Source organism: Henckelia pumila, chromosome 2 (assembly GCF_033568475.1).
Source record: "Henckelia pumila isolate YLH828 chromosome 2, ASM3356847v2, whole genome shotgun sequence".
NCBI classification, from domain to species: Eukaryota; Viridiplantae; Streptophyta; class Magnoliopsida; order Lamiales; family Gesneriaceae; genus Henckelia; species Henckelia pumila.
Genome location: NC_133121.1, coordinates 5,182,013 through 5,254,101, shown reverse-complemented (window position 1 = coordinate 5,254,101; position 72,089 = coordinate 5,182,013). Strand labels below are relative to the sequence as shown.

General features: G+C 34.6%; 6 protein-coding genes across 7 annotated transcripts; 3 read left to right on the top strand and 3 right to left on the bottom strand.

Moving 5' to 3' along the window:
* Window positions 1-20,253: 20,253 nt before the first annotated feature.
* Window positions 20,254-22,369, top strand: LOC140884372 (ABC transporter G family member 5). The gene has a single exon (XM_073291112.1). It carries the CDS (start codon window positions 20,352-20,354, stop codon window positions 22,275-22,277), a length of 1,926 nt encoding a protein of 641 aa, XP_073147213.1. The 5' UTR covers window positions 20,254-20,351; the 3' UTR covers window positions 22,278-22,369.
* Window positions 22,370-26,129: 3,760 nt separating this feature from the next.
* On the bottom strand, window positions 26,130-30,610 carry LOC140882162 (3'(2'),5'-bisphosphate nucleotidase 1). Its single transcript, XM_073287968.1, has 8 exons — window positions 30,314-30,610; window positions 29,861-29,936; window positions 28,439-28,512; window positions 28,035-28,240; window positions 27,331-27,541; window positions 26,934-27,032; window positions 26,691-26,844; window positions 26,130-26,503 (listed from the first exon to the last, which is right to left on the bottom strand). Exons 1-8 carry the CDS (start codon window positions 30,548-30,550, stop codon window positions 26,340-26,342), a joined length of 1,221 nt encoding a protein of 406 aa, XP_073144069.1. The 5' UTR covers window positions 30,551-30,610; the 3' UTR covers window positions 26,130-26,339.
* Window positions 30,611-31,435: 825 nt separating this feature from the next.
* Window positions 31,436-33,960, bottom strand: LOC140884677 (SWR1 complex subunit 6). Of its 2 annotated transcripts, none has more exons than XM_073291508.1 (5): window positions 33,878-33,960; window positions 32,789-32,895; window positions 32,571-32,673; window positions 32,120-32,226; window positions 31,436-32,012 (listed from the first exon to the last, which is right to left on the bottom strand). In XM_073291508.1, the coding sequence occupies exons 2-5, from the start codon at window positions 32,891-32,893 to the stop codon at window positions 31,809-31,811; spliced, it is 519 nt and encodes a 172-aa protein (XP_073147609.1). In that variant the 5' UTR covers window positions 32,894-32,895; window positions 33,878-33,960; the 3' UTR covers window positions 31,436-31,808. The 2 variants fall into 2 exon arrangements, with proteins under 2 accessions (XP_073147609.1, XP_073147610.1); XM_073291509.1 differs by having other exon boundaries at window positions 33,895-33,924.
* Window positions 33,961-37,125: 3,165 nt separating this feature from the next.
* LOC140884410 (U-box domain-containing protein 25-like) lies at window positions 37,126-39,021 on the top strand. Its single transcript, XM_073291161.1, has one exon. It carries the CDS (start codon window positions 37,614-37,616, stop codon window positions 38,838-38,840), a length of 1,227 nt encoding a protein of 408 aa, XP_073147262.1. The 5' UTR covers window positions 37,126-37,613; the 3' UTR covers window positions 38,841-39,021.
* Window positions 39,022-45,494: 6,473 nt separating this feature from the next.
* LOC140880308 (probable polygalacturonase) lies at window positions 45,495-49,102 on the top strand. Its single transcript, XM_073284637.1, has 5 exons — window positions 45,495-46,313; window positions 46,505-46,625; window positions 47,337-47,511; window positions 48,083-48,153; window positions 48,255-49,102. The coding sequence occupies exons 1-5, from the start codon at window positions 45,858-45,860 to the stop codon at window positions 48,881-48,883; spliced, it is 1,452 nt and encodes a 483-aa protein (XP_073140738.1). The 5' UTR covers window positions 45,495-45,857; the 3' UTR covers window positions 48,884-49,102.
* A 32-nt stretch (window positions 49,103-49,134) lies between these two features.
* Window positions 49,135-52,220, bottom strand: LOC140880309 (photosystem I reaction center subunit N, chloroplastic-like). The gene is made up of 3 exons (XM_073284638.1): window positions 49,696-52,220; window positions 49,453-49,578; window positions 49,135-49,368 (listed from the first exon to the last, which is right to left on the bottom strand). Exons 1-3 carry the CDS (start codon window positions 49,969-49,971, stop codon window positions 49,279-49,281), a joined length of 492 nt encoding a protein of 163 aa, XP_073140739.1. The 5' UTR covers window positions 49,972-52,220; the 3' UTR covers window positions 49,135-49,278.
* Between the last annotated feature and the right edge of the window lie 19,869 nt (window positions 52,221-72,089).

Here is a 72,089-nt window from a genome sequence, read left to right as displayed (position 1 = left end):
ACTCCTATACCAGAGCAGACATTTCATACTCCTCTGCCGGAACAAACAGTGGTAACACCGATAGTACCTTAAGCTGCAGTCCCGAGCAATGAACAGGGAAGTACCTCTCGAGATATGACAGATATGACTGCCACTCTGATGGAAACTTTGATTAAACGTTTTCAATCCTACAAACCGCCTACACTGAAAGGTACTGAGAATGCAGTTGAATGTGAAGGATGGCTCGATGACATGGAGATGTTGTTTGATTCACTTGATTATGGTGATGAGCGGAGAGTCAGACTCATTGGACATCAGTTGCATGAGGTTGCGAAGAGCTGGTGGTCCACGACCAAGAAAGCTTTGGAGCGTAGAGAAACTGTACTTACTTGGAATGTCTTCAAAACTGAGTTTTACCAACGCTTCTTTCCAGTGTCTTACCGCAAAGATAAAGGTGCAAAATTTGCTAATCTGAAGCAGGGAAACTTAAATATTGAAGACTATGTTGCCAAATTCTCTACATTGCTACGTTTTGCTCCATATGTTGCTGATAGTGATGAGGCTCTGGCTGATCAGTTCATTAATGGACTGAATCCGGACGTCTTTACTTTGGTAAACACAAGGCGACCGAATAATTTTGCTGATGCTTTGAACAGTGCCAAAGGAGCGGAAGCTGGTTTGATACAACAGTGAGGAGCTTTCTATACCGCTCAGCCTCCGAGACAGTCACAACCCCCAGCTCCCATTCCACAACAACCTCCTCGATTTGAAAGTGGTGGTAGTAGCAGTGGCAAGAAAGGATATTTACAAGCTCGGGGAAAATAGTTTAAAAAGTCAGGGAGCAGTTCTTCGAGTTCCAGTGGCACGAAACAGAAGTCAGGAGTGTTTTGTAACAATTTTGGTGGAGGTCATCCAACCGATCAGTGCCGAGGTGTATCTGGGAGGTGCCATATATGCCATCAGACTGGCCATTTTGCGCGGGTGTGTCCTCAGAGAGGTTTTGGACAGTCACGAGGTGCAGAATCATCACGATCAGTGGCTCAACCTGCGAGGCAAGCCTCTTTTGTTCATTCCTTCCAGCCATCACATCCACAGCAACAGCCAAGGCCAGGAGGGAATCAGACAGGTAGTCAGTCATCGAGACAACAGGCTCATGTATTTGCACTAACGGAGGAACAGGCACAGGGAGCACCAGATGACGTGATTGCAGGTAACTGTTCTCTTTATGGTCATCCCTCATATGTATTGATAGATACAGGTGCATCTCATACGTTTATATCTGCACGATTTGCTTCATTACATTCTTTGCCTGTTGAAACAATACCTGTTGTAGTATCTGTTTCTTCTCCTTTGGGGAGAGGTCTTATATCTATTCAGACAGTTAAGAATTGTGTGCTACGGTATGATGGTAATGAGATCGAGATAGATTGTTTTGTGCTTGGTTTGTCTGATTTTGACTGCATTATCGGGATTGATATGCTAAACAAGTACAGAGCTACCGTAGATTGTTTTCAGAAGATAGTGAGGTTCAGACCTGAGATGGCTGGAGAATGGAAATTCTATGGTAAGGGTTCTCGTGCTAAGATTCCTCTGATTTCTGTATTATCAATGACCCGACTTTTGCAGAAAGGAGCGGAGGGATTTATTGTATATGCAGTTGATGTTTTGAAAAGTAGCCCAAACCTGGCTGATTTGCCAGTGGTTAGTGAATTTGCGGATGTTTTCCCTGATGATATTCCAGGACTACCTCCGTATCGTGAGATTGATTTCAACATAGAACTGATGTCAGGTACTGCACCAATTTCTAAAGCACCTTATCGAATGGCACCAGTAGAATTGAAAGAGTTGAAAGATCAGTTGGAAGATTTACTGGCCAAGGGATACATTCGACCCAGTGTTTCTCCTTGGGGTGCTCCAGTATTGTTTGTCAGGAAGAAAGACGGTTCAATGAGATTGTGCATCGACTACCGGCAACTGAACAAGGCAACGGTAAAGAACAAATACCTTTTGCCTCGTATTGATGATTTATTTGATCAGTTGCAGGGTTTTTTGGTGTATTCCAAGATCGATCTGAGATCTGGATATCATCAGCTGAGAGTTAGGGATTCTGATATTCCGAAAACTGCGTTCAAAACCAGGTATGGCCACTATGAGTTTATAGTTATGATTTTTGGTCTGACAAATGCTCCAGCAGTGTTTATGGCTTTGATGAACCGTGTGTTTCAGAAATATCTTGATGACTTCGTTATAATTTTTATTGATGATATTCTGATATATTCGAAGAATTTGATTGATCATGCTGAACATTTGAGAACTGTGTTGAAGACTCTGAGATCTGAGAAACTGTATGCTAAACTGTCGAAATGTGAGTTTTGGCTGAAACAGGTTGTGTTTCTTGGACATATTATATCTGGAGATGGTATATCTGTTGATCCAAGTAAAGTCGAGGCTGTGATCAATTGGTCTAGACCTACATCTGTTCCTAAAATTTGTAGTTTCATGGGTTTGGCTGGGTATTATCGTCGTTTTATTAAAGATTTTTCCAGTATTGCGAAGCCGATTACTCAGTTAACTCAGAAGAATGCTCCATTTATCTGGTCTGAAGCTTGTGAATCCAATTTTATTGAGTTGAAGAAGCGACTGACCAGTGCACCAGTCTTGACGATTTCTTCAGGTACTGGTGGTTTCACTGTTTATTGTGATGCATCTCATCGAGGTCTGGGATGTGTTTTGATGCAGCGAGGGCATGTGATTGCTTATGCCTCAAGACAGTTGAAGCCTCACGAGACCAGATATCCGATTCATGATCTTGAATTGGCCGCCATTGTATTTACTTTGAAGATTTGGCGACATTATTTGTACGGGGAACAGTTTGAGATCTATTCTGATCACAAGAGTCTGAAATATTTGTTTTCACAGTCAGAATTGAATATGAGACAGCGTAGATGACTTGATTTGCTTAAAGATTTTGATTATGAGATTAAATACTATCCGGAAAAATCGAATGCAGCTGCGGATGCACTGAGTCGAAAGGTATGTTCTTTATCTTTATCGACGATTGGTATATCCCATTTGATTGAAGAATGTTGTCTTTCTGGATTAGTATTTGACACGAATTATCCGCCTCTGCGACTTTATCAAATTCAAGTTGAACCAGAGTTACTTGTGAGAATTAAAGATGCTCAGAAACTTGATCCGAATGTGCAGAATTCGATTGAGAAAGTCCGATCAGGGCATGTGTCTGAATACCAGGTTTGAGATGATCTTTTGTATGTAAACAATCGCCTTGTAGTGCCTAATATTTCTGATGTGCGACAACAACTACTGAAAGAGGCGCATTGTAGTCGTTATAGTATTCATCCTGGTGGGAGGAAGATGTACAACGATTTGAAGACTCGATATTGGTGAAAACCAATGAAGTCCGATATCACTGATTTTGTGTCTCGATGTCTTAATTGCCAATAGGTGAAGGCTAAAAGGAAGAAACCGTCTGGTTTGTTACAGAGTTTATTAGTGCCTAAATGGAAATGAGGTCATATTTTCATGGATTTCGTGACGAAGTTACCTCGATCTTCTAGATGTTGTGATGCTATCTGGGTGATTATCGATAGATTGACGAAATCAGCGTGTTTTATACCTTATCGTATGACATATAGACACAATCAGATGACAGAGCTTTATGTCCGAGAAGTTGTCAGATTGCATGGAGTGCCGAAGTCTATTGTATCAGATCGTGATCCTCGATTTACGTCATATTTCTGGCACAGTTTACAGAGTGCTTTGGGTACACAGTTACACTTGATCACAGCCTATCATCCACAGACAGACGGACAGTCTGAGCATACCATTCAGACATTAGAAGATATGTTGAGAGCTGTCGTGCTTGATTTTGGCACGAGTTGGCAAGATTCATTACCACTTTGTGAATTCTCGTACAACAACAGCTATCAATCGAGTATTTAAATGGCTCCGTTTGAAGCTTTATATGGAAGGAAATGCCGATCACCTCTTTTTTGGGATGATATTTCTGAGATACCTGACATTGGACCTGATATGATTCGAGATATGACTGAACAAGTGAAGCTTATTCAGAAGAGAATAAAGACAGCTCAGGATAGACAAGCAAAGTATGCCAATATTCGACATCGACCTTTGTCTTTTGAACAGGGGGATCGTGTATTTCTGAAGATTTTTCCGTTCAGAGGTACTGTACGATTTGGCAAGCGAGAAAAGTTGTCTCCACACTATATCGGTCCGTATGAAGTTCTTGAGAAAATAGGCAATCTTGCCTATCGATTAGCTTTACCTCCATCCTTATCTGGAATACATGATGTCTTTCATGTATCAATGCTTCGAAAATACCTTGCTGATGAATCTCATGTGCTTCAACCCGATGAGGCTGAACTCGACGAAACTTTGAGTTATTTTGAAAAGCCAATTTAGATCCTTGATCGTAAGGAGAAGCAACTTCGAACGAAGACTATTCCGCTTGTGAAGGTCCAGTGGAGTCGTCATGGTATTGAAGAATCAACTTGGGAGACAGAATCAGATATGAGGCAACTATTTCCAGAGATGTTTCAATGATGTGAGTTCTCCTTTAGTTTTCTGTTATCCAATATATCTTATGTGCTATTCGTACTTGCGATTTCGAGGACGAAATCGAGTCTTAGTGGGGGAGAATTGTAATGCCCAAAATTATTTAATTTTAATCCAAAAATAATTAATTTGGAAATGTTTGGAGTTTTGATTTAAATTCTAATATTCTTAAATTGATTAGGATTGAAATTGAATGAATTGAGAAGTTGAGGACTGAATTGCAATTTTGGAAGACTTAAGGGGCCTAAGTGCAATTATTGGAAATTGGTGGACACTTGTTTATCTTGAGCTTCTTCACGTGTACACCATCATATTCCATCAGATTGTTCAGAGGCAAGAACCGAGAGAAAAGAACAAAGAAATCATAAGTTTCCTCTTCAACTTGTAATTGCAATATCTTGAGTTTCGATTGTCCGAATTCGATTCCGAAATAGGTTCTGGACTCCTTGCAAGAAGACCTTCGATTTGATGTAAGTTTTCTTTTAGTTCCTTATGGTTTAAGAATTCTAAAATGGCAGAGATCAGTTGTGATTATGAATTAATGTTGTTGAGCTTGTATTCTTTGTTCTATCGAGTTCAGGTTGAAGGATGGCTATCGATTATGTTCTTATGAATTTCCAGCTGATTATTCGATAGTATACTTGTTGATATGTTGAGGAATTATGCTGGTTTTGAATCATATACAACTGATATGAATGTTAGAATTGTTGTAGTTGAGTTTCGGTTGCCGACTTTAACTGTTATGCCGCCGACATTATGATTCAAGACTGTTTTGCTATCTTGTATTGAGTTGTGAGGATAGTGAGTCCTAGCTGATGGTTGTAAGCTTTCTCAACTTTGTTTCAGATTGTGTTTAAAGACCATTGAGCTCGAGAACATCATCTTCGAACTGATAGAGTGTTGAAGTAAGGTTTGAAGTTAGTCTCCAATGGAGTTTGAATGGTTCTAAGTGCATATTTTGATACAAGTCTTGTGATTGTATTGTTCAGATTTGGAGAGCTTGAACTCACCTTGGAATCATCTTAAACTTCACATTTGAAAGGTAAAAGTGGACTACTATTTTGAATGAGATTATAACTCAATATGGTTTGTATCGAGTTCCCTAAATCACATACTTATTTGATTACTTGCTTTTATATGTTTTCTATGAATTATTGAATGAGTCTATGGTGTTAATGAATGCTATATTGATTTTATATGTGCATTCATATTGAGAAACCAATTCCTTGATTTTGAATTGAACGGAAACATTCGATTAGACGATTTGAGGGATTATATATGTATGGCCTGGGTGGTTGAGTTAGCCTAGCGTCTGATTTACATATATAATGGCTTCAAAGTCTAGAGAAGCAAGATAATTAGCCCCACCTCGATTGGGAGAGTCGGTGGTTAGTTATGATATCTTCTTCTCGGGATCCCAACCGATGAAATGAGAGAATTGTTAGAGAACCTTGTTTTAAAACATGCATTGTAGTTATTTTATATCATGAATTTGATATATTCTTTGTTATGCATGTTTAGTTGCTTTTACTGGGAAATATATTTCTCACCGAAGTTATCCGGCTATTGTTGTGTTGTATGTGTCATGGCAATAGGCGGGAGTGGAACCGGATAGAAGCGAACTTGATGAACAAGGGATGAGAGAATAGAGTGATGATCCGAGTTTAGATGGTTTTGTGCTGTCAATGTTTGTGTTGAGTTCAAAGGCATAATCATGTTGTAAAACTTGTTGGTATCAAGTTGTTTTCTTGTTGATGTTCATAATATTTGAAATGATGTATGTAAATCCTTAAGACAACATGATGTAGCATGATGATTCTTGTATGATATGTAATTCTAGCATGAGACTTTATTCTAGTATATGGTGATCTTGTTTCTCTTCAACTATATCATGTTTAGGATGTATGTTAGTTGTGATTACAAGACTGAATTGTTGTTGTACAATTATACCATGAATTACTAGAGCATGTTGGAGGAAATGCATAGTTTTGACAGCAAAAGCTCATGCTGATTTTCTGGGAATTGAGCCCGCTCGATCGGGTGATTGTCACCGATCGAGCGAGGCCTTCAGTGTGGAGGCAGAATAGTGAGCACAGTTGGCTCGCTCGATCGGTGAAGATTGACCGATCGAGCGAGGCCAACATTGCTTTCACCAGAGAGTTGGGCTTCATGGCTCGCTCGATCGGGTGTTTTTCCCCGATCGAGCGAGGTGCTCTATTTTTTTAAAAAAAAATTTATTTTATTTAGTCTTTGATTCTTTGACTATTATTTACGATGATTTGATTAATAAGAGATTAGAACTCGGGTCGTCACAACAGGTGGTATCAGAGCAAGAAAAATTCTGGACTAAGCTAGATAGTGAGTGGGATAGATCGAGTCATCTTCCTTGCTTCTTTATTTTAATTATGCTATGATGTAATTACATGATTGAATTACATGTTGTAAATGCTAGCATGGTTTACTTTCAAGTATTTTATTACATGATGTTGTATTTATTTTATTTGAAAGTATGATGTAAGATGGTTAAAGATGCATGCTTACTGGAATATCTAAAATGATTAAAGGCATGTGTTCTGATGAATTATGATATGCGACCTGATTATCTGAATTGATTGGAAGCATGTCTTGTTTGAGTACTTCAATTATTTTTTTTAAGATTGAATCAGAACCGAGTCTTGATCAGAGGTAAGATGATCAGAGAAGGACTGAGATAGATTTGATGATTATGGTATCCTAACCATTTTGATAATCAGATATGTCTCGACGACCAGGACGACCTCCTCTTAGACCACAGGTTCCTACTCCTATACCAGAGCAGACATTTCATACTCCTCTGCCGGAACAAACAGTGGTAACACCGATAGTACCTTAAGCTGCAGTCCCGAGCAATGAACAGGGAAGTACCTCTCGAGATATGACAGATATGACTGCCACTCTGATGGAAACTTTGATTAAACGTTTTCAATCCTACAAACCGCCTACACTGAAAGGTTTCGAGAATGCAGTTGAATGTGAAGGATGGCTCGATGACATGGAGATGTTGTTTGATTCACTTGATTATGGTGATGAGCGGAGAGTCAGACTCATTGGACATCAGTTGCATGAGGTTGCGAAGAGCTGGTGGTCCACGACCAAGAAAGCTTTGGAGCGTAGAGGAACTGTACTTACTTGGAATGTCTTCAAAACTGAGTTTTACCAACGCTTCTTTCCAGTGTCTTACCGCAAAGATAAAGGTGCAAAATTTGCTAATCTGAAGCAGGGAAACTTAAATATTGAAGACTATGTTGCCAAATTCTCTACATTGCTACGTTTTGCTCCATATGTTGCTGATAGTGATGAGGCTCTGGCTGATCAGTTCATTAATGGACTGAATCCGGACGTCTTTACTTTGGTAAACACAAGGCGACCGAATAATTTTGCTGATGCTTTGAACAGTGCCAAAGGAGCGGAAGCTGGTTTGATACAACAGTGAGGAGCTTTGTATACCGCTCAGCCTTCGAGACAGTCACAACCCCCAGCTCCCATTCCACAACAACCTCCTCGATTTGAAAGTGGTGGTAGTAGCAGTGGCAAGAAAGGATATTTACAAGCTCGGGGAAAATAGTTTAAAAAGTCAGGGAGCAGTTCTTCGAGTTCCAGTGGCACGAAACAGAAGTCAGGAGTGTTTTGTAACAATTTTGGTGGAGGTCATCCAACCGATCAGTGCCGAGGTGTATCTGGGAGGTGCCATATATGCCATCAGACTGGCCATTTTGCGCGGGTGTGTCCTCAGAGAGGTTTTGGACAGTCACGAGGTGCAGAATCATCACGATCAGTGGCTCAACCTGCGAGGCAAGCCTCTTTTGTTCATTCCTTCCAGCCATCACATCCACAGCAACAGCCAAGGCCAGGAGGGAATCAGACAGGTAGTCAGTCATCGAGACAACAGGCTCATGTATTTGCACTAACGGAGGAACAGGCACAGGGAGCACCAGATGACGTGATTGCAGGTAACTGTTCTCTTTATGGTCATCCCTCATATGTATTGATAGATACAGGTGCATCTCATACGTTTATATCTGCACGATTTGCTTCATTACATTCTTTGCCTGTTGAAATAATACCTGTTGTAGTATCTGTTTCTTCTCCTTTGGGGAGAGGTCTTATATCTATTCAGACAGTTAAGAATTGTGTGCTACGGTATGATGGTAATGAGATCGAGATAGATTGTTTTGTGCTTGGTTTGTCTGATTTTGACTGCATTATCGGGATTGATATGCTAAACAAGTACAGAGCTACCGTAGATTGTTTTCAGAAGATAGTGAGGTTCAGACCTGAGATGGCTGGAGAATGGAAATTCTATGGTAAGGGTTCTCGTGCTAAGATTCCTCTGATTTCTGTATTATCAATGACCCGACTTTTGCAGAAAGGAGCGGAGGGATTTATTGTATATGCAGTTGATGTTTTGAAAAGTAGCCCAAACCTGGCTGATTTGCCAGTGGTTAGTGAATTTGCGGATGTTTTCCCTGATGATATTCCAGGACTACCTCCGTATCGTGAGATTGATTTCAACATAGAACTGATGTCAGGTACTGCACCAATTTCTAAAGCACCTTATCGAATGGCACCAGTAGAATTGAAAGAGTTGAAAGATCAGTTGGAAGATTTACTGGCCAAGGGATACATTCGACCCAGTGTTTCTCCTTGGGGTGCTCCAGTATTGTTTGTCAGGAAGAAAGACGGTTCAATGAGATTGTGCATCGACTACGGGCAACTGAACAAGGCAACGGTAAAGAACAAATACCTTTTGCCTCGTATTGATGATTTATTTGATCAGTTGCAGGGTTTTTCGGTGTATTCCAAGATCGATCTGAGATCTGGATATCATCAGCTGAGAGTTAGGGATTCTGATATTCCGAAAACATCGTTCAAAACCAGGTATGGCCACTATGAGTTTATAGTTATGCTGTTTGGTCTGACAAATGCTCCAGCAGTGTTTATGGCTTTGATGAACCGTGTGTTTCAGAAATATCTTGATGACTTCGTTATAATTTTTATTGATGATATTCTGATATATTCGAAGAATTTGATTGATCATGCTGAACATTTGAGAACTGTGTTGAAGACTCTGAGATCTGAGAAACTGTATGCTAAACTGTCGAAATGTGAGTTTTGGCTGAAACAGGTTGTGTTTCTTGGACATATTATATCTGGAGATGGTATATCTGTTGATCCAAGTAAAGTCGAGGCTGTGATCAATTGGTCTAGACCTACATCTGTTCCTAAAATTTGTAGTTTCATGGGTTTGGCTGGGTATTATCGTCGTTTTATTAAAGATTTTTCCAGTATTGCGAAGCCGATTACTCAGTTAACTCAGAAGAATGCTCCATTTATCTGGTCTGAAGCTTGTGAATCCAATTTTATTGAGTTGAAGAAGCGACTGACCAGTGCACCAGTCTTGACGATTTCTTCAGGTACTGGTGGTTTCACTGTTTATTGTGATGCATCTCATCGAGGTCTGGGATGTGTTTTGATGCAGCGAGGGCATGTGATTGCTTATGCCTCAAGACAGTTGAAGCCTCACGAGACCAGATATCCGATTCATGATCTTGAATTGGCCGCCATTGTATTTACTTTGAAGATTTGGCGACATTATTTGTACGGGGAACAGTTTGAGATCTATTCTGATCACAAGAGTCTGAAATATTTGTTTTCACAGTCAGAATTGAATATGAGACAGCGTAGATGACTTGATTTTCTTAAAGATTTTGATTATGAGATTAAATACTATCCGGAAAAATCGAATGCAGCTGCGGATGCACTGAGTTGAAAGGTATGTTCTTTATCTTTATCGACGATTGGTATATCCCATTTGATTGAAGAATGTTGTCTTTCTGGATTAGTATTTGACACGAATTATCCGCCTCTGCGACTTTATCAAATTCAAGTTGAACCAGAGTTACTTGTGAGAATTAAAGATGCTCAGAAACTTGATCCGAATGTGCAGAATTCGATTGAGAAAGTCCGATCAGGGCATGTGTCTGAATACCAGGTTCGAGATGATCTTTTGTATGTAAACAATCGCCTTGTAGTGCCTAATATTTCTGATGTGCGACAACAACTACTGAAAGAGGCGCATTGTAGTCGTTATAGTATTCATCCTGGTGGGAGGAAGATGTACAACGATTTGAAGACTCGATATTGGTGAAAACCAATGAAGTCCGATATCACTGATTTTGTGTCTCGATGTCTTAATTGCCAATAGGTGAAGGCTGAAAGGAAGAAACCGTCTGGTTTGTTACAGAGTTTATTAGTGCCTAAATGGAAATGAGGTCATATTTCCATGGATTTCGTGACGAAGTTACCTCGATCTTCTAGAGGTTGTGATGCTATCTGGGTGATTATCGATAGATTGACGAAATCAGCGGGTTTTATACCTTATCGTATGACATATAGACACGATCAGATGACAGAGCTTTATGTCCGAGAAGTTGTCAGATTGCATGGAGTGCCGAAGTCTATTGTATCAGATCGTGATCCTCGATTTACGTCATATTTCTGGCACAGTTTACAGAGTGCTTTGGGTATACAGTTACACTTGATCACAGCCTATCATCCACAGACAGACGGACAGTCTGAGCATACCATTCAGACATTAGAAGATATGTTGAGAGCTGTCGTGCTTGATTTTGGCACGAGTTGGCAAGATTCATTACCACTTTGTGAATTCTCGTACAACAACAGCTATCAATCGAGTATTTAAATGGCTCCGTTTGAAGCTTTATATGGAAGGAAATGCCGATCACCTCTTTTTTGGGATGATATTTCTGAGATACCTGACATTGGACCTGATATGATTCGAGATATGACTGAACAAGTGAAGCTTATTCAGAAGAGAATAAAGACAGCTCAGGATAGACAAGCAAAGTATGCCAATATTCGACATCGACCTTTGTCTTTTGAACAGGGGGATCGTGTATTTCTGAAGATTTTTCCGTTCAGAGGTACTGTACGATTTGGCAAGCGAGAAAAGTTGTCTCCACGCTATATCGGTCCGTATGAAGTTCTTGAGAAAATAGGCAATCTTGCCTATCGATTAGCTTTACCTCCATCCTTATCTGGAATACATGATGTCTTTCATGTATCAATGCTTCGAAAATACCTTGATGATGAATCTCATGTGCTTCAACCTGATGAGGCTGAACTCGACGAAACTTTGAGTTATTTTGAAAAGCCAATTCAGATCCTTGATCGTAAGGAGAAGCAACTTCGAACGAAGACTATTCCGCTTGTGAAGGTCCAGTGGAGTCGTCATGGTATTGAAGAATTAACTTGGGAGACAGAATCAGATATGAGGCAACTATTTCCAGAGATGTTTCAATGATGTGAGTTCTCCTTTAGTTTTCTGTTATCCGATATATCTTATGTGCTATTCGTACTTGCGATTTCGAGGACGAAATCGAGTCTTAGTGGGGGAGAATTGTAATGCCCGAAATTATTTAATTTTAATCCGAAAATAATTAATTTGGAAATGTTTGGAGTTTTGATTTAAATTCTAATATTCTTAAATTGATTAGGATTGAAATTGAATGAATTGAGAAGTTGAGGACTGAATTGCAATTTTGGAAGACTTAAGGGGCCTAAGTGCAATTATTGGAAATTGGGGGACACTTGTTTATCTTGAGCTTCTTCACGTGTACACCATCATATTCCATCAGATTGTTCAGAGGCAAGAACCGAGAGAAAAGAACAAAGAAATCATAAGTTTCCTCTTCAACTTGTAATTGCAATATCTTGAGTTTCGATTGTCCGAATTCGATTCCGAAATAGGTTCTGGACTCCTTGCAAGAAGACCTTCGATTTGATGTAAGTTTTCTTTTAGTTCCTTATGGTTTAAGAATTCTAAAATGGCAGAGATCAGTTGTGATTATGAATTGATGTTGTTGAGCTTGTATTCTTTGTTCTATCGAGTTCAGGTTGAAGGATGGCTATCGATTATGTTCTTATGAATTTCCAGCTGATTATTCGATAGTATACTTGTTGATATGTTGAGGAATTATGCTGGTTTTGAATCATACAACTGATATGAATGTTAGAATTGTTGTAGTTGAGTTTCGGTTGCCGACTTTAACTGTTATGCCGCCGACATTATGATTCAAGACTGTTTTGCTATCTTGTATTGAGTTGTGAGGATAGTGAGTCCTAGCTGATGGTTGTAAGCTTTCTCAACTTTGTTTCAGATTGTGTTTAAAGACCATTGAGCTCGAGAACATCATCTTCGAACTGATAGAGTGTTGAAGTAAGGTTTGAAGTTAGTCTCCAATGGAGTTTGAATGGTTCTAAGTGCATATTTTGATACAAGTCTTGTGATTGTATTGTTCAGATTTGGAGAGCTTGAACTCACCTTGGAATCATCTTAAACTTCACATTTGAAAGGTAAAAGTGGACTACTATTTTGAATGAGATTATAACTCAATATGGTTTGTATCGAGTTCCCTAAATCACATACTTATTTGATTACTTGCTTTTATATGTTTTCTATGAATTATTGAATGAGTCTATGGTGTTAATGAATGCTATATTGATTTTATATGTGCATTCATATTGAGAAACCAATTCCTTGATTTTGAATTGAACGGAAACATTCGATTAGACGATTTGAGGGATTATATATGTATGGCCTGGGTGGTTGAGTTAGCCTAGCGTCTGATTTACATATATAATGGCTTCAAAGTCTAGAGAAGCAAGATAATTAGCCCCACCTCGATTGGGAGAGTCGGTGGTTAGTTATGATATCTTCTTCTCGGGATCCCAACCGATGAAATGAGAGAATTGTTAGAGAACCTTGTTTTAAAACATGCATTGTAGTTATTTTATATCATGAATTTGATATATTCTTTGTTATGCATGTTTAGTTGCTTTTACTGGGAAATATATTTCTCACCAAAGTTATCCGGCTATTGTTGTGTTGTATGTGTCATGGCAATAGGCGGGAGTGGAACCGGATAGAAGCGAACTTGATGAACAAGGGATGAGAGAATAGAGTAATGATCCGAGTTTAGATGGTTTTGTGCTGTCAATGTTTGTGTTGAGTTCAAAGACATAATCATGTTGTAAAACTTGTTGTTATCAAGTTGTTTTCTTGTTGATGTTCATAATATTTGAAATGATGTATGTAAATCCTTAAGACAACATGATGTAGCATGATGATTCTTGTATGATATGTAATTCTAGCATGAGACTTTATTCTAGTATATGGTGATCTTGTTTCTCTTCAACTATATCATGTTTAGGATGTATGTTAGTTGTGATTACAAGACTGAATTGTTGTTGTACAATTATACCATGAATTACTAGAGCATGTTGGAGGAAATGCATAGTTTTGACAGCAAAAGCTCCTGCTGATTTTCTGGGAATTGAGCCCGCTCGATCGGGTGATTGTCACCGATCGAGCGAGGCCTTCAGTGTGGAGGCAGAATAGTGAGCACAGTTGGCTCGCTCGATCGGTGAAGATTGACCGATCGAGCGAGGCCAACATTGCTTTCACCCGAGAGTTGGGCTTCATGGCTCGCTCGATCGGGTGTTTTTCCCCGATCGAGCGAGGTGCTCTATTTTTAAAAAAAAAAATTATTTTATTTAGTCTTTGATTCTTTGACTATTATTTACGATGATTTGATTAATGAGATATTAGAACTCGGGTCGTCACATCCTACCTCCTTGTTTAGAGAAGAGAGTTGGTAGAAAAAAACAAAAGAGAATTCCTTCTATTGGTGAATTTAGCAAAAGGTAGAAGCGAGAGAATTGTATTCTTTTGCAAAAACATGTAAAACTATATCTCATAATCGTGAATTAGTGTATTCGATTGTTAAAACATGTAATTATTATATAATATACTCGTGAAATAAGTTGATTTTTGTGTTAAAATATGTCTCGATTGTCTTGGTCCAGCAAGACAAATCTCCATGGTCTGTACCAAAAATGTCAATGGTCTAACATGGTCTGCCATGGTCTACCAAAAAAATAATCTATGGTCTACCATGCCATGGTCTGTATCAAAAAATGTCAATGGTCTAACATGGTCTGCCATGGTCTACCAAAAAATTATCTAGGTCTACCATGATCTATCTAATCTCCATGGTCTGTACCAAAAAATGTCAATGGCCTAACATGGTCTACCAAAAAATTATCTATGGTCTACCATAGTCTACCTAATCTCCATGGTCTGTACCAAAAATGTCAATGGTCTAACCTGGTCTGCCATGGTCTACCAAAAAATTATCTATGGTCTACCATGGTCTACCAAAAAATATGTATCATTATATAACATAATCGTAAAATTAATTGATTCATATCTTAAAATATGTATAATAACATAACATAATCATTAAATCAGTTGATTTCTATATCAAAATATGTATAATTATCTAACATAATCGTGAAATTAATTGATTCATATATTAAAATATGTATAATAACATAACATTATCATTAAATCAGTTGATTTTAATATCAAAATATGTATAATTATCTAACATAATCGTGAAATTAATTGATTCATATATTAAAATATGTATAATAACATAACATAATCATTAAATCAGTTGATTTCTATATCAAAATATGCATCTTTATCTAACATAATCGTGAAATTAATGGATTAATATATTAAAATATGTATAATAACATAACATAATCATTAAATGATCAGTTGATTTCTATATCAAAATATGTATAATTATCTAACATAATCGTGAAATTAATTGATTCATATATTAAAATATGTATAATAACATAACATAATCATTAAATCAATTGATTTCTATATCAAAATATGTATAATTATCTAACAAAATCGTGAAATTAATTGATTCATATATTAAAATATGTATAATAACATAACATTATCATTAAATCAGTTGATTTCTATATCAAAATATGCATCTTTATCTAACATAATCGTGAAATTAATGGATTCATATATTAAAATATGTATAATAACATAACATAATCATTAAATCAGATGATTTTTATATCAAAATATGTATAATTATCTAACATAATCCTGAAATTAATTGATTCATATATTAAAAAAATATGTATAATAACATAACATAATCATTAAATCAGTTGATTTCTATATCAAAATATGTATAATTATCTAACATAATCGTGAAATTAATTGATTCATATATTAAAATATGTATAATAACATAATATTATCATTAAATCAGTTGATTTCTATATCAAAATATGCATCTTTATCTAACATAATCGTGAAATTAATGGATTCATATATTAAAATATGTATAATAACATAACATAATCATTAAATCAGTTGATTTCTATATCAAAATATGTATAATTATCTAACATAATCGTGAAATTAATTGATTCATATATTAAAATATGTATAATAACATAGCATAATCATTAAATCAGTTGATTTCTATATCAAAATATGTATAATTATCTAACATAATCGTGAAATTAATTGATTCATATATTAAAATATGTATAATAACATAACATAATCATTAAATCAGTTGATTTCTCTTGGCAAACGGGGCACGGTTTGAGGACCACGTGTTAGTTATCCACTGAAACATCCTGGGCAACATCAAACCGTCCACCACATCTCTTCTTTTGGCAAACTTTTCTGCCACACTAATATAATATTCATAAGCAAGTATCTGTAACATAAATTTCAAGCAATGTTATTATTAGAAATAAAGAAAACAAAGTCATTTTAAAATTTAAAATTAAAAAAAATGATATACCTGCAGAGGAAGCACAAAACCACTGAGAAAAAAACTGTCATCATAAGGTGCGACTTGTGTTATTTGGTGTCAAATGAATATGTTTATAATTTGAAGTCACTTACCTTTAAATGATATGGCAGTACTCAGTAGTCATTTCATCTGGTGTAAATCACTTATGTTTATATATAAAAAAGACCTTTGCTGACTATCGATGTATAAGTTGAGTTATCTAACTGTTGATGGGTGAGCAATTTATTTAACCTCATCATCTGAAGCTGCAAATGGTTTAAATGATTTGCCATATGAGCATGTCAAATATGTGGACCCTATGGCTTTTGAACAGGCACTTTTCATTCATGTTGTTGTAGTAGCATCACCTTCTATTGTGCGGTAAACCTCCTTCACTTGTTATTCCCATGCATTTTAAATTTCCTTCTTGCCTTTCCAGTTAAAAAAATTATATCAAACTTCTCGAGGTGTTGTACCATTTAGAACATGCTGTTCATAGAGATTACTTCCCCCTCCCCCAGGAAATTAATGGTATCTGTTTTTTCCCGCTGAAAATACCTCTAATTGACGGTTGTTTGATCTTTGCATTTTACCTTTCATTTGTGGTTCACGACTTCATTCATTTCATTTATAATGCTTTTGCTTTTTTGTTCTCCAACAGTGCTTGGCTTAGTGTATTGCCAGAATCACCACGGTGGGATAATGTTGTTGCTTGAATTGGGGAAACTACTGCAGTAGCGGCTAACAAATTGGGGTTTAGGAATGTGTACTTCCCCGCAAATCCTGGTCTTTAAGGGTAAGCTCCATTCCGTTGGATTCTTTTCGGAAATTATGTGTCTTAACTCATTCTATTTGAACTGACAGGTCTAGTTTATGGCTCAGACTCAGATGACAATAACAATTACTATTAGAATGACTTTTTTTATAATAACAGCATTTATTGCATAAACTCCATTTTTACATTACTATCCATTGAATTATGTCAAATTTTAGTATTATTGTGCTTGAAATACCATGTTTTATAACTTGTAGTGATTACATCAGAACTCGGAGAAATGGTAGTGGAAGCAATATTGTTGGATTATATGTAGATCATGCAACTTGAGCATGTAGATTTGTTTTTCTCAGGTGGATTATCTGTATGAATTCCTAAGATTAAGAAACTCCGTGAATAAGAGAATTTTTGAATATTTTGTTGATAGCTGTTGTAGAGGTACCAATGTACACTTGGGAAATTTTGTCAAGGCAGGTGATGGTTTATTTGATATTAAACCATCAGCACGACAAAAAATCAGTGTGTATTTTATTTACGGATTAAAAAAAAGATCATAGTGTATAGTCTTATTTCCTACGGGGTAAATATTTGATATTTATGTGCAACTCTTATGCCAGTGGGATTTTATTCAGAGTTTAATTTACTTTTCAAGCCATAATTATATTTTTATTCGATCTTCTTGAAGGGAGGGACACTCGATATGCTAATACTATCATTGGATTATAAAATTCTAGAAAGTTGCATTAAATAGAATATTCGCTCTAACTTTTTCTAAATGTTTTTTTTGGTAATAAGACGCCATTAAGAACACAAAGGATGAGATGAAGAAGAAGAAGAAAATAATAGGTATAATCACTACATACAGATTTCATTATGATCATATATTTTTATTTTCTTTTTCGCGTTGTCTTTCTTGGCAAATTTATGATAGATATGAATTGTTATATATGAGTGTAATTTAGTTGTTTATAGAACGTTATAATGGGTCCTTTTAATTTCCATTGATGAATCTCATATCGTGCCATATTTCCAAGATTAATTACCAAGAATTCAGCAGCATAATAGTGGTGAAATGTATTTTATTCAAATTAAAAAAATATATGATAAGAAAATAAACAACACTGCTCGTTTTTTTTATGAGGGTGAGACACAAATTTATGTTATTTTCTTGGCAGTAAATGAAATTTGTGCTGAAGATATAGGTTATAAGTGGTGGTTTCTTAATTCACTGGACTTGTTTATGCATCATCTTCGTGACTTTTCTCATGTTTAACTTGAACAGTTCTGTTACCCTGACCCTTAAATTATCTGATGTAACTTAAACTATCTCGTTTTTAACATCGAAAAGGAAGTTTCAGTACATTAACTTGGTGGAAGCTTGCTTTACATTCGATGCACAAAGATGATGTGAAATGAGTGCAATTCGATAGCTGAGACTTTTTCATTTTCAGAATTTGATGGGATCTTGTTTTGGTTGTGCGTGTGTTTACCGGAGATTCTTGATTTCTGTCATTGAATTTCAATCTGATCTATTTAACTTTTTACATTTCAATTTGCGGGATCCATCAAAAACCAATATTACAGTCAAGCTCAATTTGATAAAGTTAGAAGTGAATGGAGCGAATTCGTCTACTCCTATTAAGGTGCCTAAATTGGTCGTGCATATTGGGATAAAAATCTTTGTTTTGGCTTTGCGAATTATTAGATATACTTGTTAGAACACTTTTAGTTTTGTCGAAATACTTGTGGGGAATAATTGTCGATTGATTGATATACTTGTGGATTTATAGATGTTGGCATTTATAGTATCTAATTAATTTTTTTAAATTTTGATGTAATAAAACATATGTTTTTACTTCACTGCCAGTGTGGTAGTAGTCAACAATTACTTTGTCATTAAAACTAAATGGTGAAGTAGAACATAATTAATTACTTCGTCACAATGCATAACATGTGAAGTGACAGAACATTTACTTCATCGATCAATGCAAATTTCGAAGTCATATATGATCTATTACTTCGTCACTTAATGAAAATGCTGAAGTTAAATACATGATTTTACTTCATCACAATACGTAACCTGTGAAGTTACATAGAACATTTACTTCATCAGCCAACGTAAATGTCCAAGTCATATATATTCTACTACTGTAAATCTTTTTATCACTTAAAGAGATTTTATGAAATAAATATTCCCTTCGTATAGAAACATAGCAAAGAAATTATGTACGTATTCTATTCAATTTAACTAATTTGTTCATTAAAAAAATTAGGAGCCCTTCATGATAATAGTCAAATATATAGATTATTATTATCATTAATATTTTTGGAAACAGAAATTAAATTACTAAATGTAATTAATACTTATGATTTTAAAAAAAAAAAAACAATTCTAACGAATTATTGGAAAATAGGATAAGTATCAAAACCAGAAATTATTCCTTCATGAAAGTGCAGCGTTGTTACCATAAAAATTGAAGTATATATAGTTGTAAGTTAGTGATTTGGCTCCCTCAACTCATCACATTCTTTACAGAAATAAATTCAGGCATTGGAAAGAACAAAAGATGCTTTCTTTTTCATCTTTCTTTCCCTTTCTTTCTTTTTTTTTTTTTTTTTTTTCTTTTTCAATCATGAATTATAGCAACCAACTCAAAAGCCATTGATTTTTATAAATTAGAATCTACGATTTCTAATAATAATGTTAGAAATAGTTGAAAAATTTCACGTATTATACATTGCTTTCACGTATAAATTAAACTTAGAATGCCATGTGTGATGTGATGTGACATTTATCGCCAATAATTCCATGCTATAAACATATATTTCTATTCATATACAAACACTAATCATGCATGCACGTGAACAATATATTAATCAAACAAAAATCGAAGTGTAATAGTTGTAATATCGGGCCATAGACCAACGTAATTTCTAGATTTCTTGAATTGCAACGCTACGAAACAAAATTAATGATATTTCAATTTCATTTCAAATAAGGGAATCGTGTATCTACCATACATATGAACACATATGAGATACACTAGTAACCATATGATAGCTAGCGTGAACGTACATATATATCTTTCGAATATATACAACCCCCACAAAAACATATTCCTCTATCAAATTTTAAAAAAATCTCAAAACCTTTGGTCAAAGTTGAAAGCATATAAACTTTATCCATCGCTAGCAAATACCAACAAGTCGCCAAAAAAATATAGGGAGAGGGAAAAAAAAATCGAGTTTCTTCAATGAAGAAACAAGGTTGTGAGATTGAAGCTATTGGCATAAACTACACAATCTCCACACACAAGAAACAAACCAAACACCCCCAAAATCATGTCCAAGAATATCAAGAATCACATCAAAAAAACAACATCGTACAACAAAAACCAATCAGCCCACAAATCAAACGAGTCCTCAAAGATGTCAACTTGAGAGCAAAGCCTTGGGAAATCCTCGCCATCGTCGGACCAAGCGGAGCCGGGAAATCGTCGTTACTCGAAATCCTCGCGGGGAAGATCACGCCACAATGTGCTTCGATATACATCAATCGGCAGCCACTCGAAAAGTCCCGGTTCATGAAAGTTTCGGGCTACGTGACACAAAAGGACACATTGTTCCCACTCCTGACCGTCGAAGAAACTCTCCGTTTCAGCGCGAAATTCCGGCTAAGTCTCCCCGATCACGAACTGGACTCGAGGGTCAAGTCCCTTATGCAAGAACTCGGCCTGGATCATGTCTCCGGGGCCCGAGTGGGGGACGACAGGGTCCGAGGCATATCCGGAGGAGAAAAAAGGCGAGTCTCGATCGGAGTCGAAGTGATACATGATCCAAAAGTGCTGATTCTAGACGAACCAACATCAGGGCTCGACAGCATTTCGGCATTTCAGATAATGGACATGTTGAAATCCATGGCGGAAACTCGTGGGAGGACTATAATCCTGAGCATTCACCAGCCTGGATTCAGGATAGTGAAGCTGTTCAATTCCATCCTGTTGATGGCTAATGGATCGGTATTGCATCATGGATCATTGGATCTTTTGTCACTGAATCTGAGCCTGATGGGACTAGAAATCCCACTCCATGTCAATGTGATCGAATTCGCCATCGAATCCATCGAAACAATGAAGCAGAATCAGGCCGAGCCAACATCACCCATCCAGCACCAGTACCAAAACAGGGGAGTGGCTGAAGAAGCAGGGAGGAAGAAAACAGGGCGTTCCACTAGTCTACAGCAGCTCTTTCAACAATCCAGGGTGATAGATGAGGAATCCATCGAAGCAATCGGATTCGACTTTTATCACGGTGGTTTCGCCAATTCAAGAACGCAGGAAACCTTGATCCTAACTCACAGGTTCTGGAAGAACATTTACAGAACAAAGGAGCTTTTCGCCTGCAGAACCATCCAAATGCTGGTGTCTGGGATTGTTCTAGGATCGATATTTTACGACGTAAAAGACGATTTATTCGGAGCAGAAGAAAGAATCGGGCTTTTCGCCTTCATCTTGACATTCTTGCTGTCCAGCACAACAGAAGCCTTGCCAATTTTCTTGCAAGAAAAGGAGATTCTAACCAAAGAAACCTCGAGTGGGAGCTACAGAGTTTCATCGTATGCGATAGCAAACGGCCTCGTTTACTTGCCTTTTCTGCTGATTTTAGCAATCTTATTCGCTATACCAGTATACTGGCTGGTGGGATTAAACCACAGTTTCATGGCTTTCTTGCATTTCTTGGTGCTGATTTGGTTAATTCTCTACACAGCCAACTCTGTGGTGGTGTGTTTCAGTGCAATGGTGCCGAATTTCATAATCGGAAACTCGGTGATCCAAGCGGTGATGGGATCGTTCTTCTTGTTTTCGGGATACTTCATATCCAAGGAAGGGATACCAGATTACTGGATTTTCATGCATTATGTGTCATTGTTCAAGTATCCGTTCGAAGGGTTCTTGATCAACGAGTTTTCGGAGTCGAAAAAGTGCTTGGATTCGATGTTCGGGGCGTGTATGATCACAGGGGAAGATGTTCTTAAGGAAGAAGGATATGGGAATGAGCAAATTAGTAGATGGAGGAATTATGTGATTATGGTTGGTTTTATTTTGGTTTATAGGTTTGTTTCTTACTTTATTTTGAGGTGTAAATGCTCGGGGAATGGGATCAGAGGTTTTTTCTTCTGAACATCCTTTTCTCCTCTCTAAAATCTTTGATGATTTGATTTGTCTTTTTTTTTTCTTTTTTTTTTTTTTTTGGTTTTGTGAATGGTGTTTAATTAATACATGATGAAGTGTTTAAATGTTCAAAAGACGTTTTTAAGTTGTCGAATTTATACTAATTTGGTTTAGATAAGTTGTAATAATCTCGTATCATCATGAGTTACAAAGGGTATTGCGATTATCGAAAGAAGTTGTTGTGTTAAATATTGATGTTACGATGGTCGGTTTATATTTTTGGTCTGATAATTCGTATTTTTTTTTTACTTTTGGTTTTGTTTTGATTGTCCTATAGCTTATATTTTTTATCGACGTTTATCGTGTATACCGATTAAATAATAACAAAAAAAAAACATACAAGTAAAAAAAAATTAAAAATAAAAATTGATTATAACAAGCTTAAAAATGAAAATAATAAGAAAACCATACAAGTTACATGGCTAAATATAATAAATTCATTATTAAGAATTCTCAAATAAAAATGTATGCATTATTACAAGACCAAAAATATATTAATTTCTCCTAAAATTATCCTAGGATTAAGTTGAATTATTGTCACGACTTATATTATATTTGTTAAAATAATTTGGTTTATATAACGGTAAACGAGTAGGAGGGATTAAAGGGTGACACTTGTCAAACAATAAGATATAAAATCCAAAATGCATTTATTAACATTATGCTCATCAAAATTTATGGTTGCTATCGAATATATTAAGAATTCCTCAAGTTGAGAGTAGTTTAGAGGTTTGGGGTTTATTTGCCAACGATATTATGATGTGATGTGACAAACGAAATGGGCAGATTCATTTAACATTTTGTTCTGAGATCCCCGGATGCCTCCAAAAACCAGGTTGTAACGTGAACTAATATTTGATGATTTCATATATTCAAAATGTGAACCATAGAAAATGTAGTTTATATATTCGTGTAAGTTCAACTTCATTTTAAATCATACAACAATAAACAAAATTATATCTTAATACATTAACAGTTAACCGTCGTTAAATACATGGGTTTAATTCAAATTTATGCTAAAAAATTTAATGCCTCGACTTAGGTCGATCTATCGGTCGGTCGGTCTTATGTTTCATGTTATGATATGACCAAAAAAATGTATTGATTTTAACATCTTTTTGAGATAGATTCATTTTGGTTAAACAACGTTGATATATGAGAAAATCACAAATTATTTTATCGATTCTATTTGGTGAGGGCAAGACAATATGTGGCGATGGAGAGTGTAGAGTTCACATGCTACGTAGATATTTGTGAAAAAAAGGTGGTCTAGTTTTTTGCCACATATATATACTAGACTGCCCCTAAATGACAAACTATTTTCACGGACTACATTCTTTTCCACCACACCCATACCATTCTTTACTTCTACCCTACCATCACTCACTTCAAACTATTATTAATTAATCACACACACACACATATAAATATATCATCATAAAAACTTTAGTGAAACATTCTTATAGATATCAATTTGGTGAAACGAATTATTATTTGGTTCATGAAAAAATATTATTTTTTATATTAAAAATTTATTTTTTTATTATAAATATAAATATGATTGACCTGTATCATAGAAATAGCGGCAATATTGTCTCACAAGATAACTCATATATTATATGTCAAAGCCTACTAGCCTAGAGGAGCAGCTCTAAAGAATTATCCTTTCTTTATTTGGTTTTTTCAATCCATAGTTTTTTTTTTCCTTTTGAGCTTACAAAAATACTTCTTTTAATTTATTAAAAGAGTAAAATTATAATTCACCATGTTATACCAAATTTAACCAATCAGATTAAACATGTAACTATTTATCAATTATCATTTCATATAAAACTAAAATATTTTAATCATAACGTAATTTTTTTAATCTCCAAGTAAAACGGCCTAAAAAAAACTTTTGAATATGTAAACATTTTATGTAATAATATGGGTCAATCACAACACTTTATTTATGTAAGAAGCAAAATACACTATATGTAAAACTGATAGCATTTTCGACTCCTTGTTTTTAAAAAATAAGTCATAAAAACCCTATTAATAGAGATGAAATATGTTTGATTTTTTAAAAAATAAAAGATTTAATTAACCTATTAATATCTTTTTAGATAATTTCGTGTCTTTTAAACTTTTAACAAAGATTGTTGATACAATTAACCCCAACACTTAACATTTACGTTGCCAAAATCGTCAAAAAAAAAAAAAAAAACATTTACGTTGCCAAATCAGAGGTTGATATGTACATATCAACGAGCGATCGGCTTGGGTCCCGATGGTGACCTCAAATGAATCATTTATGTGGTGGAGAGTTAAAGAGGAAGATTTTTTTATACTACATGTCGTTGTACGGATGATATTTTAAAACTATAAAATATCAGTCATTTCCATATAATTATTTTTATTTTAAAATTATAGCCACACAATATTTTTATTTTATCATTTTTTTTTACTTTTTGAAAATTACAATTTTGTGCCACCCGTGACTCTTCTCCCGTGAACCACTATCTCATTTTGCACCAGCACAACGCTATTTCTGTGGCAGAGAATAATTTTCAAATTTTAAGTGTTTGATGAATTTTTTTTTTAATATTAACTTATTTTATTTTCTAATTTAATAAGCGTAATATATATATGTATATATATCAATTTGAGACATGTTTGCATCGAGGTGCAAAAATGTTAGTATTGTATTTTGTTGAATCAATTATACTCATGTAACTATGCTTTAACGATCAATTTTAGTCATTTTCGTTTGAATCATATATAATCGACTAATTTCACTGTTTATTTTCTGTTATTAAGTTGTTAAACATGTGTGCATGTTACGAAAGATTTTTTTAATCACGTGGTTTTAAAACTTTAACCTGTACATGATTTAAATAAAATGACTAAAAGTGAAGATTGAAATATAATTTGTAAAACTTTAATCGATTAAATACAAAAATACAAAACTAAAAGTATCACACTAGTACATACATAACTAAAATTGGTAATTTGTCTTTTAACAATGGTCAAATTTAATTTCCCCCTTTATATAAAGAAATAATTGTTATATGATAAAACAATCATTAAAGTTAGGCAACAAGAATGACACGTGAATAAGATAAACTAACCAAATACTAACCATATGCACCCTTAAGCAATTCATGTTGTCCCATAAAAATCCATTTCTTACCCTTAACTAATATTAGTTCACGTGTAGATACCATGCAAATTGCAACACCATAAATTCGTCATTTTTACTAGTTTTTTTTTTCATACACTCTATTTCTTTCGATTTTATGTAGTACGATAACGTACCATCGAATGTGAATTCTATGTTACATCGAGTGATTTGATCAATATGATATATTTTTTTATGCATTGCTTAAAGATCATGAACGTGTTTTTCGCGATATGATCTCATGGATTTATATCGTGAAATAGATCGACCTGACTTGTATTTACGATAAATAATAATCCTCTTGACAAAAAAAAATACTAGTTTTGCGTGGGTTGATCAAATAAAATATATAATTCGTAAAATTGATTCGTGAAACAATTTCATGAAAATTTTGTGAAAAATTATTTTGATGTCAAATGAAACGTAATACGACAATATGGAGTGTTACTCGAGCTCTATTTGTTTAGTTCAATTCTGATTATCAAACTCTAATAATGAGCAAAAGCTTGCAAGAAGACTTAAAATTGCCTTGAAATGCAACTGATAAATTAATGAGCGTATGAAAGTCCAGAAGCAACTCTATGATATAATCTCTAAAATTGCATTAATTTATTTTTTAAAGATAAAGATTTAGACTAGACTGGTATCGAATTTTAATCACCGTTATTGATAGGAACCGCCACAATTGCAAATTATCGGAATAAGCTTATTACAATGGCTTAAAATTTTATTGAGCAAAAAATAAAAGGCTTTCAAGAAAGGTGATTCTTGATTTTCTTCTCCCACAAAGAGTACCGTGCGGTTGAATCGCACGAAAACCTCAGCACAAATCGAAACACCAGAGACTGTACTCACAGGGATGATGCTTTCTCCTTGATGGATTCTTGAACAGCCTTCAACAGAGACGGCATCAACTTCTGATTTGTGACGATGATTCCTGTGTCCAGATCGAGATATCTTCCTCTGGAGAAGTCCAAAGGTTTCCCATCGGCATCTGCTGCAACGCCTCCAGCTTCTGCACAATCAATATCAACAGTCATTTGATTGATTTCATCTATTTCAAAACTTGTTTGAACATAACCCTTTGATCTGCATATACTGTTTGATAAATAAGGGGTTTCCAGTAAATAAACAGCATGATCAATAATATGATGCTGCTTTCATGCAAATAACAAATTAAGTTACAGGAATTATTGAGCGACCTGCGACAACAATATATCCAGCTGCATGATCCCATATCTTTTCTCGATATCCTTTGTGAGGAAATCGCAGATAAATGGCTCCATCTCCTCTAGACAAAGCACCATATTTAGCTTGGCTATCTATCCTCACAGGTGGCGCTTTAACGCCAAGTTTCTGCCAATAAATTCTGTATCATAAGATTTCACGTAGCAATAATACAAGTGTTCGCAAGTAAGCAGGGACATAAATAACAAAATTAGTACCTTCGCTATCATGCTAGATAAGTCATGCATTGAGTGTGCAGCCTCAAAAGATTCGAAGAATGATGCTTCTTCAGGGTTATCAGTGGGACTTACATGCACCTGAACAAATGGAAAATCAGATATAAATGTCAGTCCACGTTATCCAAATTGAACTTCCCGTTTTTATAAATTTTAAGGATGTCAACAAACTGAAAATATATATTCCACGTTCCAAATTAAAAGTAACAGTTTGACACTTGGCCACAACTTTACAGGGTAACCAAGAAATCATATCCAAAAATTTCACCTTTTCAACACTCAAATCTTTTAGCTTTTGTAGATATTAGCAACAATGAGCTTAGAGAGGATCACGAAGCATCAATGAAACTAGGTCACTACAAGCTTAAAGACTACAGACCTTAGTTGGCGAGGATCCATCAAGGCTCTGCATATATGTTCCAGCATCAACCTGAGCAAAAAATAGGCAACCAACTTTACTGTCAGGGTTTTGCTGGTCGTGGCAAGCAACTGATCCCAAAGGAAGATTCGGGCAGGCTAATACTCCAAGCACAACTTTCCCTTCATCTAGCAATGCTAATGCAATAGCATATTGATCTCCTCTTAAAAATCTGCATTTTCAGGTGAAATTGCTGACTTATTGCCAACTAGGGTTCACAATACTTTAAAAAATAAATAGAACAAGTTTTTGAAACTCCTACTTCAGAGAGTAAAACGAAATTTTAAATCCAGGAACTCCGACAATCTCTTTTTCCTCTTTGTTTTTGCTTTAATCTCGGCTCTAATTCGTAGAGCTTTCAGATATTCACTTCCTTTCCATGTTCATAATGAGATGAGTTATGAGTGGGACACTAAACATGTTCTGGTACATTAGCACCAATAAATGAAGGTAAAATACTTTGCCGGCTATAAAGGAAAAAGGTTCATTGCTGTGATCTCACGTCTCATGTAAGATGATCTCATGTGATCTAAACAAATTGTGCCAAGAATTTACTCGAGATGAATTTCTCAAATGCCATATCTCCAAAATATCAACATATCATAGAAAATTAGGAAAATGTTCAAGGATAGAGTCCTAATGGCATTCCCGAATTATATGCTTACCCTTTGGTACCATCAATAGGATCCAAAACCCAATGCTGGCCATGGGGACCCCCTTCAGATTTTCCTTTGTCGATGGCAATAAGTACGTCTTCCTTGGATAGAGGTGATATTTCAGACATTCCATCAGTGGCAAGGGTCTCATTCACAAGTTCTGTTATGCGATGCAGTATTTCCTTGCTTTCTTCTTTTCGGAGGTCTCCTGAATCCTAAAAAATGCTAAACCTTACAACTCCCAATCAAGCAGCACACAATAAGTAGCAATTTGCAATTTGAAAGGAGAAAAATTCATTCCTAACATATCCCCAAAGGAGAAGGAAACAAATGAAAGGAATAAAGAATCAAAGAGAAACCAGAACAGAGAACACTTTTAGAGATCAACAGGAAGACAAGAATTCAAGGCTTACCTCTTCAGCAACTAATGAAAATGATACCGATGGCAACTCCTTTTCCAACATGAAGCTAACAATAGCTTGTGAACCTGCATAATAAATGCAAGCACGAGTAAAATGAAAATACTGATTCTTGAATCATGGCTTGGCAACTTAAAAGCTAAAAATCAACAAGTTGCATCTGCATCTGCATCTGATGATGGATTATTTTGCTGGGCTGATACAATCTTGATAGCTCCAGCTTCTAACAGTAATTTCCAGCTTCTAACAGTAATTTAAATTTTTAAGGAATTCCCATGTCAATAGCAAACATTTTCTAACAGCTGGTGGTTTATTAGTTTTCTCGTCTTTGCAAGCACACTATGAGAAGGCACGCCGTGATATACCAATAATCAAATACTAAGGTTTTGGGATGAAATGAAATGAGGGGAAGGGGAAGGGGGGCTTATTTGTGTGAGAACAAATCATACATTTGCTTCTTCCGTTTTGCAGCCACTCTTTTTTACCAAAGAAAAAGGAAATCTGCAAATGTGAATCCATTCACGTTTATACAAAGCAATGCATACACGTCATTGCTCATAAACTTGTTGTCAATCGTATTTCTGCAGAAGACAAAATGAAGAGAGACAAAAACACACAAAAGGAAAATTATGTCGCTACTATAATTCAGGTGGTTGAACGTGAAATTTATTCCGAAGCAGGTAGAACGGGAACCAATCAAGTCAGAGGTTCTCAATGTACAACAATCAACTCAAGTTCTGTCCTAGAAGAGAAACAAAGAAGATATGGACGCTTTCGTAATGAATTAAATAGATGTGGTCATATGAGTCAATTTGCATTTGCAGTTTTCTTTGTCTTTTGACAAAGATGGTGGTTGCAAATGAAGAGAGAAAGCATGTGATACATTTTTACATGAGATGGGGATCCTTGTAAATAAAGATCTCCCTTCCCTCATTTCATTCTATCCCAAAACCTTCTCGTACTTAAAAAGAAATTGAATTGTCTAATTTTTATATCATAGAAAGGGATCGTAACCCACAAAACACCACAGCAAAACCTTTTCCATCTTGTTTGTGGTGTTTAGCCTAATGCGTTTAGGGGTTTACCACATAAGATAATGGCATTCATCTTTCCTTTTTATTTTCATATTACCATCTCTGTCTCTGTCTGATTATCGCATTTGGGACTGATAGCATCCTCCTCCATATTAGAAATTAAATTGATGTGGCGCACAACTCGTCAACTCCAAAATATTTTAGATGTAGTTATGGCATATATATATAAGAATAAGTTAAAATATTGATTTAAGTTGATTTGATATGATACCATTTACAAAAGACACAATTATTGAGTCAAACCATTTCAAAACTACACTCGATGCCTGTTAGATAAACAATTAACATCCCAGATGAACTATTATGCATTGAGATAAAATACCATAATCCGCGACGGTTACAGGACTTTTATCAGATTTTGACTGGACATCAGACTGCAGCAATGCCCTTTGCACCTTCTGTGAAGCGGAGCAGCACAACATATGTTAGTCACATTTCATGGCACATAAATTAGCAAGCACACTCAAATGCTGGCATTTCCTCTGAATCGAAGATATAATCATCGAATGAATCAAGTAAACGGTACAGAGTAGACACTAATACATAAAAATAGTAAGCCAAACATCACCTTACCCACAAAAACAAAAAAGATAATCCTCACTCCCCCACCCCCAGCGAATCAACAACATTTTGCAGTATGTCAAAATTTCAACTGGGCAAACAGAAATTCACCCAAAGAAACAAACTTTTCCATCTGGGTAATCCTAAAATGACACGAAATTTGTCTACCCATAATCAAATTCGAGAAAACGGGCTAAAAGGCACAAAAGAGAACCTGACATAGACGCGCAGCAAGAGACGCAGCTTTCTTGGCAGCATCGAGTTGCTTACCATAAGACATTGAAGCAACAAATTTTCTCCTCACGGGCAGCAGCTGTGGAGTTGTAGAATTGCAGTGACAGGTAGAAGAGGGAAGAGAAAAGAAAAATGAAGGCTTCGATACGCTGTGTGGTAGATAGGGGTTTGTACTGAAGATTCGTAGCTTTAATGGGGTGCGAGCAATTGAATTCATTCTCCCTTCCACAGCGGGGAAGAGAACCGTCGGTTGGAGTATCACAAATTTCTAGGCACGTTTTGGTTGGAGCCATCTTGGTGATTCGGTTCATTCGTGCGATCCGATTATATAAATCTGTTTTTTTTTATTTAAAAAAAAAGTCGATTAAGATAAATTATTGGAAAAAAATTTATTATTTTTATTTAATTTATTAAAAAAATAATTACATATTTTTTAGATGAAGTTCATAAAACGTTTGTTCAAAAACGTTTATAAGTTACAATGTATAAGAAATATAGTTAAATGTAATACAAATTTATATATCCGAGAGAAATATAAAAACGTAGCATGTATAATTAAGATGGAAGTAACATGCTTTTATGAAATAAGAATATATAATGATTTACTATCTTATGAATGAAGATTGACAAATGTTTTTATTAAAATAGAAAATTAAATAATTAAGAGTTTAACTTAATTAACAAATGAAAATATTAAATTTATATCATATAAAAATATGACAAGAGTGAATATTTATTTAAAATTTAATAAATAATGATGGTTGGTTTTTAAAGTCAAATTCGAAAATAGTAAAGGTTCTATGTCGCTTAGTGTGAAAAATAACACATTGATTGATTATTTATTTTTGTTTTGTCCAATGTTTGTCTTAAGTTCTTGCAAAGATTAGTGTCATACATCATTATCTAATCAAAATATAATAATTTATTATCCTTACGTTATTCATCCATCATCCAATCATGAACCAAGTGCTACTAATTTATTTTCTATACGGAAATGAAATTCAATCTATTGATTTATTTTTTTCGAAAATAAGGCCCAGTTTGATGCAAACACAAGGGTGCTCATAATCTAATTTAAATTAACCATTATTCTCTTATTTAAATCGAAGCGCAAATTTTCGAGCAATTTCGTTGGATCCAATCTCAACCAACCAATTTACACCCAAAAAAAATAAAAAATAAAAAAATAAACCTTCTCGAGGAAGGTACAACTGCAAATAACCAAAAACTACACAAGTTTCGGAGTTTACCACAAAAAAAAAAGAAGATGAACACTGGACAAAAGAGAGACCAGGTGGGTGATTCCAAGCTAGAGCAATACAATGGCACGCCTATGATAAATGAAAATACAAAGGGACCCTATCTCAGCATTGGAATGAACCAAGAAAAGCAACTCTCTCAATGGCATGAAGTAGCGCCTGAAATATAGCACCATGTAGCAGTAGCAGCACTCAGCTTGGTTTAGGCCTCATCGTTCAAGCAACAAATTTCAAGCAGCGGGTATCATTGTGTATATTCTGGCACCGAATTGAACAAAACCGCATTCCACACTGCATGCACGTATAGTTAGAAGTAAATCCACAAACTGTGCAAAAATGGCGACGGGCAGTACTACTTGGAGGTCCGACGGCCGCTCTCAAGTAGGTGGGTATATGTGCAGGCAATGATTCCAGATTGGCCTAAAGTTTAGGAGTTTTGTTGTCAGGAAAGATAAGTGCAGCAAAAAACATTTAACAGGACTCGGAGGCGGAAAGAGAGAACAACCTCCTAAGTCTTAAGCATTTACCTCATGCAAGAGCTCAAGGAATGTTCTTGGGGCCTTCTTAGCATTTTCAAGCGCTTTCGCTTGACGAGTTTTGCGTTTCGTGCTTTTTGTTTGCTTCTTCTGATATGCTACACATTAGAACACGCGAAACGATCTGTTAAAACAATAAGTAGATGTATAGAGAAAGCCCCACCCCCACCCCCAACCCAAAAAAAAAAAAAAGGACAATCTGAACAGATAAACATATGATTTGCAAGAGAACGTTATGAAGGATAAACGGCTTAATACTATTATCATGCTATGAGAAGAAAGTCAAGAAAACTGATGAAGAAAGCCAAGTGTAAACTTATTTTTTCCCTTTTTCTGGAGCAACTTGGTCCAACTCCATCCAATAGCATGTATCAATAAATGATTCTGTTTGTGATAGCTGCCAGTTTTAATTGTGATACCATAAAAATAATCACAAAGTAACCTTGATCATCATCGTCGAGAGAGGCGTCATCATCGTCATCAACTTGTGCAGTCTCCAATCCAGCATTATCATTTTCCAAGGCTTCCAGACGAGCAAGCATGGCCTACGCAAATCACTTATGGAATCAACAGTGGCTATACAAAGCCAAGCTCCACAATGTTTAACAAGAAAAAAAGTTAATATGAATGGATAACAACAGGAATACCATTAAGACGGACCTGGTTCCGATTATCAGCGCTGGTAAGGGCTGCAGACATTTTAGGGGCAACCTTTCGAGTTCGCATGGACATGCGTCGTAGTGAATTGGGCGTCTCTTCGTCCATTGCTGTAAAGCAAAAGGGCCGTCAAGACTTTATACAGCCAACAGATGCACATAAAATTCAAATAGAGTCACGAATAAACAAGTTTTTCAAAGCACATAACCACGACATTTAGGGCTGGTTCGGTATGGTATACCGAGTTTTCCAAATAAAACCGTATACCATACCGAAAATTTTGGTATCAGAAAACATGAAACCGGTACCGGTAAAATACCGTCGATACCGAAACTATATATATAAAAAAAACTTGTTCATCCTCTTGCAAGGCACTGATTGATCACCAAGTACCGATACCATATATGGGTCATTTCTATTCCAGGTTAGAGGTTTTATATGTACTAAAACAGTATTCAAAACATAAATGTGAACTAAGGAAGAAAAAGGAGAATGCTTTAAAATGGGTATTTCACTTGGTACTCTGCTATCATATATACACTATAATATATAACTAAAATGAGCGTTCAGTCAAGTAATAAAAAGACTAACTGGCTTATCGATGGAATCCTTGATGAGGGTAGTACACAACGAATTCGAATTTCTAACTACAATGGAAAACACATCAACGCAATAGTGAAACAACAATAAAAACCAGCAGAATAGCAAAAGGAGCTCACCTCAATAAACACTAACATACAAAAACAAAACGAGCTCAATCCCTAGACCAAACTCAAGCTCGAGTTCATCATCCTACTCGAACAACTTCAGTAAAAGAGCATACTGCTCTTCACGCTTCTTTTGCAAAAACTTGAAAAGGAAAAATGATAAAAGAGCAACTGACACAGCACAATGCATTTATAGCTATAGTGGACTAATTAACAACAAATCCACAATCATAAGTCATCCAATTCTCCCCCACAGACATTTCAACAAGCACTTAACTTACCATCAAGAGGACTGAATTTTTTCCTCTCGTTCTTCAGAAAAAATAAAATCAACAATGTATAACATAATTAACAAAAATTATATGACATTGAAAGGAATCAGTACCTCCTTGAATCCGATACCTTGAAAGCAGAGATTCGGCCACTCGTGTTTTCTCCTTCCTGTACTTTTTCAAGCTGAATTTTCGAAAATTTCAAATCAATAGGACATATAGAAAATCGGGTCGGACTCGACCCGTTAGAGTTATTCAGAAAATAAAAGGAGCCCGTTAATTGATTGGGCTATAAAATGAGCCCATTAACTAATTGGGTTGTGATTAAGTTTTTTTTTCTCCCATGATGATTGAGTTGGATCACCACGGATGCAAATATGCAATCGCTTCTTATTAAGAATTTATTTTAATCTAAAAATAATAATTTATTTTTAAAAATTAAAATTTTAAAATTAGTGAAAATTGCAATTTTGGTGAGTTTATTTGTCCTTTTACGATTTTAATAATCTATATTGTCTAATTTATGACTTAACCTACTCTTTTTTTTGGGTTATTTTGTCTTTCTCGATGGGAGGCTGATGTTAAACCGATGTAGAACTTAACACCGATATAACATTCACCACACCTGCACAATATCACATTAACACTCAAAATGAGAAAGTATTCAAATACAAATATTAAAGCTTTTGCTTGGGAAAAAAAATACTTATAAAAGCTGACTTAAAAAATACTTTTTAAAGTAAAATGTTTCTGTTTTCAAATTGTCTCTTAAAATATATCAACTCGCTCCACAATGACAAGTTATTCCCTTTTTTTATATCATTTTGTGAATAAAAAGTTTCACACAAATCTATTCACGTTAGCTTTTTTATTTTTATTTTTTCGTGTCGTAGCTTGGAATTTGGATCGTGTTTTTCCACAAGGCCACAATTTATACATCGATTAGTTAACATTTGGATATGGGTTGCTTTCTTGGTGTTTTGATAATGTTTCATATTACTCATGACATGTACGAATAAGGCCAATATGAAAAGGAGTTCTATGTTGTCCTTACCTTCATTCCATGATTATTGTACTTTGCATAAATTTTCCTTTAAATAATAATTAAAAAATAATAATTTAGTTGATTTTTTTAATTATATACTTGTGTTTATTTATTTATATGAAGTTTAAAATGTGAAATGTTTTTATTTGAAAATTAGTTTGCCTATTCAGAAATTAATGTTTTATTGAGTAAATTTTCATTTACTTTTAGGTGCGTAAAAAATGTTTATATTCCACTAATTGTTATCAATATTTGAGTAATTTATTATCATCAATTTAGATTTATTTTTATTTTTTATAAATCTTTGAGCCATTGATATATATCTAATAAAAAAAATTCAAGTTTTGCGAAAATTTCTCGTGTGTAGTAATTTAAAAATTGCGTGGATAGTGACGATGATAGATTAGTTGATAAGAATAACGAATGGTATGACTGGTTACATTCTTATTCGATTGTAATTCATTTGTTCGATTTAATTTAATATATGTGTGCGTATGGGCGAGTGAGTTTCCATTTAATCCAAATTTTCATGAAATTAAATTTATTTATTTTTTCTATTTTAAAAGATTTTATATGTTTGTTCCCGTATGCAATTGATTTTAGTGGTTAAACTTTGAACCAAATTAAAGATTAAACTTTTTAAGTAATATTAATTATAGTAATGTTACATATACAATAAATATTATACGGTCATTCTTGCAACATAAAAATTTTATGTATCAAATTCAAATCTCACAATACAATGAACATAAAATCTCATTGACATATTCAAAAAATTTTATGACATAATTATTGTAAATATTATTGACTGTCATTTAACATTATTGTATTAATTATTCATGATTACATGGGAGGTAGCAGTTAACATGTCAATCGATGTTACATGCAAATATTCAATTCCAAAGTTGAGTACTGGATCGAATAAACGTATGCATTTGACTAATACTCCTAAATGTTATACCCAATTAGATAAACTTCATTTAGTTCTTTTCATTTTCTCAAATATATAGTCAAGTTTTTACCTTTAGTCTTTTTTTTCTTGATTTCACTCTTGTGCTATCTCACTGAGTTTTGGACAACATGCGACTATTTCTTTATATAATAAATAGTGATAAAATTAAAATAAGAAGTGTATATGTAAACTTTGATCTTTGAATGATTTTCTTAATCAACGTGAAAAAACAAACTAGTATATGTTATATGTTGAATGATGGAGTACAAAAATAATACCTATAAATGTTTTTACTCCTGTCTTAATAATGTGGACTTGGACTTAACTCAACGAAAAAATTCTTTAAGAGGGATTGCCCAGTTCTATATATATATAGAACTTTCGGGAACTTTACTCAACCGACGTGGGACAATTAACACACTCTTAGGAATGAAAATCTGGAGCGTAGAGATATTAACAGGTGACCCAATTATGGGAAACCCAACTTTGATATCATGTTAAGATTTGGAGTTAGATCTAATTCAACCAAAAAAACTAGCTCAAAATGATAGAATTGTCCTACATATACAATTATCAAAAAAATTTATCCTATCCATATGAGATACAACTAACACACCAACATCCTCTTCATAGAATAATTCCCTTTTCCAAGAAATAAACAAAAATAGTTCCAATTCCAAAATTTCATAACATCTCGAATCTGCGAAACTTAAATGGCTTAAAACACCTCCAATGCGTGACAGCGCGAGAAGACCCCAAACTAATTAAGAGAGCAAGTCTAACATCTCAATCGTGGATTAATATTATTATTGAAATAAAATAAAATAAATCTAGGCCGAACGAATCGCCAAAACTGAGATAGTTAATTTTTTTTAAAAAAAAACAAATTTCTCCTTGAAAAAAATACATTAAAATTTTCGAAAATTTCAAAAGCTAAAAAAAATTGAAAAAACGAATTCACACAACCATGTTTATTTGGTTTTGGCTCACAATCCTTAGAAATAAAAATACAAATACAAATAAATAAAATTATTCCCTTTTGCACATGGTGTATAGTGGGGCACCCCCAAAACATTGATTCTTGTCCTTGTGATTCAAATTCAACAATTCAACTATAGAGTTTGGTGCATTCAAACTTCAAAATTAAAACAATTAGTGTCTCTTAGGTAAGTCAGTTTGACTGGCAAATGTAGGCCAACAAATAGTAGGCCCCATCTTTCTTTTTTAATTATGCACTATTATTAATTCTAATCCATTGGGATAGGCCTAAAAACAACTCCCCAACTTTATGCTCATTTTTGTTTTGCATCTTGTATTTGTATTTTTGCGTCTTTTGGTTTTTTCTGCTAACAAATTTCCACTCATCCCTCCACTAAGATCTTTTCACCAAAATCCCCTCCTATCTTCTAAGGGGCGCACCCATATATAGGTTTCGGGACCAAAACAAAAAATTCCATTTTCTAAAAAACTATAAATAAGATCCGAAATCCGATCTTTTTGCCATCTCGTAGAGTGTTTTTTCTCTTTTTCCCCCTAAATTTTGGGTAAGAGTAATAGAAATTGGGAAATATTTTTTAAAGAAAAAATGTTTTAAAAAATATTTATAGAAAAAGGGTCAAGCCCTTGCATGTGTTCGTGTCAGTTTAAAACTGCAGATTTACGAACAAAAGTTGCTATTAAAACAACCCCACCTTTCATCCACTAAGCAAAACCATACATCAACATTTTATCCCTTTGCCAATATCTTCTTGTTATGTTCTGTCACAAAATTTCCCTCAATTCTATTTCTGTTGAATCTTGATGCATCTTCCGCTAATCTTTTTATCCACTTAATCTTCATCTTTTCTTTGGGATGAAGGGTGGTGCGGAAATCACTGTTCCTCCTTTGTTCACATGTCCCATAAGTCTAGACTTGTTCGCAGACCCTGTAACGCTCTGCACCGGACTAACATACGACAGGTATCATATCGAAAAGTGGCTAGCCGCGGGGAACTCGACGTGCCCCGTCACAATGCAAAGGCTAAACGACCTCTCAATCGTGCCTAATCGCACTCTCTGCCATTTGATCAACCAGTGGGTCCAATCCAGCGCCCGAGTCCAGCAAGAATACTGCGACTTGGAGCTTACCGATCACTCCGACCCTTCGTTCGATTCGATGAAGCGAGTTCTCGAGTCGGACCAATCCACATTGGAGAAGAGGCTACAAGTGCTGGAAAAGATCGAGTCTTTGTTTCAAGAAGAGCCCTTCAGCATTAACTCTTGCCTGATCAGATTAGACTTCTTCGGATCGTTGCTCGAACTTGCTCTAAGAAATGCAGAGAGCTTGCATATTCAAGAAAGTTTGGTTCTTGTCGAAAAATCACTGATTTGTGCACTGAAACTGATGCCTTTTAGCGAAGTGGAAGGTCTCAACATGCTGAAAAAGGACTCCAAATTCGAAGGGTTCGTTCATTTATTCCAGCAAGGGAGCTCTTGCATCAAGAAAAGCTTATGCCTGATAGTGGAAACCATTTCATCCACGCCAGAGACTCGAGACCTCTGCGAAAAGATGGGTAAATCGAGCGAGATCCCGAAAGGAATTATCCATCTGATCATCCACTACAAATCCGACGAGGAAGTAGAATCCGCGATCAGGGCAATGTCAGCGCTATCCAACCACGAACCAAACCGCGACAGGCTAGTACAAGAAGGCGCGGTCCAAGCGCTAATATCCTACGTGTCGAACCTCGAAAAACACGAGAGGAAGTTGGCATCGATCACGATGCGGACGATCGAAAGACTTGTGTCATCAGTGGACGCCGCCAAAGGGGCCTTGATAAGCCACCCGGCCGGGGTGGAGTCGCTGGTGAAGATGGTGTTCAGAGTGTCGAACCACGAAGGCAGCGAAAGCTCGGTGAATTCGCTGCTGATGATATGCTGCGAGTCGAGAATGGGTAGGGAGAAGGCCATGGTGAGCGGGGTATTGACGCAGCTGCTGCTGCTTCTGCAGAGCCAGTGCAGTGGGAGGGCTAAGAGCAAGGCCAGGATGTTGTTGAAGTTGCTTAGATCCAAGTGGAGTCACGAGGAAAGTCTATGTTAGCACATGGGTACTTGCATCTGATATGTGAACATCATCTCAAGTGCAAAAAAATATGAGCTGACGGATCCCCGTTCAGGCCACAGACAAACTCTAGTCATGTGTTGTAGCCTTGTTTCATGATTTTTTTTGTTTCTTTTTCTCTATTTGTATATGATTATTATTATTGTAAATTTTAATTTTTGTTCGATTTATGATGTTTTGTGATATTTTTCTTACTCACGACCTGGAAAAAACATGTAATTGTAGTTAAAAACACTTAGTTTTAGTATAGTATAGATGCTGACGTAAATCGAAATATAAAAGATGTTAGGATCTGAGAGAAACTCTCGTTCTCGACTTTATGATGATAAAAACTGTCTGAGATAATAAACTAGAGTCTTACTTTGACTAAAAGACCAAAAGATGCCAAAACATTAAACAAACGAATCTTAAATAAATGAAAGACGGATATATAAAACAAATTTAAAGATATTGATAAAACCATCTGATAGTCTTTAAGATAAAGATAAATATTTTAATTTATGTATGTATCGTATCCATTGGTGTCGTATGCCATTGATTGGACTGGTTTTAGAAAATCAGGTTGGGAGGGGTTTTATTTCATTTTCATTGAGATAGTAAATAGCCTATTTAACTAAGTGGATAGAGTATTGTTTTCATATTGTGGTAGTCATTGGTTCAAATTCAATTGTAGATAGGACTTAGAAAAGGAATTCTTTTTTCCCAAAATATTAATAATATTCATTTATTTTCTATTTTTAATTATCGTGACACGTAAAATATTATAAACTATTAAAGTTTGGTTTAATTCAACTTACTTTAAGGTAATCAGCCTAACATGAGATTTAATGATTCATGATTTATCATGTCAGCACTATAATATTAATTATGCATATGTGTTGAGATGTAAATCATTGGATGCATGATTTGAGTACTACCTTAAATGTAGGATCTCATTAACCAAAAAATTTCCACATGAAAAATCATACGTGACTCGTTATGTGCAATTAAATCAGGAAATATGGTAAGAGTATGATCAAACTAACCAAAAGGAAAAAGAAAAAAGAAATGTGTATAATAGAAAGAAGTATAATATGGGAAGGTGGATTTAGGTTTGGTTCAATAAAATAGATTTTCTCAAGCTAGCGTTTTTCAATTTTCAAAATTAAACTCGAAAGCTAGACAAATTAACCAAAAGGAAAGCAGGTGTTTATTTTTATTGTTTACTTTAATTACAATAGTTTCTTGTTTTTGAAACTGAAAAGTATATGCACCAGAAAGAACTGGATCAGAACTCGACATTTTAAATATATATACTTGTAAAATACATGGGTATTTTTTTTCTAATCTAGTGGAAAACTGTCCTAAATCAGGCTGATCAATAAAAATGTTTATAAAATAAATATTAAATTCTATATCATCAATTAATATCTAAAATTTTGACATTTTTTATTCTCGAAATTTTTTTAAGGAATTTTGAACGATCAATATATTAAATTTGTGACAATTTTTTTTTTAAAAAAATGGTTATTCTAACACAAATTAAATATATTTTATTCAGTTTAATATAAAAATTGGTTAGGCCAATCTAACATAATATTATTATTTATTGCCTCCAAAAACAAATAAATAAATAAAATCAACGCATGGTCATCTTTCGGCTTAAAAGTTAATATCCGAGCGAGGACCATAAATATTTGCTTTATAACTAATTTTTGGACGGAGAATTCAGTACCAGAACACCAGGAAAGCATATTATTTTTCATTATATATATATATACATAAATATATATATATTCATATATCAAATGATAATAATAATATTCTAAAAAATTTTAAATAATCAGTAGTTTTATACTCGTTCGAAAAGGGACAAATGTAGTATTTTTTTCTCATATGAATACAAGAGTGTGTGTGTTTTTAACATATTTTCATGTGATAAATCTTATTCATTACCAAAGTCTCAAGTTTTAGACGAGGTTTTCGAGCTATGAAAAAAATTAGTAGAGAGTTGGAGGAAAAATTAAAACGTGGAAAATGAATCGTAAAATTGCTTTGTAGAAAAGCAAGAATTTTGAAAAATAGAAAGCTGTAAAGTGAAGATAGGATGGCTGTTTTAATTAGGAATAATGGTGCCGGGATTCTTGAATAAAGCTTCCACACTTTTGTTTGTTCGGTCAAATTCCTAGAGCTCCTATATATAACTTCCTCATTTTCGGCTATTTTGCCTCCCACCAAAATCTTGTTACTGATTTGTAATGATAAAAAATCTTTGTTACTAAATGTAGAATTTATCCAAAGTTATTGTCATTATTATTAGTGGAAGACGCCCACGCGCTGAGGGTGATAATATGCACACGAAATTTTAAAATATCATTCTTTATTTTAAAGTTAATCAAATGATACCAAAACATTCAAGCCAAATTGTGTTCAATTTAGAAGGAAAGTTTTCTTCTATTTAAAAGAGCATACCCCCACAATATTTTAGCAGGGAATATGCTCCACACAAGGATCGAACCCGCAACGCTGGGAAATTTCTTCCTACGTCACCTTAGGCCTTACTAACTTGTTTATGCCCCTGTGGAAATGGTTTTCGGTTCCGAAGGGGGCAGTCACTCATCTATGAAAAATCGATGAAAGGCTTGCGGTTAGATCTCAAGGAAGCTTAAGGAGGAAAAATAAAATGCTTTGACTTACCAATTATGAATAATAAAGAAAGGCGAGATCCATTTCTATTTTGGAGCCTTCTCAAAGTGTAGTTCTCGTTCTCTCTGCTCTGATTGAAAGGGTCTTTTTGTTGACGGTGTTTTCACACAGGATATGGAAGTTATTCGGCAACACATTGTTCAGTATTTTACTTCTTTTGGCGTAGAAGTCCTACTTAGCTAAGATTCGCGGTTGCTGGATACGGGATCCTCGTAGTAGGCTGGACCAACATCGGAAATATCGACAAATTCTTTCGAAGTCCAAAGAAATTAAATTCCAAAAAAAGCAGGGGTCGACTGTTCCAATTTAAATTTTATCTCCAGGAAAGTTTTCTTCTATGTACAACATGGAGTGGCTTGAGAGAGTTTTCTCAGTAGGATAGTGAAAAAGGATATGGTAATTTTAGAATATGATATTTTTATGTTATTCAAGTTAGTTTCTAATTTCTATGATATTCTCGTCAAGATAGAAGATTATGACGTGTGCAGATGTTATTTTTCGTTGCACATTTTGTAAGCTCTAAAAATCATGTTAATGAGATAAATCACATTGGATAAACGTAGAGCCGTCAATTTGGGTTAGACCCGTCGGATTGGTCCGGCCCGCCATATAATTTAAGTGGATTGGGTTGAAAAAATTTCAACCATAAAAAGGTGAGCCTAGATGGGCCAACCCGCCAAGGCCCGTGACCCGCGCGGGTTGGCCCGCGGGCCTCGAGAGGTAATAATTTATTTTTATTTTTATTGTGATATATGTATTTTTTAATACAAGTTGTGAATTTTTTTTGTATTAATTACTTTATATAAAATTTACACACATAAAATCAATAATTAAAATTATTATTAATATATTTCTATTAATATTTATTTATGAAATGATATTTATAACTAATTATATTATTTTAAAGTTAATTTTATTTGTACGCGAGCCAACCCGCGGGCCGGCCCGCCTAACCCGCAACCCACCTTGGGTTGGGTTGGGTTGAGGATTTTTAGCTCCCACGATGGTGGATCGGCCCGCCATCAACCCGCCAAAATGTGGGTTTTTGGTGGGTTGGCCCGCCTCGCAATAGGTTGACCCATTTGACAGCTCTAGATAAACGTCATGTGAAAGTTGTTATTATTATTATTGTACCTTTTATTGTTGTTGCATCTATCCTATTACTAACTAATTGTATCAATCTTATGGAAATCTTTGTATAATAATATATTATAGAATAATATATATATATATGAGATATAATTAATATATACATATATAGGGACGATTTGATTTTTAAATACACCAATAGGATCTTAAAAAATAAACTAGGTCGACCCAATTTTTTAAAAAATAATTTTAGAACCTTCAAACAACATATTTTTTGTCTGATAAACTATTTTATTTATAGTTTTGGAAATATGGTTTTAAAATGCTGTTTGGATGAGCATTTTATTCGTAGAGTGGATTTACAAATATGAAGTTGAAATATTTTTTATATCTGAATATTTGAAATACTTTATCTTAGTTAAAAAATATTTTCATAACTCGAAAATTTTGAGATCTATATATTTAAAAATTCAAATCAACAAAATTATCCCGTTTAAAGACAACAATAATGGCAATAAGTCTTCTTCGAAAAAAAATATGGTCGTGAATTTACTTGAAAGCCAAGTTATTGGATCATGATTGATGCACATAAGGTCCTATGGATGGCTCAGTTTGGGCCCAATAATCCTCAAAGTTTTGTTTACAAATTACAAGTCCTAGAATTGTGGTTGGGCCTGGGCCTGATAATTGGTTTAATTCACGTACGCAATCAAATTTTATTTTCATTTTCAATCTTAAGAATATCAAGATCAATCGACTTCTACATCATTGTAAATTTGTAGCGGCCCTTTTGCTCTTCCTCGTTAATAATTGCCCCATTTATTAAAAAAAAAAAAATTGAATTTGATGTTAAGAATATTATATTCAACTTTTGACTTGAGTTATATAATAATTAGAGCTATATTTCTTATGCAATTCGTATAATTCAATTTATTATTTCAATTATATATATTTTTTTATTTCATATCACACAAACCAAAGAAGTCATGTTAGCATTACTAGTTAATAAAAAATTAATTCAATTTATTATTTCAATTATATATATTCTTTATTTCATATCACACAAACTAAATAAGTCATGTTAGCATTATTAGTTAATAAAAAATCTAACATAAGGCGAGCATCAAGAAATAAGATTGTTTATGATACAATATAGTATATCTCATGTACAATACGTGAGACAGATTGATCTTGTTCACACTTAAAATAAAAAATAATATTTTTAATATAAAAATATTATTTTAATATATCAAATGGATTTGAAGATCGATCTAATAAAGTTAACTTGTAAAAGATACGTGGTTTTAATAAAATAAAATACAAGTTATGATAATAATAGCTATTAATCGCATGTGGGGCCAAATTCATGGTTATCGTAATTATCGTTGAATCTCTTTCAAAATTAAAATGCTGTCTACATGTTAAAATATTTTGTGACTAATTAAAAAAATGAATTTCAGTTTTTGTGTAATTTACAATAATACTGTAGGATCAATAATTTTTTTTTTTACAAAATAATTTATCTTCAATTTAATATTTCAAAATCCGAGTTCAAAATTTTGTACTTAATTAGTACTTTCTCAAAATCCCTAGTATAACAAATGATACCATTAATAAATGTATATATATATATAATCTGAATAAGATGCATATTATTCTTTCGTAGCACGTTTCTACGAGACAGGTTCATAGAATCTAAAGCAATATTTTTAATATAAAAAACATATTTTTTCCATTAGTCGGGTTGAGAAGTAAACCGATTTCACAAAATTAGCTTGTGAGACAATTTCATTCGAGTTTTCGTTTTTTTTTATTTTGTTGTTAATTACACTCTAACTTTAATCTTTACACTACAAATTGACTAATATGACTAATTCATTACTTTATCTCTAAAAATAAAGCTGTCAAACGGGCCAATCCATAGCAGGACGGGCCGGCCCACCAAAAACTCACCTTTTGGCGGGTCGATGGTGGACCGACCCACCATCCTGGCGGGCCGAAAATCCTCAACCCAACCCAACCCAAGGTGGGTTGCGGGTTAGGCGGGCCGGCCCGCGGGTTGGCTCACGATAAATAAAAATAAATAAATAAAATTATAATTAATTATAATATCATTTCATAAATAAATATTAATAGAAATATATTAATAAAAATTTAAATTATTGATTTCATGGGTGTAAATTTTATATACAGTAATTAATACAAAAAAAAATTCATAACTTTTATTAAAAAATATATATCATAATAAAATAAAAATAAATTATTAATTTTCCAAGTCCGCGGGCCTTGGTGGGTTGGCCCATCTAGACCCATCTTTTGTTGGGTTGAAGAAATGTCAACTCAACCCACTTAAATTGTGTGGCGGGCCGGGTCGGTCCGACGGGTTTAACCCAAATTGACGGCTCTATCTAAAAATAAGTTTAATGAAAATTCATATCTCCATTAAATGTAGAAAAAAACTAACTAAAATCATCAATATTACTCTCATAATCAACTAGTTATATGCATTCTCACATCAAAAGAAAATGACTATCAAATACATAAAAGTACAGGTGAAGTGAATATAAATTATCCTCTAACCAACTATTACTAACACTTGCAGATTGATTTTATTTTATTTTAAAATTTTATGCGTCAAAATAATTTGATCTTATAAATACCAAAAATTTAAAAACAACATAAATTTGCAAATAAATAAATCACACAACATATGAATTTTCTTTGTGCAAAAAGGTGGACAGGGGAGTCGGCCACAGAGGATCTTTTCTCCCACACGGGACAATTAGGATAATGCCGTTCTTCAACTTTCTCAAGGCCAAAGAACTTTCCATTTCCACATTCATACATATCATATCATATAACCAAAAAGACAAAACGATTTCAATTTCTATTTATTTATTCCTCCAAATCTTCCGAGTTTACACGTAATTTCACCAAAAAAATGTTGGGTTCCCACAAAAACTCAACAAGAATCTCTCTCTGATTCATCTCCTTCCACCATTTTCCAGAATCCCTCATGCACTTCTTGCTCTCAATCTGTCTGTTATGCATGAATATTAAACACGATCATAAAATAAATCAAACTTTTTTCTCCTTTTCAGAAAATTCTTTTTTTTGGGCAGCCGACCAATAAAATCAATACCCAGATTCGATTCACTCGCTGTATATGATTACACGGAGCGGAAACATAGGCCGAAAAGATCGCGAAATCGGTCTCCGATCATGCTCCTATTCAAACGCGTGTTCCAAGAGTGTGAGAAGCCCATATTCAACACCGCCACCCGGAAACCTTCTCTCGTATTCGTATTGCTCGTCATATTCACCACCGCTGCGATTCTAAGCCTCCAAGTGGCCAGAAATCCCATCGTGAAACAACCCGACACCGGTTCGGATCGGAAGGGGCATCCGGGACCCGGCAGTTGTTCTGGGTTCTTCTCTCCGGCGGCGCTGCCGCGGAGGACGGTGGTGAAATCGATATCGGAGTTTGGTGGCGTGGGGGATGGGAGGACCTCCAACACGGCGGCGTTCAGGCGGGCGGTGGAGTACTTGGAGATGTCCAAGGGGCGGGGCGGGGCCCAGCTGAACGTCCCGAGGGGGCGCTGGGTCACCGGAAGTTTCAATCTCACCAGTAATTTCACTCTGTTTCTTGAAGATGGAGCTGTTATTTTGGGATCTCAGGTATATTGTGTGATTGAACAAATTATATATGTTCAACGAGTTTACGATTTTACTCGAGAAAAACTATAGCTGGTTGTAACAGTTTTAACTTTAAGTATCATGTTTGAATCGTCTTGCGAATAAAAATTAATTATTGTATCCCAACGATTTTGTTGATTAGTGAAATTTGATAGGATGTAATTTGGTAATAGGATACAGAAGAATGGCCTATCATAGAGCCTTTGCCTTCATATGGAAGAGGAAGAGAGAGGCCTGGTGGGAGACATATTAGCCTCATTCATGGAAATGCTCTGTCTAATGTTGTGATTACAGGTACTATTCATTTGTTCATTTAAAAAAAAATTATAGAGAGATATTTTGAAATGATGACTATAATTAAAAGTATTTGAATGAATGATTACCCATTATATATATTTTTTGAAAGGTTTTTTTCCCTATTATATATTCAGTTAATGATTAAACCAGGTGACACTTAAGTATTCAATTCAAAGTCGTAAAGATGCAACTAAAAAAAAATGCAATTGGAAAATAAAGTTTACGTTTTTACTGGATAAATAAAGGAGTGAGTAATATCGATTTCATAAAAATGAATATATAATTTTTTTTTAAAAAAAAAAATCAGGTGGACGGTGCAATTATTATCGCATGCGCCTCATGATTTCTTGGATTTGTAAGTAATGATCTGTGAAGTTGACTTTGTTTTGTGTTACTTCTGGATGCATCTTTGTTTTGTTTATGATTTTATCAGTTGACCACATTAATTGATCCAGTGGTTGACTGGTTGCTAATTGTACATTACCACAGCATAATATATTATAATTCAAAGACATTTGAATACGATTATTATAAATATTATTTTTTGTTTGTGTAATGAAAAAGCTAGCTACAAACACAGCCAACCATGATAATTTAAACCATCCAGGAGCATTTTTCTAAAAAAAAAAAATGAAGTCCCTTTGCATACAAATGCACTAGATCATAGGGAAAAGATCGACGAATGATCGTGTTCGGTTTCATTTGCAGGGAGCAATGGAAGCATAGATGGTCAAGGGAAGATGTGGTGGGATATGTGGTGGAACAAGACTCTTGATCACACAAGAGGCCATCTTCTTGAACTCATTAACTCAACCAATGTCCTCATTTCCAATTTAACATTCCTCAATTCTCCATTTTGGACCATTCACCCTGTGTATTGCAGGTTCAGTTTACTGTCTCTGACACAAGAATTTGTTGATTTCTTGCCCTTTTTTTTTATCAGAAATATTCTTGATTTCTTGATGTGACATGATATGGTACAGATAAGTATGATGAAATTTTGAACTTAGAATAATGAAACTTGAAAGGTATATGTGAGTCATATTCCTTTGTCAGTACTCAGGCATGTTTAATATTTTAAGGCAAAAACAAAAAAGACAAATGCTAAAGCAACTAATGTCACCATATTAAACAATAGCAACACAGCTGTGTCCTTAGTGTTGTATTATTTGCCCAACCAAGGTAGAAGAAAAGATAGAAGGAATCAACTCTCAGTGTAGAAATCTTGAGAATCTGTCTTTCTTGAAGTGCTTCAATACAAAAGAAAACCTATTTTAAATATTTCCTAAGTGATAAAGAATTTCTTCGACAGGAAATTTAAAAAGTGTAAATGGTTTAATGAATTTGGTTGGATAAAAGAAATAAAACATGTTTTTCTTATACTTCCCCCACAGAACAAAAATGGATGAAATGGTATGCCTAATCTTTCATCATCTTGGTGTGCTTCTTTGCAGCAATGTGGTGATCAGAAACATGACAATATTGGCTCCTCTTAATGCCCCGAATACCGATGGTATTGATCCAGGTACTTCAAACCTTAAAATTTAAGATTCCTTGATCAAAAGTCAAAACAAAATCCAACAACACATAAACAGGAAAATATATCTTAGATTGAGTTATTGACAGATTCAAGCACGAATGTTTGTATCGAAGATTGTTACATTGAAAGCGGCGATGACCTTGTAGCAGTAAAGAGTGGCTGGGACCAATATGGTATAAACATGGCAAAACCAAGTGTAAACATAACCATAAGACGAATTTCAGGCACGACTCCAACATGCTCAGGTGTTGGCATCGGTAGTGAAATTTCCGGAGGAATTAGCGACGTTTTAGTGGAAGATATGATTGTTAGAGATTCAGCAGCAGGGGTGAGGATCAAAACTGATAAGGGGAGAGGAGGATACATCAGGAATATCACTATTAGAAACATAAAAATGGAGAGGGTTAAGGTACCCATACGGTTTAGCAGAGGTGCCAATGACCATCCCGACGAAAAATGGGACCGCGAGGCATTGCCTGAAGTGAGAGGGATCACTATAAGTGATGTGGTTAGTTTGGACTCAAGAAAAGCTCCCAAACTCGATGGTATCCAAGGGACGTTGTTCACTGATATTTGCATGAAAAATGTCAGCATACTCGGATTGCTACCATCAATGAAATGGAGCTGTGAATTTGTTTCGGGTTTTAGTGAAGGGGTCACCCCGATGCCATGTTTGGAGCTGCTGAAAAACGGCTCCTCGCCTCGGTGTTCATAGTGTTGAGTGTTTTATTTTACCAATTTTGATTTGTAGTATCAATTTTACAAGTAAGTGGTATATGATTATGACCATAGAGAGGGTAAAATACGGAGTTCTTGACGGCCGCTGGAGGAAAAATAGATTTGCAGTAGAGTGGGGATCTTATACATTTGTACAGACGATATAGTTATTTGATTCTATGCATTATTCAAAATGGGATTTACACATTATAAATTCCAACTTCTGTACAGAAACATGGTTCCGGACGTTTACACTCCATCAACTCATTCACAAAAGAAACACAAAATCACATGAAATTCCAGCAGGAATGATCAAGAATCAAGAATGATATTTCTTCAACAGAAAAAGTGGATACATTATGTAGAAAAAGGTACGAGGAACTTCACACTTGATCACCATTTCCAGAACACATTTGATCCGCACTTGTATTTATCTTTCCCTTCACATTCCAACTCTAAATCATCGGATAAATATGGCACTTTCTGCATTAAAGAAACCAAATAATCAGCAAAAGCCCCGACCTTTATTCACCGCAGGACTAGATAATCATGCATGAAAGATCAAACCTTTTGCTTTGCAAGATCCTGGCAGCCAGTGAAGTTCTCAGGGAACTTGCATGTTCCGAATTGGACCGTGTAGGCTCGCGCAAAGTTAGCCCCACTGGTAGCCAGCCTCCTCTTGTCATTCAACTCCTAAATCCATCAAGAAGTTTTTCAGTGCACTATCTATGCGTTAGCAGTGTCTTAAATCCCATTTCTTGATAAGTTTTACACGTGAATGTTGTTGTTTTCAATCATCTTTCGACTAACCTTGTTGGCCTTGCTCTTCTCCAAATACTCCTCGATTACTTCTGCATTGGCTGAGGAGGTGGAGATAGCGGCGGCGAAAAAGGCGGCGCCTATGCCAAGAATGGCCGCTCTTCTACCAGAGTCGTTAGACTCCGGTACTCTTGCATGTTGGGCTCTGATCACAGGCAATTTTAGAGCCGGGGTTGCGAAGGAGGGCGATGAGGTGGGCTTGGAGTTCATCTCAGCGCCTGAGATGGCATAGTTGCATGCCAAAATAGTAGCGTTCATTGTTGCCATTTCTGCAAAAAATTAAGCACGATTTGTTTGGAGCAGTCTTTAGTTTGTTTTCTATTATGGGATGGAAGGGAGATCTTGGCGTGTGGGCAGTGTTGGATGGTGGAAGGTAGGATAAGGTGAGAGTCGGTGAGACCTTGGAATTTGGATACAACCATTGACAAATTATGCTCGTTTTGTGCAATAATTTTGTGGTGAGATTGAATCTTGGACCCTTTTTTTTTTTTTTATTTTGTTTTTTTTATGTGGGAATCCGTAGTCGCTATCTTTAGGTGCGCTATGGGTAAACCCTTGGACCAACGCAATAGCCTGCAAACTACGCTAGTCAGGTAAACCACACTGGGCAAACCCTGTGTGACAAGCTAGCCCAAGAAACTGTTGGCAGGGGAATCGAACTCCTGACCTCTTGCCAACAGTTCACCTGCTTCACCAACTTGAATACTTCGTTGGGGCTTTGGGACCCTTTTCTTGATCGAGACGGAAAACGGTCATTTTGATTCTATATGTTTTTTCTAATTGTAATTTTGAATTGGAAGCAAATTTCATTGCGTCAAATGAATGATAAAGTTACATTGATAACAAAAAGAGGGTGAGAGAATAATTCTTCCCCCACTATTAGACAGTCCTTGCTAGCATATAAGGTGATGTTTTTTGTAAAGGTTTACATTTTGATAAAATGTACGTAAAAATTTTTGTTAGACGGTTCACGATTTAATTTTGTGGAACATACTTTTTATTTGAGTTATTTATGAAAAAATATTATTTTAATAGAAATATGAGTAGAGTAATAACTAATAACTTAGCTATTATCACTAAACTAGTATTTCACCTGTGCGATGCACAGATTATAACTTGTGTATAACATAAATAAATTGGATCAAATGAAAATATTGACAATAAATTAAAATATAAAAAAATTTAATTTTACAATAAGTAATAAGAATAATGTTAAAAAAATACTTTTTAAAACGGCAAAGATTCTTTAAACAAAAATATGTCGTGCGATGCACGTGATATTATTTTATACAATTAATGATAAAAATAGTAAGAATGAACATTTGAACGAATAATCGAAATATGAATTATATCATATAATTTATAAAACAAACAAATTATTTTATGAATTTTGAAAAAATTTCTTAAATAAAACGTTTGTTGTTGAATTTTTTTTTGTGACGTGGAACCCGCAGCCGCTACCTTTAGGTGCGTTCTGGATAAATCCCCGTACTAACGCAATAGCCTGCAAACTATGCTAGTCAGGTAAACGATGAGATAGATATTGAAAAGATTCTGAGTTAAGTCGATTATTCGACAGATCCTTGATTGAGGAAAGAAACCACTCAGAAAGAATTCTTATCGGTTAATTAAAATACCCGAAAATAGAAACAAATTCGTAGAAATAATTTGATAAAAGATGAAGAGATGAGATACGAAGATTATAATTGAATGATTGAAGTAAGAATAACTTCAGATAATCATTCAGTCTATCAGACTTGATATTTGGATTGATTACGATTTCGAGGACGAAATCATTTCTTAGAGGGGAGGAATTAAGGCCCAAAAATATTAAATTATTAATTATGGGATTTGAGAATTTAATTCCATATTATGGGCTAATATTGATTTGAGAATTTATGGAAATTATAGATTTAATTTCCGAGCCGAAAATATTTAATTTGAGAATTTACGGATTTTGAGAATTAAATTACGAGAATTCTTAACTTAAAAGAATAAATATTCAATTTGAATATTTATGGAATTTAAGATTAAATTCCATGTTTCGAGAATTAAAGAAGATGAATTTTGAAGATACAACCCGATCAGGGACTGATTTGCAAATATCGAAATTTGAAGGACTAAAGTGCAAAAGGTTAGGATTATTTAATTAATCAAATTTATTTAATTTTAATCAGAGTCTATTTAATTTGAGAATATTTATAGTTTTTATTTAAATTCTAATATTCTTAAATTATTTAGGATTGAAATTGAATTAAAAAAAGGCCGATGATTGAATTGCAATTAATGAAGACTTGAGGGACTAAATTGCAATTATGCAATACATATTTGATTTTTAATCAGATTATCAGCATGTACACATGCATAATTTTAAGGAATTAAGAATTGAGAACATGAGCCGAGCTTCTCCTCATTTTCTTTTGAATTCGATTTGTTCGAAACCCCGTAATTTTTGATCCGCTCGTCCGATTTTAATTCCGAAAGATGTTTTGAAATCCTTGCAATGAAGGCTTCAATATTGTGTAAGTATTATGATGTTTGAGTTAGGTTTCAAAATCAGTATTTGGCATAATCAGTACGTTTGAGTTTATGATTATGTTCTTCAACGTATATGCGATTCTATATCGAAACCGGATTGATGAGTTCATATTAAATGTATTCCATCATGATTCCAGCATGTTTTTGACTTGTTAGCAAAATATTATAGCTTTTGATATGAGGAGTATGAATGATATGAAGTAATTAGAAGTTGATAAGAAGTTAATAATGAATTCGATACCGAGTCGGTTTCTGATTTTCAATCACTATGCCGCCGGTTGATGTTTTGACATCGTTTTGATAGCCTATAACTGAGTTGAGATAGTTGTTTAGATGTTATGAATGTTATGGCATTTTTATTTCTCGATTTCAGTTGAGTTTCGAATACTAACGATTCACGACTCCGAGTTGTACCGAATAAGAATAAGTTGAAGTTTGAAATGATGTTGATTGAGTTTATATTGATGATTTTGACTCGATTCTGAAATGATTGTATAGAATGAAGTTTGATATGCATGTTTTGATTATATGTTTCAGAGTTTAATAGGAGACTATTGACTCAAGAACCTCAACTTGAAATCGAAGAAGAAGTGATCAAGATTGAAGTGAATTTGATTGAAGATTGATTGATGTTTGAATGATCAGATTTTTGTAGGAGTTGTTGTACTTCCTATCCAGATGTGGAACATGACAAACTCGAGAATGAATGGTATAAGATGACATCGAGAGTCAGAGATTCGATACTCGAGAATGATGATTCTTGAGTTATCCGAACAAATCACATATTTGTTTAAATATTTGTTCTTGAGGTAGAACTTATGTTCTTGTCCATCCATCACAGGTAGTGGATCTTTATTGCTTTTGATATGATTGTATATTGAATTGATTCTATGCCAAGGTTGCGGTTAACCTTATTATTTAGCCCGGAATGGCTACGATAGATGGATATCCATGTCAAGATCGGTTACGAATCTTGATGGCAATGAAGTGATAAGAATCAATTCTTGAGATAAGCGCGCTATATAAATTGAAGTCTTGATTTGAAGTTTGAGTCGATATATGCGTTATGTTTACTCTATTCTTGAGTTGACATGTTTAGAGTTGATATGAATTTATTTAACGCATTTATATGTTGACTATACTGAGAATGATTTCTCACCGAAGTTTATTCGGCTGTTGTCTTGTTTTGTATGTGTGCATGACAACAGAGAGGACAGAAGCTAATCAACGACGTTATTGACAGCTGGGAGAGAGTCTAGCACATAAGGACTCAAATTATAGATGAAGTCTTAAGATCTAGAAGCATAAATCCTTAGAACTTGTTGGTTTTCAAATGCATGTATGAACTTGAGATAGTTTATGTTGTTCATCGTTATTTAGAGACTTGTTCGATGTAACAAATGCATGTATAGATGCTTGAGACCTTGTTTTTGTTTAGATGCATGATTTGGATCTTATATATCATGTTCTAGACTTGAATTTGATGGATTGGAATGGAAAGAAAGGGATCAAGTTGCTGACAAAAGAACAGAGCAGGTTTCTGCCCAGAATGCGCCCGCGCGGAGCCTGGAGCTTAGCCTACTGTTTTGAAAAAAAACAGGGGTGCCCCCGCGACAGTTTTTAACCGCCCGGTCGCACCCCCCTTTGAAAAAAAAATAAAATAAATTTGTTTGATCCTTATTCTTTTTTTATTAGATTAATGACGTTTAATCATTAATTGCCCTTAAAATTTGAGATTAGCAACCCAAGGTCCCCACATGGATTTTAATTGGCTTCGAGTTTTATAGCCTTGATTTGTCAAAGAGTAGGCTGTCAGCACAAATATGTATTGATTTGAGTTATCAAATTTGGTTTGGGATTTTCAAAAATTTCAGCTTGTTTAATTAAGGATTTTCAGATATATTGTGTTGGAGAAATGATTTTGGTATGGTAAAAATTTATATATGAAATTTATGAATGTTAGCCATTGTAATATTATATTAAAGTTAGTTCAAAGCGAAAAAGAATATTATGCTATTATTTAATCTAGAGATAATTAATGTTTGGCATTTTAATTAAGTAATGAGATTTTAGGAATTTAAAGTGCCTAAATACTTGAAATTGGACATTTATATGCAATAAGCAAATTAATGTAATAATATCGGTTGTTTGAGACTTTGTATATGCCTTTGAAGGGAAATGCAGGCCCAAGGCGATTATGAAGAAGCATTGGAAAAGGAGTGGCATTCTAAATTGAGTTGTTACAAAAGCAAGTACCCAGAAGAATCAACAGAGTTCCATGTTGTTCTAAATGGAGGATTGGCGCCGGGTTAGGAAAATTCGTTGTCGGTATGAATGCTTGGATCCAAGAGTTTTTCACGCTGAACGAAATATGAGTTTTGAAATTATGTTGTCCTTTGCCACCAGTTGAAATTGTGTTTTGTTTCTTTCATATGAGTGAAACAGTCCCTTAATTGGGTATTGATTTGTTCAAACATCTTTTTATATTTGGCATACTGGTTGTTTTTTTACTATTGATCGAAAATTGATGGTTTCAGGATAGTAAAGGGGACCGTGTTAATTTGGGTATTTACAAGGGAAAGGTGTTGCTGATTGTTTTTTTTTTTTTAAAGGATGTGCTGCTGATTGTTAATGTTGATTCACAATGTTTTTTTACTTTGCTTTCTCTATCCAACTTATTTTTGCCTTTAGAAACTTGAAAATTATGCGGAGAACCACCCTCGCATCTATCATTCAATTAGTCTTGTAAACATTAAGATTTGAATGTTAGTTATTGGCTGTGTAGCACCTTTCGGAAAATGACGGTTGCTGTTTTCGCTTATAGGGTTTGGCGTAAATGACCTTTTGGAAAATGCTAGTGATGATTTAGAGGTTTTCGATGCTTCTGCAGCTCTGCTGCATACGTTGCAAGCTTATTGGCTAATGAGCCCACTAACAGTGAGTACTCTACCGGGATTTTCAGTCATTCTAATTTCCGCACATGTTTCTATTTTTAGTTTATAAAATGCTGTAACCTTATAACCCTGCCAAGCCAACAAGAAAGAAAGAAAAGAGAAAAGAAGCTTTGAAGTGCAGAATATAAGAATATACAAATGCTTTCCTCAAATCTTGTGCCTTTGGTGGCCTAATAATTGTATTGTCGAATTGGTCCTTTGCTTATTAAGATTACCAATTTATGATTAGACCACTATCCAACAAAAATAATTCCACAAGACACAAAATAAGTAAAACAAAACATCAATGCATGATCAAATTTATCTAGATCATATGTTTTTCATTGCAATTGAGATCAAATGGATCAAGTATGCCTTAACTAGCTAGCATGCTTTTATTTTGTCACACGCTTTAATTTGAGATTTATAATCTCCTGGAGGGCATAAATATTGTGTAGGAGTTCTGGTTTTCTTTAGTTAACGGAGATGGAGAGGGAGGTACTATTTGTTTGAATACATCTTCACAGTCGTAAGCGCCATCGCTACCAAATGATATAAATACGGACTGATTTTTGTAGGTATCACGATTAATAACAGACAAATCTACACCTCGCAGATATTTAAAAGCTTGGTCATAATCTTGGTAGCAAACAGACAAGGCTTGATTATAGCTGCCGGTACTCGTCTTGAGAAGGTTGGATATCTTTGCAAGATTGGCTGCGGAAACAAGTGCGGCTTTATCGGCTATAATTCGGCATAATCCTTCAGGGCTGGCCTTCAGGTAGTTGCGGCCTGCGGGGATCGGCCCTGATGATAATTATGCATAGGTTCCTAATGTTTGTGCGTTGGCACCATAGCTGGGATACATCATCTGCATTGGTTTGGTGAATTATAAAGCTCAAAGTGCTCAAGGCCACAAAAATTAATGTCCAAGCACGCATGTTTCTAATTGGTGTCGAATTTCTTTGTTTTCGAAGTAAGCAATATATATAGGGTACTGCTTCATTATATATAGGTGCTAGTAGCGACTCATGCTAAAATTCTTGAATCACATATATTAATTAGATGGTCGATTTTGAAAGATTTAAATGAATATGGTTATGGTAATTAGTAAATGATCTGCCATGCATGAATTTAATATGAGATAATCTCATGATTATATAGTAAATTTAAGGGAAAAGTATAATTTTAGTCCTTATATTTTCACATCAAAACATTTTTGGTCCTTAAACATTTCAAAACAACACTTTTAGTCCTTAAACTTTACAAATTGCAACACAATTAGTCGTTCTAGTTTTTTATGGTTAAATATATTTTTGAGGACTAATTTATTATATTTTTAAACTATAGGGACCTAAATAAATAAATAATAAAAAAATGAAAAATAAAGATCATAATTAATATCTACAACACAAACATTTTTTTGAGTAGCATATTTATTCTTTTTTATGATGTTATTATATGTAAATAAAATTTATTATGATTTTTTATTAGAAATAAAATATCTAGTCTAGAATATAGATTTTTTTCATAAAAATAATCGAGTATGTTTTTAAAATTAAAATATCTTATAAATATTTTAATAAGCACATTTTAATGTGTTTTCTAATAATTTTTAAAATAAAATTTATTTAATATCATTGATACTAAATAATTGATTTGATATCAAATTTGATTAATTATTTACTGTTATTTAATAATAAGATATGAACCAGATAAAATTTAATTTTCTTTAAAAAATATAAATGTGTAATATATATAATTATGTTTGTAAATATTAAACAACAATAATAAAATAAAAAAAATAAAAAATACATATGGTAATAAAATTATTCTTGAAAATTTGAAACTCAAATTTTAATTTTAGTTTTTAATTTTTTTAAATTTTAAAATAAAGATAAAACATAAAATATTATTTAAAAAATAGAGTTTCATTTACTATTTATGTTTTAATTTTCATAATATTTTATTATTAATTTTATTCATTTTTAGTCCCTAAAATTTAATAATAAACTAGTGCTCACAAATATATTTAACTATAAAATAAATGGCAAAAACTAATTTTGTTACAATTTTTAAAGTTTAAGGACTAAAAGTGTTGTGTTGAAATGTTTAGGGACCAAAAGTATTTTGACATGAAAGTATGAGGACTAAAAATGTATTTTTTCCTAAATTTAATTTGAAACTTTTCCAATTCTTGCTTGCAATTGAGATTACATAATCTCCTTATTTCAAAAATATTTCCAAAGTATCAAAAATCTAGTAAATAACGTCAAATTTCAATGAATACGGTTATGGTTTTCTTTTTGCTTTTTAAAAATAATTATTATTGATTATTTTAGAGAAAGACAAAAATGATAGAAATTAAAGACAAATGTGGAAAAGACTAAAATCAAGATACACAATCAAATCCTTAAGTCAAGAAATATAATAAATTCCTAACTTAATTTCTCAATTATCAAGCTAGCCATATCTATTTTTCAAATTTTCTATTTCCAAATATTTTTTCATCTATATTATGGTGTTCCCACGTTGAATCTTTCATATAATTTTCTGTTTCTTGCACTCGATATATATTATTCGGTTCATTATATTTAGGAAAAATTACTTTTTTGGTCTTGTATGTTTGTCACGTTGCGATTTCAGTCCTTAATTTATATTTTTAGATTTCAGTTTTAGTCCGTTATCTTTAATTTTTTGGCAATTTTAGTCATTTTTCCGACGTGGCGCTGATGTGGCACCAATATATTGCTGATGTGGAACTGACGTGTACAGTGCCACGTAAGCATTTTTGAATAAAAAAGACCAAAATTGCCAAAAATCAAACCATGTAGGACTAAAACTGAAATGTAAAAATATAGAAGACCAAAATCGCAATGTGACAAATATATAGGACTAAATTTATAATTTTCCCTTATATTTACATACTTTATTGTTTTCTATTATTGAATATAATTTGATTTTTTTACAATTAAATGTATTACATAATTTTTTTTTTGCATTAATTTTTTTTGTTAAAAATAATAAATTTTATTAATATTTTGTCATTAGTATAACTAATTGTTGTAATCAATGCAAGAATTATTTCATATTTGATTTGGTCAAATGCAATGTTTTTTTGTAAATCTGCTGTGTCGGATTTGGCCAAATTCAATGTTTGTTTGTAAATCTGCTGTGTCGGATGTTAAGTTTCATACTTGACATTTTCTATAGTTATAATTAAATAAAAAACAATTTCATATGTTTTTTTAAAAAAAATTAAAATTTTTTTAACCATTTTTTTTTAAATTAAATTAAGAATTTGATCATTTTTTGACGTGACAAGATTGTTGAAAATCAAGTGTTTGTGTTTACACATCCTCGAGCTAAACTGATATTTAATAAGAGAACCAAACTGAAAGTACCAACTGACAGTACAAAGAAAAAGCTAAAACAAGTCTTCAAGAAGAAGAGCGACTTTGTTAAAGAAAGCGTTAAACTGCTACTACCAAAGAAAAGCAAGGTTTTACAAAAACAAAGCCAAACTGTTATACTAAGTGAAGATTGATTCCTTCGAAGAGAACAGCCAAAATGATTGTTAAAAAAAAAAAACCGAACTGATTACTCGAAGACAAATGCTAAACTGATATGATAAAGTGAGATACTAGACTGAAACTAAGGTACCAAACTGACATCAGGAATACTAATGCCAAAGAAGTAGACCGATCGATTGAAACGCCCTATACATTGCATCAGTCTACCATCGAGACTTGAATTGGATAAAGTTTTTCGCACTCTGACCCCTCTGATAAGTGCATTTTATGCACATAATTTCATATGATTTGAATTGGCTTTTGTAATGTATCGAAATATTTTATGCATATTTGTTGTTGTTTTTGTGATATTCAAGGATTGGAAGTTAAGTGCCGAGAAGAGCCGAAAGAAGAAATTACGGATCACCAAAGTTTACCAAATTATTGGAATTGCTAGTTACATCCAAATCCAATCTCCACCGTTCAAATTTAAGTTTATGATGTTTTAAAGCTTCTGTCAAAATTTCATCTATATCCGAGGCTACAACTCCGGTTATGAATTTTTCACGAATGTTGCGCAGATGTTGAAATGGAAGCTTCAGGAAGCGCCTAGGTGCTTCAGCTGTGCGAAAAAATAAGTGAGGCCGAACAACAGTGCACATGTGCTGCTATGTTGGCGCCCCCGTGCTGTTGCGTTGCGAAAAAACAGTGCACAATTTGGAAATTCGTAAAGTCTCGATTTGTCGGGTTTTATTTGACATCCTTCGAGGACATATAAATTGGAGTAACTAGACCCTATTTGGCGAAGAAAAATCACGCACCACAGCAGCACGCGCAAGAGAGATTGAGAGAGAAGAGGGCTGAACGTGAAGAAGAAATCCGAAAGAGAAAAGATCGAAGACGAAGGACGCGGACGCTACTTCGGCTTTGTTTCTCTTTCTCTCTTCTTCTTAAATTCTGAATTGATGTCTAAACTCCTAAACATGATTTTTTTGGGTTTATTTTCATCATGAACTAAATTTTTTAGTCTAAAAGATGATGTAGCTTGGTGTAGACAACTTCTACGACGTTTTGATTTTATGTGATTGAATTCTCTTAATTTAATTGTGTTTTCTAGAATTTATCGTCTTTTTAATGACTTGATCAATAATTAAATTATCATATTTATTTGAAATCGGTTCTAGGGATAGGAAATTTTGAATAGAACCATTAGAAAATACAATGTTAATTATTATATAGCTCGAAAGAATGTATAACTTTAACAGAGCTTTCGAAAGAACATAGTTTATCAAATATCATTAAGCCTAAATTTTTAATATGAATATTGAAATCGAATCTTAATTGATACATTTTATTTGTTGCTCGAGAGAGGGAAATAAAAACAATTCAGTGTTCTTGGCTATTAAACGAAAGGAATTCATGAGAATTAATTAATTAGAAGTAATCGTTGTTGAAACCAAGTGAAATCAAATCCTCTATACATTTTTCTCGTATTGATATTTATCCTTTAAAGTGTGTGATTTACTTGATAGTTTTTATTAATTATTCAACTTTGAAAAAAAATTCTGTATTTAATTTTTTAGATAAAATTTAGACTATTCTAATTAAAAGCATTAATATTATTTTCAATACATACTCCTCGTAGGAACGATACACAATTGTGCACTTGGGAGCAAGAAAATATGCAACAACCCCTACAACATAACGCCGCAATCCCAGAATAATGTTGGGTGCAGAGAATGTGGGTGAAAATGACAAAGCAACTGTAATAATTCAAATCATATATATCTGATAAATTTCAAAATTATTACTAGGGGTGGGTTTTCGGTATACCGTATAAAAAATATTGCCATGAAAAAAATTCATACCGATACCAATATCGAAATTCTGAAATGTTGGTATGAAAAAAATCTATATTGGTACCGTATAGATACCAAAAAAAATTTTAATATACCAAAAAAATGTCTATATTTCAAAAAAAGTTCGGTACGGTATGCAAAAAATTCGATATTTTAGCTCGATATCCCAGCCCTAATTATTACCATTGGATTCCGAAGCTTGTAAATAATTTCTAAACACTTCACATGCTAGGAACCTATGCATGAATATCATTAGACCAGATGAGTTTGACCAGATCATATCGGTCAAACCAGCCCGATTAACAGTAAATTTAGCTCAAATTAGAAAATTGCTAGCAACTTAAATATGATTGTTGTAACTTCAGAAAGTGTCTAGAAACATTCCAAACGGTCATATTCTTGAATCTAATGTTCATATCATTCTTGAAGATATAAATACAACACTTTGAAGGCAAAACAAGAGCAGAGAATGGGGAATTAAAAGCATTGACAGATTTAGAAGAAAAACATGCTAGAATGAGAGCAAACCCAAGGTTTGAGGAACAAGAAGAAGAGACGAGCTTTCAACGTTAAATCCTTTACACCAAACCCACTTTATAGAACACTCTTTCACATCAAAATATTGTTGAATATCATTTAAAGAGAGCTCACTCACACACATACAAGAGATATACTTTGAAACATTAGTTGAGTGAAAGTCTTAGCATACAAATATTAAAGATTGTGTTTGTAGTCTTTAATTTTATCATTAATTAATATCATTAATTTTATATTTTCAATATGTAAATTTTCAATTATTAACCGTAATTTTCAATATGTAATTTCCTTTAAAAAATCACATAATATTTTTCATATTTTATCCCAAATATTTAACAATGTTTGAAAATTATTAGTTAATTGATTTCACAAAGTATTGGGCGTAAAAATTTGGAGTAAAATATGACATTAATTTTTAAATTTATATTATTTTAATTTCTTTGTGCAAAATGTCTAATGATAAACTGTATAACTTTAATAAAATATATTGTGAACACTAATTATTTAGGCAAAAACTTTTGTGATACGGTCTCACGAGTTAATTTTGTGAGGCAGATCTCTTATTTGGATTACTAAGAAAAAATATTACTTTCTATTGTAAATATGGGTAGGGTTCACTCGTCTCACAGATAAATATTCGTGAGACCGTCTCAAAAAACTTACTCATTCAATTGATGTGATATTTTTAATTATTAAAATGTTTGCACAAAAATATATTAACTATTTTATTTAGTTTTAAAATATAAATGTATCTTTATAAGATAATGTGATTACTTAAAAATCTTATTTTTTAAAGTTTAGAATAAAAATATTATTATGGAATAATTAATCAAAATATGCTAATGAAATATCACTTTATTGGAAAAATTAAAAAATTAACAAATCGGGTTAAAAAAACCCAAAAAAAAAAAGAACGATAATTTAATGAATTGTGTAATTTTGATTTTTAACTATTTTTTTACATTTAATGTTCTAAGTAACTTATTTTGGGAATTAATATCATTAATAAATTTACTCAAAATAGAATAATCCATCCAAAGGTATCATTGTCAATATTACTATAAAAATTAAAGGCGGAGTATATTTAACAAATATTAGTGTATAAATATCACTCTCCTAATTAAAAATAAAACTAATTTTATTTAATTTAGAAAAAAGAATTGATAAATTATTTACGAAAAAGGGCACGGTGGAAATTTAATAAAATATATAAAGATAATATGAAAAAGTAAAAATATAAAAGTAAGATTTTTTTCTAAAAAAACGTAGAGAATAAAATCGCTTATAAGCGGTCAAACAACTTATTTTTGTCAAAAAAATTATTATAAACTGTTAAAATAATGTGAGGTGCTGCGCCCGCGCGATAATAATTTACCGCTCGGGCCTACTCAATAAAATAATAAAATGTTATTTTAAATAAATTTTATTCAAAAAGAATAATCGGATCAGAAGACCACACCACACCACACCACGCCTCGCCGAGCCGGCCGGCCGCGCGCGCGTGTGTTTGTTGCATCGATTAGAGTCTTGCCCCTTTACAAAACATCCGGTGCCCTAAGGGCCCAATCCCATAGTCCAATGTTGGACTAATTAAGGTGAACAACAAATTGAAGTTGTTCCAATGTGGGACTACTATTTCCCCATTTCCCTCCAATTTATTTCACCAAAATTTTGAATTTTGTAATACTTTGGACAAGGCTTTTACAAACAATTCGAGTTAATCAATTCAAACCCTTTCAAGCCCATTTCAATTGTAATTCATTCAATAATACAATTTCCAACAATCCCCCACATGAATGAATTTCACGTATAGTAACATTCTCACTAGAAAATCATTTTGAGTTATTGTTACATCAGGATAGGTAGCTTGTGGCTTTGAACCTACCGTAGTAAAATACTATCGGATTTACTAGTTGCATAGTAACGCGATGTTTTGAACTAGTCAACCGTTTGTGTAAACCAAGACAATAGTACTTACATAATAATACTCTTACATATTTTGTTCTCACGTTGTGTCCATTTCGGCCCTAGACCATATCTTAGATTCATAAGTGTTGCAATCAAAGCGGCCAATACTTTGCACTTATATAGGTGATCTCCTATCAAGAGTATTCTGCATTAGTCCACCTTATAGGTATAGAAATCATTAAAAGAAAAACTTAACCTTACCACATTTTGCAGGTTATGTCAACTTGGATGTTCCAGGAATGAGTAAGTAATTTTTTTTTTCCAAGTACTCAAACTAATATTTATAACTTATGTTGGAAAACTGGCGTTCAGATCAATCACGATTGATACCCGGTGCAGCGGAAGTTTAAAAATTTTATTTATGGAACGATTCCATAATGTGGGTATCAACCATTCAACGATTAAATTATGTGTGTGTAAAATTGAATAACAATTAATTAAATTTTACCTTCAATCTCGAAGCGAGATTATTGGACACCAACAGAATTAATCTGCTCTTGTTGTCTCTCCCTGGAACCGATGAACTCCTTCAATCAGTTCCACAAATGGGGTTTAAATCCCTCTGATAGATTGCACTAGAAAATCTATCAGAAGTTTTTCTGCGAAGAGATTAAACGAATCTGATTCGTTATTCCTGACTGCAATTCAAAATCACAGACTGAAATTTCTCTGACAGAGCAAGAAGGGGAACGGCCGAATTGTGAGAGAGAGAGGAGGCTAGGGTTCGAATTCTGTCTCTCAAAAATAATGACCTGTTGTGTGTAATTTCTGTACTACAATAACTTATTTATAATGCAGACCACTAACACCTTAGGGCCCATTAGTCATAAGTTGGGGCCCGACAAGCAAAGCCCGCACGTTCAGAAATTAATATAAAATTCATCGTGACTCCGATTGATAAACCGATTTTACCAACGTGCATAGAAACCATTTCTGCACATTTTAAAGTCAAAATAAATTTTCCTGAATCCGAATTCAGTGGTTTCCAAAAATGTCCATCCCTATGTCATTTTAGGAAATCCTACTCCCTTACTCTTATTTAAGAAGTCCAACTTCTTAGTTCATTAAATTTAACTCTTTAAATTTAACTATCTCAACGGGGATTAAAACTCCATTACACTGTGTGACCCTCAATGGTTCAGGGATACAGCTAGCCGTGGGCTCACAACTCCTTGTGACTCGGAACAACACTTTTCGACTTGCCCAACGAATCATGGTAAAGCGCCTAGCAACATCGCCCCATGATTCCCTAGGTATCACTGATAGTGCCTACAAGAACCAGTAGATTTTGGTTAGCGTACAGTACGGTCCCTTCATCCATATATCCCGATCGAATCAACAACCATTGGTATATCGAGAGTCGCTCAAGATTCGATAACTATGCAATACATCTTGAAGATCAAATTAGTGACATCGCATGTGCTACTAAGAAACCATTTCTTAAATCACATCAAGTACTCTGGCCAGAGATTTGTCACACTAATATCTCCTCAGATCGCATAGGATATCCACACTCGCAAGTATGTGGTGAATCCTTGACAACAATGCATCGACTCCTATATGTGTTGTAACTGTACCCAATCCCGACACCTGATGACCCCCATAGAGTCGGTAAACGAGTCAAAGCATAGTACTAGCATATAGAGTCTCCATGATGTTTCAAGTAGTAAGGACTAATGGTGTACAACCAAAACCGCGGACTTCATCCACTCGATAAGTGATAACCACTTGGAAAGTCCGGATAGGGTAGTTCGATTATTCATCCTATGAATATCCATTTGCATGCTTCGAACATCTCCATGTTCCCTACCAATGAAACGTGGTACTCCGCATCGCAAATGCTAGTCTCAAACTCGAGCGATCCTTATCCTTATTATGGGACGGCTCAATCGACTAGGAACTGTTTAGAATATACAGTGACTATAAGATGTATTTCATGATAGACATCTCTATGTTCTACCACATCTTACATACACTATAGTATATTCAAGGTCTTTATCAAAACAACAATAGTATATCACAATATAACAATATGAAGTAATATAAAGTCATTGCCATAAAAGTGTAAATTACATTAAACAAAAGATTGTTTTTACAAAGAGTCATCAAAGCCCATAGCCACAAGTTGGCTCACTGGGCACCCACTCTTTCAATCTCCCACTTGCCCTATAGCCAACTAGTCATACTACGTAGACCCATTGCTTCGCGATGTTTGTCAAACAATGGTCCTGGCAAGGGCTTAGTAAGCGGATCAGCGATATTGTCTGCAGAGGCCACTCGTTCGACAGTGATGTCTCCTCTTTCCACAATCTCCCGGATGATGTGGTATTTCCTCAGTACGTGTTTGGATCTTTGATGAGACCTTGGTTCCTTTGCTTGAGCAACGGCACCCGTGTTGTCGCAGTACACCGGGACTGGACCAACAAATTCAGGAATGACGCCCAACTCTTGGACGAAATTCCTCATCCAAACGGCCTCTTTAGCAGCAGCTGATGCTACAATGTATTCAGCCTCAGTGGTGGAATCCGCTGTGGTGTCCTGCTTGGAACTCTTCCAAGAGACAGCACCGCCATTGAGCATGAACACAAATCCAGAGGTTGACTTCGAGTCATCCACATCACTTTGGAAGCTAGAGTCGGTATAGCCTTCCAACTTGAGTTCTCGTCCTCCATAAACCATGAACATATTCTTAGTCCTTCGTAAGTACTTAAGAATGTCCTTCACGGCTTTCCAATGCATTTGACCAGGATTAGACTGATATCTGCTCGTGACACTCAGAGCAAATGCTACATCCGGTCTGGTAGATATCATCCCATACATGATACTACCTATGGCTGACGCATATGGCACATGTGTCATATTCTCTATCTCTGCATCAGTCTTGGGACACATAGACTTGGATAAAGAAACTCCATGACACATGGGTAGATGTCCTCTCTTGGACCCATCCATTGAAAACCGTTTCAATATGGTGTCGATGTAGGTTGATTGAGTGAGTCCTATCATTCTCTTAGATCTATCTCTATAGATCTGTATCCCAAGAATGTAGGATGCCTCATCCAAATCCTTCATCGAGAATCTACCTGATAACCATATCTTTGTTGACTGCAACATCCCTACATCATTCCCAATGAGTAGGATGTCATCAACATAAAGTACTAAGAATGTCACCGCATCCTTAACTACTTTCTTGTACACGCATGGTTCCTCCGGGTTCTTGATGAAACCAAAATCTTTTATTGTTTCATCAAATTTCTGGTTCCAACTTCTTGATGCTTGTTTTAGACCATAAATTGATCTCTGAAGCTTGCATACCTTATGCTCGCTTCCCATGGATGTGAACCCCTCAGGCTGCTTCATATAGATTTCCTCCTTAATGTCTCCATTAAGAAAAGCAGTCTTCACATTCATTTGCCATATCTCATAGTCATACCATGCAGCTATGGCAATTAGGATTCTTATGGACTTAAACATTGCAACTGGTGAAAAGGTTTCATCATAGTCAACTCCTTGCCTTTGAGTATAACCTTTCGCCACCAATCGCGCCTTGTAGGTCAATACCTTACCATCAGGCCCAAGCTTTCTCTTGTAGATCCATTTACACCCTATTGGAACAATTCCATCAGGAGGATCTACTAAAGACCATACTTGGTTTGTATGCATCGAATCCAATTTAGACTGCATAGCTTCAAGCCATAAATTTGAATCCGCATCAGAAATTGCTTCCTTGAAGTTTTTTGGATCACATCCAATGTCGGGTTCATCTTGACCCCCTTCAAGAAGAAGACCATATCGAACTGGAGGTCTAGAAGTCCTCTCGGATCTTCTAGATTCAGGCGTGTCCAGCAATGGTTCCTGAGGTGTAGGATCGTTATTTTGTATTTCTGGTTCTTCTCGAACTTCTTCGAGTTCCATCATCTTGCCTTTCTTATCCAATAAGAACTCCTTCTCCAAGAAGGTGGCATTTCTAGAAACAAACACTTTTGTTTCAGCAGGATAATAGAAATAATATCCGATTGAGTTCTTCGGATACCCCACAAAATAACATAAGTTGGATCGACTATCCAACTTGTCTCCCACTGTCTGCTTCACGTAAGCAGGACATCCCCAAATCCTCAAGTACGAATACTTAGGAGCTTTGCCATTCCATAACTCGTATGGTGTTTTGTCCACTGCTTTAGTGTGGACGTTGTTCAACAACAATACCGCCGTTTCAAGCGCATAGCCCCAAAACGAAGGTGGAAGTTCAGTGAAGCTCATCATAGATCGAACCATGTCCAACAAAGTTCGATTACGACGCTCCGATACACCATTAAGCTGTGGTGTCATAGGAGGAGTCCACTGAGAGAGAATCCCATTCTCTTTTAGATAGTCCAAAAACTCGGTACTCAAGTATTTTCCACCTCGATCCGATCGAAGTGCTTTAATACTTTTACCTAGCTTGTTTTCTACTTCAGCCTTGAATTCTTTGAACTTTTCAAATGCTTCAGACTTATATTTCATTAAATATAAATACCCATACCTCGAATAATCATCAGTAAAGGTAATGAAGTAGGTGTGGCCATGTTGAGTCCCTACTCTAAATGGACCACATACATCTGTATGGATCAAATCCAACAGATTCTGACTACGCTCAGGTTTCCCCTTAAAAGGAGATTTAGTCATTTTTCCTTTTAGGCAGGATTCACAAGTAGGTAGAGAGTTAATATCAGACATATCAAACATGCCCTCTCCCACTAGCTTGTTCATCCTCCTTGAGAAAATATGACCTAGCCTAGCGTGCCAAAGGTTTGCAGGGTTTTGACTATCGATTTTCCTTTTGTTTGTTGTCGCCGGTTTATCAACATAATTCATTGGAACGTCTTTTAGTTTTAAGTTGTATAGATCGTTTTCAAGTTGTCCATTTCCAATCAAACATTCATTCTTGTAAATATTACAAATCCCATTCACAAAATTGCAAGAATAACCATCTTTATCAAGCATAGAAATAGAAACAATGTTTTTAATTAAATCTGGAACAAATAAAACATCTCTTAATAATAACTTAAAACCGTTCTGCAAAGTCAAACAAACATCTCCAATGGCCGTAGCTTCAACTCTGGAACCATTCCCGAGCCTCAGCTGGGTCTCACCCATTCTAAGCCTGCGACTTCTTGTCATCACCTGCAAATCATTGCAAATGTGAGATCCACATCCGGTATCCATTACCCAAGAAGTTGTATTAAGTGAAATGTTTATTTCAATATAGAACATACCCTTTGCAGTTCCCAACTGCTCAAGATATTCCTTGCAGTTGCGCTTCCAATGACCCGGCTTCTTGCAGTAATGGCAAACATCCTTGGATTTTTCCATTTTTGAAGCCTTTGTCTTGTGCTTCTTCTCGGGTTCGACTTTCTTGGGTGGGGCAGAACGTTTCTTGCCCTTCATACTTGGCCCCTTCTTAGCAGAAGATGAGGAGCCCACCAAGAAAGCTGGCTTATCCTTCTTAAGTGTGGTTTCATATGTCACAAGCATATTGACCATCTCTTCAAGGGTGGCCTCTATCTTGTTCATATTAAAATTAACCACAAATCCATCAAATGAAGAAGGAAGAGACAGAAGCAGTAAATCCACATTGAGTTCATGCTCCAACACCAAATCAAGGGTCGCCAACTTCTGTATGAGCCAAATCATTCGTACCCCATGATCACGGACCGAAGTCCCTTCACGCATGCGACACGTCATCAGCTCCTTAACAGTAGCGAACCTTTCAGTCCTCGACTGAGCTCCAAAAAGTTCCTTGAGTTGCGCGTGAATGTCAGCAGCATTCATCGTGTCCTCAAATCGCCTCTGGAGTTCATCAGACATCGAGGCTTGCATATAGCATTTGGTCTTGATGTCATGGTCCCACCATGCATCAAGTTTGGCCAATTCCTCCGGACTTACATCAGCTGGTGCTTCCTTCGGAGGTGATTTCTCTAACACGTAGAGCATCTTCTCCGAAGTTAAGACAATCTTCAACTTTCGGAACCATTCCGTATAGTTTGTGCCAGTCAGCTTGTTTTGTTCGAGGATCGAGAATAAAGGATTACGCGAATTCATCGTATGAAATACTGAAAAGAAAAACAGACATATATCAATGATTGTTTAAATAATTTACTAAGACATAAAATAGGCGAATTTAATTTTATGAATCTCACTCCCACTATTTTAACGATTTCACCACCCTCTAGTGAAAACGGAAAACTTTTTCCTTAGTGAGAACATGGAGTCCAATTGACAAACTTATGGTCCCGAATAATATCAGCCAACCATAATTCTCAAAAGGTACAGCCCAATTGCTTCCAAAGCAACCCCCATGTATTTACCTCATGTCCAATAAGGGCCCAATAATATGACGCCGTTTAAAGTGACATGTCAAGATGACCCATCAATATTAAGTTGTGATGGACGGTCGCCATGTGGATCCCCCAATAATATGAGCCGATCCCATGGGAGTTCCACCCAACTTACAACATTTGTCGATCCAATGTACAGCTTTCCGACGGACGGGCCCCCCCAATAATATGAGCCGGACCGTATCCGCGGGTAGCATCACATACATTGACCGTTGATGGAAGGTAGGAACATTTAAACAAATTTAAATTTCCTTTATTTATCTTGATATCAATTTTAAATCATATTTAAAATGAGGGATTTTAATTATAAAAATATTTGTCTCATCATATTCAATTTATTGCATGCTTGCCGGATTCACGCAATTATGTCTAAACATGCATACAATCATAATATCACATATTATATAGGATGATCGATTCCATTTCTAATTGACCCGTGGTTGCCAATCACAGGTCTTAGTCCAATCCTAGGTAATATGCAGTATGCAATGCAATCCTATTACATTTGCTTCCAATTTACATTTCTTCAGTCTTTATTGTCTGCTGGGCCCACCATCTTCAAATCTTGATCTCCCACTAAATCTAATGCATTTACAATAAATAACAATGACAAGTAGGGGATACATTTTTAGGGGGTGGGAACGGGCCATAAACCAAGCCCACTTTTATTACATATGACATTCATATCGGGCCATAAACCAGGCCCATTAATAAAACAAACAACAATAAAAACAAAATGTAAATTCCTAACATACACCTACAAAATTGGTCATGGCAATCGATCATCCTTATCCAATAACATTTAATTCAAAATTAATTTATTGGATAACATGCAGTGGCAATTCAAATTTAAACAAGATAAAATCATATTTTATATATAAAATCTCATTTTACATATAAAATCATATTTTATCTCTTTATCAAATAAAATCATATTTTATCTACAAAATCCAATTTTATAGATAAAATCATATTTTACTTAATATATCCATAAGATCATATCTTATCATCAATTGTACCAAAATAATTGATTTCAAAATTCAATTTAAGGATAAAATATTAAAATTTTCCAAAAATTCAAATTTATCCAAAAATCAATTTTAAAATTTACGGACTCGAACAATTCGATCCGAAATCTCGTGAACCAATCAAAAACAATTTTTGACCGGACCAAAAATAAAATTTTAACACATTAAAATTAATTTTTAAATAAAAATAATTTTTCCCGCGGGCCGCCCGGGACACTCCCGGGTCGGCCCGCGCCGGGCAGCGCCTGGCGCCGCCCGGGGCAGCAACGATTGCTGCCCCACCGGGCAGCGATCCAATCGCTGCCCGGGTTTTGCCCGAAAAATTTTTTTATTTAAAAAATATTTATTTTGTTTTCAAAAAACCGAGACTCAAAAATTTTGTACAATCGATTAATTTAATCGTTTGATCTGAGCAACCTGGCTTTGATATCACTGTTGGAAAACTGGCGTTCAGATCAATCACGATTGATACCCGGTGCAGCGGAAGTTTAAAAATTTTATTTATGGAACGATTCCATAATGTGGGTATCAACCATTCAACAATTAAATTATGTGTGTGTAAAATTGAATAACAATTAATTAAAATTTACCTTCAATCTCGAAGCGAGATTATTGGACACCAACAGAATTAATCTGCTCTTGTTGTCTCTCCATGGAACCGATGAACTCCTTCAATCAGGTCCACGAATGGGGTTTAAATCCCTCTGATAGATTGCACTAGAAAATCTATCAGAAGTTTTTCTGCGAAGAGATTAAACGAATCTGATTCGTTATTCCTGACTGCAATTCAAAATCACAGACTGAAATTTCTCTGATAGAGCAAGAAGGGGAACGGCCGAATTGTGAGAGAGAGAGGAGGCTAGGGTTCGAATTCTGTCTCTCAAAAATAATGACCTGTTGTGTGTAATTTCTGTACTGCAATAACTTATTTATAATGCAGGCCACTAACACCTTAGGGCCCATTAGTCATAAGTTGGGGCCCGACAAGCAACGCCCGCACGTTCAGAAATTAATATAAAATTCATCGTGACTCCGATTGATAAACCGATTTTACCAACGTGCACAGAAACCATTTTTGCACATTTTAAAGTCAAAATAAATTTTCCTGAATCCGAATTCAGTGGTTTCCAAAAATGTCCATCCCTATGTCATTTTAGGAAATCCTACTCCCTTACTCTTATTTAAGAAGTCCAACTTCTTAGTTCATTAAATTTAACTCTTTAAATTTAACTATCTCAACGGGGATTAAAACTCCATTACACTGTGTGACCCTCAATGGTTCAGGGATACAGCTAGCCGTGGGCTCACAACTCCTTGTGACTCGGAACAACACTTTCCGACTTGCCCAACGAATCATGGTAAAGCGCCTAGCAACATCGCCCCATGATTCTTTAGGTATCACTGATAGTGCCTACAAGAACCAGTAGATTTTGGTTAGCATACAGTACGGTCCCTTCATCCATATATCCCGATCGAATCAACAACCATTGGTATATCGAGAGTCGCTCAAGATTCGATAACTATGCAATACATCTTGAAGATCAAATTAGTGACATCGCATGTGCTACTAAGAAACCATTTCTTAAATCACATCAAGTACTCTGGCCAGAGATTTGTCACACTAATATCTCCT

What these genes read in the sequence shown, in the direction of transcription:
- LOC140884372 (XM_073291112.1), top strand. Translation starts at nt 20,352, where the DNA reads ATGAAGAAACAAGGTTGTGAGATTGAAGCTATTGGCATAAACTACACA.
- LOC140882162 (XM_073287968.1), bottom strand. Translation starts at nt 30,550, where the DNA reads ATGAATTCAATTGCTCGCACCCCATTAAAGCTACGAATCTTCAGTACA. An exon ending in TTGCTGCGCGTCTATGTCAG is followed by an intron (nt 29,937 to 30,313) that starts GTTCTCTTTTGT and finishes TCCGCTTCACAG; the next exon opens with AAGGTGCAAAGGGCATTGCT. An exon ending in CCTATTGATGGTACCAAAGG is followed by an intron (nt 27,542 to 28,034) that starts GTAAGCATATAA and finishes CTGAAAATGCAG; the next exon opens with ATTTTTAAGAGGAGATCAAT.
- LOC140880308 (XM_073284637.1), top strand. Translation starts at nt 45,858, where the DNA reads ATGCTCCTATTCAAACGCGTGTTCCAAGAGTGTGAGAAGCCCATATTC. An exon ending in ATTCACCCTGTGTATTGCAG is followed by an intron (nt 47,512 to 48,082) that starts GTTCAGTTTACT and finishes GCTTCTTTGCAG; the next exon opens with CAATGTGGTGATCAGAAACA. An exon ending in TACCGATGGTATTGATCCAG is followed by an intron (nt 48,154 to 48,254) that starts GTACTTCAAACC and finishes AGTTATTGACAG; the next exon opens with ATTCAAGCACGAATGTTTGT.
- LOC140884410 (XM_073291161.1), top strand. Translation starts at nt 37,614, where the DNA reads ATGAAGGGTGGTGCGGAAATCACTGTTCCTCCTTTGTTCACATGTCCC.
- LOC140884677 (XM_073291508.1), bottom strand. Translation starts at nt 32,893, where the DNA reads ATGGACGAAGAGACGCCCAATTCACTACGACGCATGTCCATGCGAACT. An exon ending in GCGCTGATAATCGGAACCAG is followed by an intron (nt 32,674 to 32,788) that starts GTCCGTCTTAAT and finishes TGATTTGCGTAG; the next exon opens with GCCATGCTTGCTCGTCTGGA. An exon ending in TCCTTGAGCTCTTGCATGAG is followed by an intron (nt 32,013 to 32,119) that starts GTAAATGCTTAA and finishes CCTAAACTTTAG; the next exon opens with GCCAATCTGGAATCATTGCC.
- LOC140880309 (XM_073284638.1), bottom strand. Translation starts at nt 49,971, where the DNA reads ATGGCAACAATGAACGCTACTATTTTGGCATGCAACTATGCCATCTCA. An exon ending in AGAAGAGCAAGGCCAACAAG is followed by an intron (nt 49,579 to 49,695) that starts GTTAGTCGAAAG and finishes TGATGGATTTAG; the next exon opens with GAGTTGAATGACAAGAGGAG. An exon ending in AGGATCTTGCAAAGCAAAAG is followed by an intron (nt 49,369 to 49,452) that starts GTTTGATCTTTC and finishes TCTTTAATGCAG; the next exon opens with AAAGTGCCATATTTATCCGA.